Below are 72,089 nucleotides of genomic sequence, written 5' to 3'. Positions count from 1 at the left end.
TACAGGGAGGGGCAGTGATGAATTCCCCCCCCCCCTGAAGCATGAAAGGGTGCCTTCTAAAGGGCACTAATGCTTCACCAAGCCTCCCAAGTTTTTATTGACTCTAAACAATGAAGACATATTTTGTGTAAAAAAAATTATGCTGATAGGTTACTCTCGCAAGTATTTCAAACAGCAAATTCTGTGTTCAGCAGTCGTGGATGCGTGGAGACTGGAGAGGGAGAGACAATGGAAAATTGCGACTCCCCTGAGAGTCAAACATATATAATCAACGAAATAAAATTTTTAATTTTCCCCCTTTACAGCATTTTTTTCTAATTAAAATCTCGAATGAACTGCCCGGTTTCAGATCAGGTAGGAGGACAGGGCCTTTTCCCCGGATTACAAATTCTAAGTGTAGCTCCAAAACGAAGATCCAAAAGGATGCCCTGACGAGACTAAAGAAGGCTTCAAACTGCGTTTTTAGGACTTTAATTTCGGAAAATTTCGCTGGTTGAACCACCGATTTTCAAGATCCAATTAAGTTCACCCTTTCTTCCTTAATGTAATCAAACATAGCCTAAAAATGATGCCTCCAAAATGTGTTTTCTCGAGACAGCCCTCCCTAACGTCATCAAAAATTGCTCAATGGCATTTTTCGAATTTCTTTTTCGAAATGTTTGAGATAGAGGGCCCTGAAATCCATTCCCTAACATTACTACCAAAGATAGTCTGAATTGGCGTCTCTAGAGAGGCCTCCAATCCCACCCCCTCTCACTTTACGTATTCAAAAACAAACTAAAATTGCGTTTTTCAATCATTAGTTTCGAAGAACTTTGGGGAAAATTCCCCGGATCCCCCTTTTTTCCAATGTAATCACTATAGCTCAAAATTTCGTTTTTAGACGGTTCCGTGGAGCCACCAAACTTTTCTGCCTAAACTAGTCTGAAATTGACATCAGTTTCAAAAAACAATTCTTGAGGGTACACTGAACCCCAGTCCGCTCTTTGTCCCATCGTTATCAAACAATGCCTAAAATATGATTTTGGGACTTCCATTTCTAAAAAATTCCGGATGGCTTATGTAAATTTTCACGGCACTAGAGCATCCGGCATCCCCCATCAATCGCCGAGGTGAGGTGGAGAAAAATCTTTAGTTGTATTTTTCAGATATTAATATCGAAAAATATTCAGAAAGATCCGCTGAAGCTTCCCGGTTTCCTTAACGTCACTAAAGATAGCACAAAATTGTGCTTTTTAGAGCCCCAAAATCCTTTCTTCACAAAAATAACCTAAAATTGATTTTAATTCTGAAAAATATTTCAGTTCGGAATATTTTCCCATTTCCCTATCGTGCCCAAATCTAGCCAAAAATGTGTTTTTGAAACAATAGTACCGATAAATTACGGGAGGAAAGATGCCAGACGCAATAACGTCACCAAAGACAGCCTAAATTTGAGTTTTAAACTTCAATTTCGAAAACTTTCGATAGAAGAAGACCAAATCTTCCTCCCTCGAACAATTTCAACAAAGATAACCCGAAATTGCGTGTTTAAAACTGTTTCAGAAAATTTTCGGGAAGAGCGCCGATCCTTCCTAAACTAAGGTCACAAAAAATAGCTGCAATTTGACATCAATTTTGAAAGAATTTCAGGAAAGAGTTCCAACATTACTTTCCCCTCAAATCTGGAAAAATTTCCTAAAATTGCAAGTTTTGACTTCAATATTGAAAATTTCTCCATGGACCTTGAATGTTCCCGAATCTTTTGTCATTGCAACCAAACACAACCAAAGATTAATTCCAGCTATTTTTCATACGCCAATTTCGTATATTTTCTGGGGCGACTCCCCTCCTCCTTCCTCTGATGTCACCAATGACAGAATATAAAATGCTTTTTTACGACTAGTAAATTTTGGTACTTATTACTTTCTTCAAAGATATAAAGTGTACCTAAGGAGTTCCTAACTTTTTACATAAATTCATCCTTCTGTTTTTTTTTTTTTTTTTAATCAGAACTTGATACAGAAATTTGAAGAAAAATTGAAAGATTTATATGGGCGTTAAGTATTAGTCAAAACATGCAAATTGCTCTTCAGGGGCGGCACATTAGGTCTTTGCACACGGGCGGCCGACACCCTAGGATCGGCCCTGGGTATGAGTGTGTGGGTAGTTGTGTGTATGAGTGTTTGTGGTAGGGGGGGAGGAATGTATGTGTGTGTAGGCATATGTGTTTGTGTCTGTGTGCAGGCATGAGTGTGTGGGTAGTTGTGTGTAGGTGTCTGTATGTGTTTGAGTGTGTGTATGTGGTGTAGGTGTGTGTATTTGTGTGTATGCGCGCGTGTGTGTGTACTTGTGTATGTATGCGCGTGTGTGTGTACTTGTGTATGTATGCGCGTGTGTGTGTACTTGTGTATGTATGCCCGTGTGTGTAGCATATGGATGCAACCTGGAGACGGTTTTCGCTAGAGGAACAGCATCGTGAGGAGCCGGTCGACGGTGATGCTGCAGATGGTGCTGGCGGGAAAATAAAATGATAGCACATCAAAACAGTCAAGTGAGAGCAATAAGCAATCGTGATTGCTCAAAAAAAAAAAAATCACCCCGAACTCAAATTTTTGAGAGCGAGGAATTTCTCAATTTGCCGAATGGAACTCCAAACTTTGCCGAATGATGATAATCGGGTTGTTTCCATCGGTCGAAAGTACTACTGCTTTTAGTCACTAAAGTTAAAAGAATGAGCAAAAAGAAAAAAATAATAATTTGAATTTTGACATCTTGAATTCAAATTGTGTTTTTCGCAATCACGAGTGTGTGTATGTAGGCGTGTGTGTTTGTGTGTGGGGGGTATGTGTATGTGTGTAGGCATGTGTGTTTGTGTCTGTGTGCTGGCATAAGTGTGTGGGTAGTTGTGTGTATGAATTTGTGTGTGGGGGGGTATGTGTATGTGTGTGTAGGCATATGTGTTAGTGTCTGTTACAGGCATGAATGTGTGGGTAGTTGTGTGTATGTTTTTGTGTGTGTGTGTATGTGTAGGTGTCTGTATATATGCGTGTGTGTATGTGTGTATGTGTGTGTGTATGTGTGCCTGTGTGTGTGTGTGTAGTTGTGCATGTATGCGCGTGTGTGTAGGCAGGGGGGGATCCAGACAGAATTCTCGGAGGGGGCCATTTGGAAAAATACGATGCTTTGAAAAAATTTTGAATTTTACAAATATCAATATAGCCCATCTTTAACTAGAGCATTTTTTAAGGAGTTTTCACTAGGTGACATAAATTTAAAATAAAAGCTGTAACCTTCCCAACAATAGTCCTCCTCTCTTAACGAACGTGTGCTATATCGTCGCCTCAAAATGGTATTCCTGTAATCAGTGGTGTGTTCTGAAGCGATTGTATAGGACTTCTGATTTAAGGGGAAGGAGAATTTGAACCAACCGTAAGTACAATATTAACTCCGAGGTAAAGGGGGCCCGGGGGTTTCTCCCAGGGAAATTTTTTAACTTGTAGTCTAAAAAACGCATTTTAGAGGATCTTTGGTAATGTTAGGGGAGAAGAGGTTCGATGGCGCTCCCCTGTCTATTGTTCGAAATTATAGCTATAAGAATACAGTTTTAGACTATCTTTGATGATGTTAGAGGAAGGAGAGATTTGAGGGCCTATTTGAGGAAAATTTTCTGATTTGTTATCTTAGAAATGCATTTTAACTGTCTTTCGTAATATTAAGGGCTTCGAGTGCGCCCCCTCCCTTCCTTGCCCGCGCATTTTTCGAAATTGAAACCTTAAAAATATGCGAACATTATCTCCAATAATGTTAAGAAGAGTGAGGTTCAGGGTTTCCCCGGCGGTTTTTTTTTTTTTTTTTTTTTTTTTTTTTTTTTTTTTTTGCGATTGTAGAGACAAAAACACAGTTTGGTTTAATGCGATCTTTTTGTAATGACACGAGGAGGAAAAATTCGAGGCCCCACACCAAGAAATTTTTCTAATTATCTTTGGTAATGGTAGGGGAGAAGAGATTTGGGACTCCCCCCCCCCCTGACTAAAAAGGCTGTTTTAGACTATTTTTGGTAATGTTAAGGGGAGGAGAGATTAAAAGGTCCATCCCAGGAAATTTTACTAATTTATAGACTTAAAAATGCGTTTTAGACTATCTTAGGTAAGGTTAGGGGTTGAAGACATTCTGAAGTTCACTCCCAAATTTTTTTCAAAATTGAACTTTTTAAATTGCAAATGTAGGCAATCCATGATTCATGAGTAACTTTTAGAGGACCAGCAATTTTTCGAAATTGAAGCTCCAGAAACGCAATTCTTAAAAGACTTTCACTGATGTTAGGGAGGGAGGAGTTTTCCCCCGGAAACATTTTGAAACTCAAGCGCTTAAAACAAAATTTAGACCGATCATGAACGATGTTGGCGAAAATGAGAGATGGAGGAAACTTTTACAAGTTATTTTTTAAAACGTATTTTGCAGACGATCTTTGGTATTATTAACAAGAGGAGTGGTTTGGATGGTCCCATATTAAAAAGGGAATGAAGAAGAATTACATAGCACTGCATAAAGTCGGGTTAAAACTTAAATCTAATATTAACTTAATGCGAAATCATTAAATGTATAACTTTTTATCGGACACTTACTAACATGTATCCCTTTTCTTTCTTCCTTGAGGAAAGTAAACACATCTAACAAGACAAGCCGATTATGCTAAATGAACCCAAATATTCGATACACTTCATATTTTTGAAATTCTCGTGGGGTGGCCATGCTCTCCCTCTGGCATTGTTTCCATTCTTGTTAGACTTCACATGAATTACAATGAATTTTTTTTTCCAACTTAAGCAAGGAAAGAGGGTTTATTCTTGTTAGACTTCGAAGAATAAAGGTTTTTTTATATTTAGCTCTAAAAAAGGTTTTTAACTATTTTTAAAACTTTTTCAGAGTGGCCATGGCCCCCGTTCTCATTGTTTTCCTTATTGCTAGACTTTGTATGTATTATAAGAGAAATTTTTTGCATTTTTGCTCAAAAAAGGGGATTTTAACTATACATAGGCGGCCATGGGGGTCCGCCTATGTGTGTAGGACATGGGCGCAACCTGGAGACGGTTTTCGCTATAGGAGCAGCATCGTGAGGAGTCGGTCGACGGTGGTGGTGCGGAGGGTGGCGATGGGAAAATAAAATCAAAGGACATCAAAACAGTCAAGTGAGAACAATAAACAATCGTGATTGCTCAAAAAAAAAAAAAAAAAACATGGAGCGAAAAAAAAATTTAAATTTTCAAAACGCTTAATTTTTAGTTATTTTTTTAATGTTTGATTTTTGAAATAAGGCATGATCTTTATGACGTCACAAGTGATGAACTTTGGCGTGCTATTCCAGTGGCGCCCTGAATGCTTACGCTTGCTGTCTACCGCGTTTCCAGATTACGATGATTCAGAAGGGAATTAAATACTGCACTCTGCCCTAATGACATCAGTGAATGGCATTTCATCACCCGTGATATCATGTGCAGAAGCGTAAAAAAATGAAATTGAATCCGCGCACTGATTAAAATAATTGTTAAAAAATATGAACTTTGCCAAATTATTTTAAAAATCGTCAAATCCCATGTTTTTAATCAAGCCCGTTTAGAAAAAACTACTTTTAAAATTTCGGAAACGATCCCATTTTGCCGCACGGAACTCCGAATTTCGCCAAATGATGATAATTTTGCCAAATCATCAAAGAAAATTTACCGAATATGGAACTTTTTGGGAGGGCACGGTGACCTCCCATCGGGGTTCCCCTGGGCACCGCCTCTTAACCCATCACACCTCTTTTGGCTCCCATGTTTTTGAAGCATCAGCCGTCTATGCTGTACTCATACATCGGTTCTACAACATTGATTTGTTTTTTGAGCAATCACGATTGCTTATTGTTCTCACTTGACTGTTTTGATGTCCTATCATTTTATTTTCCCACCGGCACCCTCCGCACCATCACCGTCGATCGGCTCCTCACGATGCTGCTCCTATAGCGAAAGCTGTCTCCAGGTTGCATCCATGTCCTACACACACGCGCATAAATACACAACTACACACGCACACACACACATACACACAACTACCCACACATTCATGCCTGCAAACAGACACAAACACATATGCCTACACACACATACACATACCCCCCCCACACACACACATTCATATACACAACTACCCACACACTTATGCCAGCACACAAAAACATGCACACACACATACACACAACTACCCACACATTCATGCCTGCACACAGACACAAACACATATGTCTACACACATACACATACCCCCCCCCCCCCCCACACACACACATTCATATACACAACTACCCACACACTTATGCCAGCACACGGACACAAACACACATGCCTACACACACTACACATACCTCTACACACAAACACACTTACCCCCCACACACAAAGACACACGCCTCGTGATTGCGAAAAACATAATTTGAATTCAAGATGTCAAAATTCAAATTAATTTTTTTTTTTTTTTTGTCTTTTTCAGAAACACGCCCTGAAGCCGATACCAAAATGCATGACATCATCCACGAAAGAGCAGCCAAGTTTTTCCATCTTCCGCCAAAAGAGGGGACACCTGATGACCAGCATGACCAACCATACAATTCTAAATGTGTATTCAAGTTTTAACAATGGTCTTGAGGTGAAATAAATCTGTTTTTATTTTTACAAACATATTGGTATTCTCTTTTACTCGTACATCATTTTATTATTTGGGAAAACGTCTTGCAGTTTTGCCGGAGGGGGGGGGACACTGACTTTTTCTGTCATAGGCATATACGGATGCAAACTGAGATATGACCCAGTCTGAAAATATTTTTAGCCCTCTCATTCTGTGGTGAGACGGTTCAAAATAGCGATGAAAGCACTCTCTGTTGAAACTGCAGCATACTTTATGTAGGAGAATGCGGGGCAAAGTGAAATGGTTAAGATAACTTTTTCAAAATTAACAATTGGGAAACTTGTTTTGAAACTTACATTTCAAACTCTCTGTTGAAACTGCAGCATACTTTATGTAGGAGAATGCGGGGCAAAGTGAAATGGTTAAGATAACTTTTTCAAATGAACAATTGGGAAATTTGTTTTGAAAATTACATTTCAAACTCTCTGGTGAAACTGCAGCATACTTTATGTCGGAGAATGCGGGGCAAAGTGAAATGGTTAAGATAACTTTTTCAAAATGAACAATTGGGAAGTTTGTTTTGAAACTTACATTTCAAACTCTCTGTTGAAACTGCAGCATACTTTATGTAGGAGAATGCGGGGCAAAGTGAAATGGTTAAGATAACTTTTTCAAAATGAACAATTGGGAAATTTGTTTTGAAACTTACATTTCAAACTCTCTGTTGAAACTGCAGCATACTTTATGTAGGAGAATGCGGGGCAAAGTGAAATGGTTAAGATAACTTTTTCAAAATTAACAATTGGGAAATTTGTTTTGAAACTTACATTTCAAACTCTCTGGTGAAACTGCAACATACTTTATGTAGGAGAATGCGGGGCAAAGTGAAATGGTCAAGATAACTTTTTCAAAATGAACAATTGGGAAATTTGTTTTGAAAATTACAGTTCACAGAGAAAGAATATTATATTTTACAATAAAACTTGTGTTTATTTATTTATTTTAATTTTTGGTAGTAAATTTACACCTTAAAAAAAAAGGAAATTTTTGACTTTTTTTTTCCTTGGGGCAAAGTAAAATATAACACTTTTTTCTAATTAAATATGTTTTATTCAATTATGGAAAATGTTTTTGATCAAATGGTTGACTAAATAAAAGAATAAATGCATAAATCAAAAGAGTATCATGATCCCTCATACTAATTTAACCATTTAAAAACCTGTTACGTTCAAAAGTTTTTTCATAAATTATTGAATACAAATTGTTTAAAAATCACTTTTTCCATGTTTTTGAGGTATAAGAACATTAATAGTATGAAAAAAAAAGAAGTTTAAATTCACTTTTATTTTATTTTGAAAACAACGTAAATGAAATACATCTATTGTCATTAATTATTCAAAACGTATAAATTGAAAAATTGACCAAGTTTTGGAAAAAATGTTGTAGTTTTGCATATCTGATGGACTTTAGAGACACATATGTGATATGTCCCACCCATTCATACAAAATCTACTGAATCAATTTTTAAGAAACACTTTTACGTCGCCATTTAATAGCTTCGTGTATAAAACTGTACATTCTCTATACCGCAAAGCATGTGATTTAGAGGGTTACAGTAAGCAGAATCTATAGATATTTTAAAGCTTAGGACTTCAGTTTCAAAAAATTACCGAGGGAGAGCTGCACTGCCAGGGGCAGGTAAACGGTAGTATCTGCAGAAATGAGTTTTCTTTGAAGAAACGCGTTTTGGATTCAATTCTAACAATAATGAAATGCTGGAATTTGACTTTTTTTTTCGCGTTTCTTTTTCAGTGGAAACCAAATAAGTAAGCTTATACAACTAGATGACAAAAAACAGCCGAAAGTACATTTTATAGTGGCTTTGATGCATTTTTAGAAGATATCCTGAAAAAAAAAAGCTTTAAACTTTTAATCTTTTACACCTATCCTATGCCGGGCATTCAGCTAGTACGTAAATCTGTTCATGGAAAATTTTCAAGATGTTTTTATGCAAAGATGTCAAAAAATTTCGTTTAATTTTATATTGATTACACTCAAAAGAAATAACAAAATTCAGTAAACTCTCAAGCTTAAGGTATTAGATAAAAGGGTTAAAATATTGTGCTAAAATCTTTATGCTTAATCTTAAAATAATTAGAGCTCTAAAATATTTAATCATTGAAAAATCAGCATCACATAATCTTTGTCAAATCAAAATACAGTCTATGTGATTCAGTACTACTTTTTTAAGGGTACTTAGCGTTGAAAAAGAAGTCGTCTGTCATTCTTCATTTACACTGAAAATTAACGCACATAAATAAAAAGGAGAAGAGTATGTATTGAAACAAAATAATAAAGTATATCTGATGCCCGTGATGGGTAACATCACGGCTTTAACTCCAAAAAAAAAAAAAGAGTTTTGCAACTAAAAATTATCTGTTCACTTACTCTAATGATGTCACATTATCGATAGCCTAAGAAATTAGGGTTTCCGTAAAACCATTGATTAATCGATGGCTAAATCTAAATTTTGGAACGTGAATTTCCTGATTTGACATAAATTTTATTATACGCACTGTCCACATTACATAATCATTTTCTGTCCATGAAATTTTTAAATTTAAAAATTACTAGCTGCGTTGCCCGGCTTTGCCCGGTCTACTTTGAAAACAATAATTTTGTTAAGTGATGTATATTCAACAATCAGGCATAAATAAAAGAAAAAAAAACATCATGCAAAATTTCCCCTCCAAACAATGACGACAGATATTAAAATACTTTTGAGAAATTAAAACAAAATGAGATAAATAGATTTAAAAAGCGTAATCAGGGAAACACAAAATAAAATAAGTTTAAGAATTGAAAATGAGAAAGATGGAAATAAACAATGCATTCAAAAAGCGTTTCCTTGGAAACGCAAAATAAAATGGTTAAAAACTTGAATAGAGAACAGATTTTTGAACTTCATTTAATTCGCTTGTAACTTTTTTTCTAATGGAGATAGAGGGTTAAACTTCCGACCATGGGTCGAGTTAGATCTGGAGTTTAAAAAGCAGCTCTTTTGAATGGTGTCAAAAAGAAAACTGTGGAACAGTTCCTTCGCTTTTTATTGATAGACTTAATGAAGAAAGTAGTGCCTAAATTTCAGCTAAGCCTAAACAAATTCGAGCTAAAAATGCAAATAATTTAAAAATTATTACACTTGATTAAGGGTAGTCAGGGATGTACCAGCTGCTTTTATCGCCGATCCTGCGCCAAGTTAATACCAAAAAAAATTGCTTAATGTACATTTCTGCGCCAAACAAAACGATAGCAATAAATTTATATTGACCATTATTTTCATCCATCTTTCTATTTTATTTACGGGAGGAGAGAAATTGTAAGTTCGTTTTTTTTTTTTTTTTTTTTTTTTTTTTTTTTTTTTTTTTTTTTTTTTTTTTTTTTTTTTTTTTTTTTTGCCACTCTCACTCAAAAATGTCAATCCAGTTGCATTCAAATTGGTTTATGCCAATATTACGTGTAAAATTTAATTGTTTTTAACAGTCTTTATCTTGGGTTTTTTATGATTTTAGAAAATAGATTGATCTGTAAGTTTTATTGAAGACATTTAACATGCTCTAGAAATCAATATGCAGGCATTGCAAGTTTCCCAATTTCAGCCCCCTTTTTTCATATCTTAAGTCTTTCTTAAAATTTTAGATAACGTGTCAATAAATTGAATTATTGAACAGACCCTCATTATCTAATTCAAAAAATAGTTTTTTACGAACCTCTTTATATATATATATATATATATATATATATATATATATTCCTATTTTATTTCATTTTACTTATTTATTTTTCACGTTTGAGGCAGTGAGGGGCAAAGGAATGTAAGTGCTAAAATTCAAAAATTGGAGACAACCACTACAAATAGTAGGAGTATCTCTCCGCTGTTTTGCTTTGGGGCAAGAGATGGTGCTAGTAACCCTGGTAGGGTAGGCCTATACAGCATAATTTAGAGAAAAAAAAAACTAGCTGATGTGTGCATCACATGACTTCCTTTTACTCCAATTTAATGTCATTTTCTCATTATTGGCAGTTTTAATGTGATTCAATAGTTTACTCTCTAAATATCACCAACAGTGGCCAAATCGAAACCAGATTTTAAAAAAAAGATTGCCGAATTTGTCGCCAAGTTGGCGACAAAATTTGGCGACCAAAAGACTGGCGATATATCACCAAGTGCTCGCCAAATTATAACACCACTTGAGCTTACATCGAAATTAACAATGATTTCCTCCTCAAAAAGGGCAAAAGACCCCCTTTTGAGCATCCGAATGAAATCAAAAAGGGAGGTGCCCAACTAGACCCCACTAGACGTCTACGTACCAAATTTCAATTTTCTAGGACATTCCGTTCTTGAGTTATGCGACATACATGAAATAACCGCCAACTCAGTCAATTCCAGGCGACGGAATTGACTGAGCTGGCGGTGTATTTCATGTATTTCTGCCTTAGCCCTGGCTATAGGGCGATAACTTACTGAACATAAAGAGGTTACTGACTGCATGGGGATTCACTTGGTAGAAGTCTCCAGTGCAAATAACTATTGCTCAAAATTTTTAACTAATTAATCACGTAAGGAACAAAGAGTTCTAAATTTTAATTCAAGCATTTTTAATCAATATAACACAAAATTCACCTTTCAAGAACTAAATATTGCTTTACAAAAATCAAAAAACTCATCATCGGGCTCTGGCGAAGTTCACAACAGTATGCTAAAAAAATTTAAGCAGGTCTTCATTAGAAAATATTCTGCAGATTTTTTATAGAAATTATTCTGAACACAGGTTCCCAAAATCCTTAGTAATTCCGATCCTTAAACCGAACAAGTAATCTGATAAACCCGAGAACTATAAACCTATAGCTCTCACAAGCTGCCTATGTAGACTAATGGAGCGGATGGCCAACGCCAGACTCATGTACATTCTGGAGTCACACCATCTGCTATCTTTACATTAAAGTGGATTCAGGCGCGGCAAATGCACAATCGACAACCTGTTGCTTCTTGAAACATTAATAAGGGAAGCATTTCTTAAACGAAAACATCTTGTGAGCGTATTTTTTGACATTCAAAAAGCATATGACCGTACCTGGAGGTATGGGATCCTCAAAACCCTGCACGAGTATGGGTTGCGAGGTAACCTTCCCTTCTTTAATTTTCTGAGAGATCGAATTTTTTGAGTACGTGTCAAGTCTGTTCTGTCAGATACCTTCATTGAAGAAGAAGGAGTTCCTCAGGGAAGTGCACTAAGCGTAACTCTTTTCGTAATTGCAATCAATAGCTTAATTGAACAACTGCCTCCCGCTGTTCAGGCTACTATGTTCGTTGATGACTTTCAAATTTTCTTCTCTTCATCGAACATGAGTATCATTGAAAGACAACTGCAAATAGCTATCAATAAAACATCACAATGGGCGGAGGAAAATGATTTCACTTTTTCTGCTCAAAAAAACCTTCTGCATTCATTTCTGTCGTAAAAGAGGTCTTCACCCTGATCCAAATCTTCTGCTTAATAATCAACCAATAGCTGGAAAAGATCAAGAAAAATTCCTTGGTCTCGCACTTGATGAAAAAACTTAAATTCCTAACGCACATACAAGAACTGAGGAAAAAAGGTTATTGAAATTGAATATCCTTAAAGTCTTAGCAAACACTTCCTGGGGTGCTGATATAGAGTCTCTTTTAAGAATCTATAGGGCTCTTTCACGCTCAAAATTTGATTATGGATGCCAAATTTATGACTCTGCAGCAAAACGCTATCTAAAAGCTCTAGATCCAATTCATAATCAGGCGCTGCGCATCTACACAGGAGCCTTCCGAACCTCACCTATCAATAGTCTTCATATTCTAGCACAATAACAGTCTCTTAACAATAGACGTCTCAAACTCTCCTTGGACTTTTACTTCAAAACAAAACCCTACACCAATCATCCGTTACACCCATAGAGCCATTGACTAATAATAAGAATAGACCGAGCTATGGTAACCCTTTTGCTGCTCATAAACCAAACCATGTGACTGGTGGATATCCTAGCAACAGCGGGCGTTGATCGTAGCAGACGATCAACGCCGGAGAGAAATAAAATAAATAAAATTAATGGAACACGGAAGAATGATCTTTTATGGAGTCCAATTCGTAAATTTGTTATTCTAAGTTGTAAATATTTTGTTAATATAGTGAGTTTTTCGTTTAGATAGTACTGGTCATTTTCTTTAGTCAATTTCAAAGCTCTCTAAGCAATTAAAGATGCAAGCGCCCAAAAAGAATCGGAAAACGGTAAGATTTTTACCTACAATTTCAATTTAAGATATCGATTAGTACATTTTTGCGTTGACGCAAAACGTTTACGCCATTACGTTCACGCCAACGCTGATGTATCAGTTCCAAATGAAATAAAAGTTACTGAAAACTGTGATCAAAAACTAATTACTAATGTCAAAATAATGCATAACTAAAAGAAAAACAGTTCAATCTCTGCACCTGGAAAAAAATTATAATGAAAACACACTACGTCTTAAAATACATGTTGAGTGCCAAACTATAGATAATGTTGCCATCTAGCAACCATGCTGCCAAAGTTTTCGCCAAGCCTCCCACCAGTCACATGATGTATCCATGAACCAATTTTTTCATCAGCAAGTCTGGGAAAGCTCGGTCTACTCTTATTTTTAGTCTATGGTTACACCACCATATTTTTCATCCATCTAATGATTTCTTATTTCGGCATCGCCCATCGGCAACCCCAACATTTGGAATCCAAATGCGACCAGGTGCTCTCACAGCCTTATTCACAATCGCGAATAATCCTTCAATGTTGCCACTGTTGAAGATAATCCGAGGATTCGCACGGAATCGTTATTCACAATCGCAAATGGAAGATAATTCGAGCCTACCAGGTGCGGTTGAATCTGAGCCGCCGATTTGGCGGCTTAATTCCGCGATTATACTCTCCACCGCACGTTTAAATGTAGGTATATATAAAAAATATGGCGCATGATATGATGTCGCAAATTTATCGCTACTTGTCTTCGGGTAATTTGAACAAACTTCGTAGCCTGCAGGAGCTCGAAAGAGTTGAAAGGAGGTTTTTTCTCCCACGTGTCTTCTTTCTGCTTACTCGCCACAGCCTTTGTCTTTTTGCATTCTAAAATGCCCTTGTATTTATTCACTAAGGTCGTTAATAATTCCTGCTCAAGAACAGAAATGTTTGATTTTGTTTCTAACGTAGCTGCCATATTTTTCCGTTTACGCGAAACACGTGAAAATCGAGGGGGGGGGAGGCGACTGGGAATGGCGGGAATGTAAATAACGTCACGTGACCAAACGCAGCCAATTAGAGAAGCTTTCACATCTGTGTCAGAATAATCGCTCGCTTCATCTATTCGAGGTTGGTGAATAAGAACAGCGGCTTGATCCGGAACAGACGATAGATCAATCAGTGGATTATTCCGCAGCCAAGCTGTGATTGTGAATAAGGCTGTCAGACCTGCAGCTATCAGATTTTAATACTCTCAACACAATAAAGCCAATTGAACCATGGTGCGAAGTAATTGTATCTACAATCGAAGACTTCAAAATAAATTCCCCAAAGAATCTACCTCTAATACAGCTTATCAACAAATCTTTCATGATATGAAAAGCAAGAACAGTCGACGCTCGTTATAACGACCCCAGTGGTGCAAACAAAATCGGTCGCTGTAACGAGCGATCGTTATAACGTATTGCATGTCGTTTAGCCATTTTTTCAAAATGCACAAACTATTCCTCATAGTTAAGAGAATTAAGAAACGAGCAAGATAGTTTTAAAATATTTTTTTGATTTCTTTCTCTTTCTGAAAAATTTATGCTGCAATTGTAAAGCTTTCTGCTTTTTTTGACTTTTTCAAAAAAATATAATTCGTAATGCCTACAATTTGTGTGTGGTTTTCATCAAGTCTTTGGCCTCATATCAACAAACAATTCTTTTCAATGGAAATATTTTACCTTTAGAAACATAAAATGTTTAAATATTAGTTTTCGAATAGTTAGTTCTGAGGATATCAAAAAATTGAAACTTAGTTTTGTATGCTATATTGGAATGAACGATTCAGTTTTGACGCTCTAATGAACAGTAAAATAACATTGCATTTATGGAATAGTAGATGGGACTAAGTTTTTTAGCAATAAATTATAGCCTATAAGTTGTTCCCTGATAATGTAGCTATCAATGGTGAAAAAATGGCTAAAATCCATCCAGTAGTTTTGAAGTTTACCCCGGACATCCGGACAGAAGTCGCCCTTTATGTATAAAGATAACTTCAATTCATGTTACTAAATGGTAGCAGTGCATAGGAATCAGAAACAATTGTGGCTTGCGTCGAATCAGAAATTTTTGTAGCAAAAGCTTCTTCTCTGGCTTAAGGGAAGCATGCACATTAATCCATTAAAATCTTATATAAAATTTATTTTACATTTTGGTTGTCAAAAGTTTTGTTTTGTTGAAAGATGTTACTTTGAGTGGGTAGAAGTAAATTTTTGTGTCTTTTTGGTTTTTTGAAGAACTGATGGATGCCATTTAGTGGTGTTTCAGTTTTGCTTGTTCCCAGCAATTGGCATGTGTGCTTATAATCCCCATGGGCGGATTTATGGGGGGTCAGAGGGGGGCAATGCCCCCCCCAGTTTGGGGAGTACTTTATGTAGTAACGACACATCTTCCAAAAATTAAAAAAAAAAAACATTATTTTTTTCGTTTTTGAATAGGAAATTAAAGTTTATTTTTTCTTTTAAACTTAAAATAGCCGTTTCTTACAAAGTTTGAACAATACTGTACAAGTGTATAATCTACTACTCAATTTCAGAGGCTGGAAAGTGCAAATTATTGATAGATTCTAAAATCCCTGAAAAGATTGGCGCAGTATTGCCTACAAGGGCTCTTGAACCAAAAACCCAATCTAACCAAACAAACCTTGAAAATAATTAGACAAGTCTTTGAAACTCCTAAACAAAGTGTGCTTCAATTTTATTTCTTATCAAGTGTATAAATTAAGAATTGTTCAAATGGGTAGAATGTTACTCTCTTGATACCTATTCTCTAAATCTGTGCACCATTTCTTTTAAAGTATTGACTTGCATCACAAAGCACTTTTAAAGCGTAAAACTTTAAAAAAAAAAAAAAATTATTTGCCTATTATTTCCAATTAACCCTTATAAGACTTCAAAATGCAGAATTTTATATCCATTTTAGATAATTTCCTCCGGGGGAGTAACCCCCGGGCCCTCTAAAACTGGAGATATTCTATATCCCACTTAAAAGGGAGCACTACGTTACTCTCTTAATACCAGCCCCCTCTCTTTTAAGGTCAATTTAAAAAGGACAGCTTGATTACACACAGTAATGAAAACGACACATAAAAAAGTAAAGAATGGCCTTACGCATCACAGAAAACAGACAAAAACATGGGAAGGGGGGGGGGAGGGCAATTAAAATTGCTGCTCCAAAAAAAAAAAAAAAAATCCTGCCCCCCCCCCCCCCCCAGGAACTCAGTCCTAAATCCGCCTATGATAATCCCTAATTTGTTGTGCAATGTGTCACTAGTTTGATTTCTGATACTTTTGTAGCAAAATATTATATGGGTTCCACTATTGATTTGAATCCTACAGAATCTACTGTTACACTTAAAAAAGAAACAATAAAAAATCAATATGTTTGGTCATCTCAGTCAGATATTGTGAGTATAGGGAACTGTTCCGTTTTTTATGGTCCCTTTGAATAATCGATTAAATGTACCTTTTTATGTGAAAATAGCTATAATTCCTAAAATCAAAATTGCATGCCGAATGATGAAACAGCAATAATCTCGATATTTTTTTCATGTAACATTCCAAATTTTTATTTCTCTAAAATACGTTTTTAACGTCAAGATGTGTGATTTAACATTAATTTATGTAAAATTACCTGTTTTAAATTAACATTAATTATGTTTCTTATGATGTTGAAATTTGTCTGTAATCTAAAAGTGAAAAATAAAGTGATTTTCCAGTTCTATTAACATGTGCCAATCACTGGATCACAAGGTGTCATACACTGGAGTATCAGATGCCAATGACTGGTGATTTTGGAAACTTTTTATACATATATCTTTATAAAAATATCTATTCAAATATTTTTGCTTCTAGTGAACTGAATATATGCACAGATGCATTCTTTGATACAAAAATATTTACAAGTAAACATTAATTTTCTAAAAAATGAAAACAGAGGTAAGTTTAAAGGACAAACTCTTAAAGTGCCAATTACTGGGGTTGTTATACCCTACTCACAATTTTTCGCAGATTTTCGACAAAAAGATGAAAATTTTAATCGCGTGCATTGGAATTCAAACAGCAAGTTATCACATCCGCTTAAAAGTGACGAGTTGAATTTTTCTCCACTCTGTTACAGAAACCAAGCATTGTTGCAATAAACAAGCAACAGTTGAACCGATTTTTGAATTGTTGGGGTAAGTGTCAGCAATCATGCATTGTTGGTCTTGTTTCATCGATGGATTGTTGATATCTTTTTGTGACTCCCTGGTTTATTTTTGAAACGAAAGATACAGACAGGAACTGATAGGCGGGACCGGACACCGGAAGGATATTAGAATTACTTTCCAAAGGCCCTCCAACTGGCAAGGAGTTCTAAAATTACGTGTAAAACACAGTTACTAATTACAAATGTTTTGTTTTCCCCTAATTTTCATTACGCTTGTCTACAAATCTGTCAATTTCATTTTAATATTGCGTTTTTCTTAGTTTCAATTAAATTAAATTAGAGGGGAAAATTGGCCGAAACCCGGGGCCGAATCTAAGGGTAGAAACTTCTGGGAAGTGGAGAAACACTCCAATTTTGGGTTTTTATCGCTGAAGCTCAATATTGTTACAAATTCTGCAAATAGTAATTATTTTTGTGATTAACTTGTCGTAATCTAGCTAAATTAGGCGTTTACTAAATTATCTTTCATCTAAAATTATTGTAGTGACGTAACCTGTAAATAGTTTCCTGTAATAAATATACAGCCCCTATACATTCGGCTGAAGTATACGGGCCCCTATTTTTCATTGATAAGGTTCGTAAATGAAAAGAAGATACTAGAAGCATTTGGAAAATTGTGGAAACTTTTCGATGCCTAAAAAAAGCCATTACTCATGATAAAGAGTGAGTGTTCGATTGAGAATTTCTACTGAGAGTGTATTAGCTCTGTTTATTGCGAGGCATATTTCGCTGTGTTGTTTTTCGTATTTGGAAGTAAATATGTGTGTAAACGTTGAGTTTACGGTGTTGTGTGATATTTGCTTAATTGCTGATGATAAATTTAGCAGTTGTTGACGATCTTTCCTGTACATAGTGTAAATAAATTTCCTGTATTTTTAATCAAGAACTGTGTCGTCCTTTCAAAAAAGTTGGAAGTCGCACCGGATCCGTTACAATATAAAACTTTAAAAAAAGATGGGTAAGAGAAGCAGGCAGTGGTGCAGCCACGGGAAATCCATTTTACCCCCACAATTGAAACTTTGAATAGCGGCAACCCTATGCTTGGACTACCCTATACCATCGGTTTTGTGATATTTTAACCTACATTTTTTATATAACTTATGTGGAAACTCGATGGTGGTAAATTACTCGTTTTTGAGCACCTTTTAGCCCCTGGCAACCCTAGTTAGGGACTGGAAAAAGGTAGGCAACCCTACTTTAACGTTTTCTTTACAGCTTTTACTCTTCATTTATGACAGCAATTTTTGTTGGGCCTCCTATAAACTACTACCTAAACGTAACTAACAACCCGCCGAATCCTGAGACGCTAATTTAACTAAACGGAAAATTAGTCTTTAAAACTAAACCTACTCAATTTCGTTAGGTAGTAGTTTATAAGAGGTTATTAAAAACTAAGAAATGGTACATATTTAGATAGGTATTAAAATAATCCATCGTATAGTGTTTAAAATCAATGTTTATTTTATAATTGGATGTTTAGTTTAGTTGATTTTTGTACTGGAATTGCAAAATAAATTTGATTTATAGATTTGGGTAAGAAATCGCATGTAACTATGACCAATTATTTTTTACTTTTTAGTTCCTCTTTGTTTTTAGAAGTCGGTTCTTTTTTTATTTTAAAAATAATTTTACTCCAATTTAATGATAAAGTGCCTCGAAGTAAACAAAGAAACACTTTAAATATTTTCACCCCAAGTTTGTTGCGAACCGAAACAAGGGAAACGTTTTATACAGGTTAAATTTTCCCAATATTAGCAGTTTTAATGTGATTCAATAGGAAACTCTCTAAATAAGGTGAAATTAAAACAAGATTATAGAAAATAAATAAATAAATAAAACCGCCAAATTTGTCGCCAAGTTGGCGACAAAACTTGGCGACCAAAAGCTTGGCGATATATTGCCAAGTGTTTGCCAAATTATAGCACCACTTGAGTTTGCATAGAGATTAACAATGATTTAACAATAACAAATGATTGTAAAAGACCCCCTTTGGAGCATCCGCATGCAACCAAATGGAAGGTGCACAACTAGACCCCACTAGGAGTCTACGTACCAAATTTCAACTTTCTAGGACATATTGTTTTTGAGTTATGCGAGATACATACGCACATACGTACGTACATACGGACGTCACGAGAAAATTCGTTGTAATTAACTCGGGGTTCGTCAAAATGGATACTTCGGGTGTCTATACCTTCTTAGGCATATATCCACGCGTGGTCGAGTTGAAAAAAAAAATATTCTTTTGGGGGCGAGAAAAATGGAAATTAAGACCGATTTTTGAGCGAAAATTTTTTCGCGAATACAATACTTCCTTTTTTGTAAAAGGAAGTAAAAACGCAATTGTAGACCACCTTTGATGACGTAACAGAAGACATGGGGTTCAGAACTTTTCCCCAGAGACTTTTTGATGTAGGAGTTCCAGAAACGTTGTTTTAGTTTAGAGGATCATTGATGATGTTGGAAGATGAGGAAAAAAAAAGGACATGGGGGCTCCTCTCCGGAAAATTTTCGAAATTGTAGTCCTGAAAACGCAGCTGTCAGCTATCTTTTATGGCGTAAGAGGAAGGAACGGGGTTTGAAACTTTTCATCGGACATTGTTCGATATTGGAGCCTTGAAATGCGATGGTTGGTCATCTTTGGTAGCGTTAAGGGAAGGGATGGGTTCAGGAGCTATCCCTCAACTTTTCAATATTAAAACTTCAAAAACGTAATGATAGTAGGTCTTTATTGATGTTAGGGGAAGGAGTCGAGATTGGGGGCTCTCCCCTTCGGAGTTGAAGTTCTAAAAATGTAACTGAAATTCCTCATTAACGACATTTTCGAAAAAGCTTTCGATTCCGGCAGTTTTTTCCAAATCGAAGCTCCAAAAATTCAAAACTTTTGACGAACTTCGATGACACTGGAAGGAGCGGAATGAGAGACTCTCCCCTGGAAAAGTTTTGGAATTAAAGATGTAAAAATTAGTTGTAGGAAATGTTTTGACATGTGTTGGGAGAGACGGGGGAGAGAGAGAGCTCGGTGACCTTTTCCCGGAAATTTTTCGAATTTACAAACCTTTTGGGGGGGGGGGGCGATTGCCCTAATCGCCACCTCCTGTGGATACGCCACTGGGCCCTGGAAACATCAGACATTGCAGTATGGAAATTACTCAACCTGAGGCTGCACGCTAAAAGGTGGAGTGAAATGGAGAAACTGTGAAAATTACAGTGATTGTTGGAGTATTTAAGATAGTTTTTGAGCATCCAAGCCCTGTTGATTCAACTACTTCTGCCTCGAGCATAATTTAGCATAAATTATGACGTTAATCGATCCAGAGAAATGCTTTGTTCATGTTACATGCTCTTTTCTTAGCCAGGCCCGGATCTATACGTGCACCCGCAGACCCCGCGGAGCGGGGAGGGGAGGGGGGGGGGGACACGCAAGGAAAAGGGCCGCGGCCCTTGTGGCATAGAAATCCAGTAGGCAGTTAGGAGCCCTTTTAATTTTTTGCGGAGGGGGGAGGGTATTTATCGTTCCGAGCCTGTTCATACCTTAGTAGTTACTGAAGTTCTATCAAAATATAGGTATTTGATCAAGTCATTATAGTTTACAGTTTGGCTTTAATAAATTGACTTCCGATCCGCCGAGACTTAAACGATTCCATTTGTTGCAATTAGGGTTAGAAAGGCCGGCTTGAATTTGTGATGGGTCGGGGTGTTTGGAAGTCCGGGGGCATTATGATACTTTTTGCACCGAGTCAAGGTTTGGTTTTCGCGGAAGGAAGTTTGACCCCCTTCTCTCTACTTGCGTTGGAAAGAAGTGCAAACATCGGTAATTCAGAACCAATGTAAGCATTTTCAAACTAAGTTCGATTTACGAGAAAAAATAATTTTCAGGCTCCTCATAGATCCAAATTCCTGTGTTTTATCCGCGAGGGTTTTTTTTTTTTGTGTACATATTGCACATATTTTACTGTGTTCCACAATGAGACACGACACAGAGAAAGCACAAATTAGAAATTTGCTGTACAAAAAGAAGGAAATGACATCCAGGGTACCGGTGAAATCGAATCCCACGACCTCCGCAACTCCGTGCAGGCAGCTGTCAGAGCTAGCATTTTCCGCCGCTCGGCTACGGAGGCCAAATCGGAGCGTTGTTGGCTAAGAATTCTTTTAAACCCACTTGATTAACATATCTAATTTTATATTGTAGAGTTCTTTCAATGAAAATTGTAAAGGGGTACTTATTTAACTATACAGAAACTAAACAGCTTCACATGCAGATAGGACTGCGTACAAAGTCTTGCCTTGTCTCGGGACACAAACGTAAGAATGATTTATAACACAAAGAGAATGATATGGGGCTCCGTGGCTCTGTGGTAGAAGCATCGTCTTCTAAGCCGGAGGTTGTGGGTTCGATTCCCGCGGGCGCCCTGGCCCTTGGGTGTTATTCCTTCTCTTGTGTTAGAAGACGAAGCTTCTACCACAGAGTCACGGAGGCCCCAAAGGGGCACTTATAAAACATTGCTATATGCAAATTAAAACTTGCTTGAGAAAATTAAATATAAATAAATCAAATTATGTGTTATATTTTGTTTCAAAAGTAACAGCTGCAAATACTCCCATTCTTCCCCCTACCGTATCTTCGGCGTTTGTAATGCACGTATTTTTGTGACTTATAAACTCTTCTATTTAGACAGAAACAGGTCGAAAAATATTCGAAAATGTAGTGACAAAATTGGTCCTTAATTCGCTATTTCAAAATGTAGGGACTAATTGTTGAAAAGGGGGACATTGGTCGCCTGATGTAATGGTTACATAAGACAAATCCGTAGATGACAGTGGTAATAATATTTTCTGAATATTTGTCAGCTTCAGATAAACTGTTTTGATTTTAAAAATATTACAAGTTTTGCTTTTAAATTTTAATTTATCAGACAAGCTCAAGCCACTAGCGGCTGTTTCTGACATCATTTCAAACTCTTTCTAAAAGGTGAGAAGTCAACTCTATGTATATGATCTTTTTTTCACAGTCAAAATAGAAAAGTTGCCGTCATATCCTAATCTCTCTCCCTCGGGCACGTAATTATGGAAGCATTGTACAAAACAGCCGAAAAGTTCAAGCTTCCTAACGCCGGAAAATCCATGGTATGAAATGATTAGTAATAATCCGAAGTAATTATAATATTGTAATTTGGTGTTGTAGCATGTTTCTCCCTCGTACGCGATCCTGCGCATGCGCCGTAAGCTTTCCGATTCATTTATAGAGATTCGAGTTTTGTTCTTTTAAAACTGGTCGAATAAATTTTTTATTGTAACTAATATTCAATGGCAGATGCTCTTAATCAACAGGTAAGTTAATTTTAGAAAATACTTGGGACGGTGATCTACTCAATTCTCGAACATTAGACGTTTATTTCGTATGTAATGCCTTTGAAGTGCAATGTAGGCTTATGTAAAGTTTGTTTACTTATAGATGTGTAATTTGCTGTGGTTACCATGCTAAAAGCTAAAGTTTCAATTTCATCAGGATCGAAAATATTCGAATGGCAGGAAAAACAGTAAATTGCGCCCATTTTTACTCGAGTTTTAAGCTTTTAAACAGACAGGACTGTGCGCAACGTGTTTCGTTTCTTTTTCTTCTTAAAAATTACTGTATTTTATTTTTTAAGCGAAAAATAAATAAAACAATGGATAGACTGAGTAGAAAGTGCTTGGATGAATTTTTTTTCGCTTATGTTAAATTTATGAATGACTTTATTTAGAAAAAGATTAGTTTTGTAGGTTTTTTTTTAGTTTTATAGGTAAAATAAAAAAGTTAAAAACTCAATAACATCCCAAAATAATATTAAATGAATTTTTTTCATGCATATAAATAAAAAGCTTGCAGTGTGTTTTATTTGTTAAAAAGTGGACTAGTTAAAAAATGGTAGTGCTAAATTAATAAAATTTCAATGTTGAACATTTAATTATTTCTCTAAATGATTAAAGATCCTTTAAAAGGGGGAGAAAATAGGTACCTTCTTAGGCTAGTTTTACTGCATTTTTGTTTTATGCAATTCATACTTATCTCGTTCCTAAATTTGATCAAAATATGAGCAAGCATATTTACAATGCATGAAAGTTCAATATATTGTGTGCTCAGAGCAACAGTAAGATATCTGATCCCAGAAATAACATTAAGATATCTTACTGTTGCTCTGAGGCTCCAGGGCCTGATTTAGAAATTTCCAGACTGTGAGCACAACAAACCTGTGGAGGGCCCTTGACCTGAAAAAACCAAAGAACATGCCCAATCACACATCTTTTTGTCTTTTGTTACATGTCCCCAAAAATGTTTTCAAATGTCCCCAAATTATCCATGGAAAGGAAGTTCTGAAGCTATTTAATTTCTGAGTCAATGTATTACAGTCGACGCTCATTATAACGACCACACATTATAAAGACCGTCCCATTATAACGACCAGTGGTAGAAGTCCCAACTTTGTTCCTATAAACTCTATGTTAATTTGCTTTCGTTATAATGACTGTTCTGTATCGTCTAATCCAATACAGCGACCGAATCAGCGGACCCTATTTCTTGTGTTCTTTCCAATAAAACAAATTTGTAGCTTAAAATGACATTGATTATTGTTTACGGACATCTGCCTAAAGTTTTCAATGTCAAATCCAACTTTAAGAGGGGGTGGGGGGGGGGGGGGCATTATCATTCACCACAGCTAGCACAGAAAAAATAATGGGAGGAAAAATCGAGAAAATTCCAGATTCCTAAGAAAAGGGAGTTGACAGATGTATTGGTAGTTAGGTGTTTGAATCTAGTTTTTTTTAAGATTTGGGGTTCTCGGGGGACTTTTAAATGTTTCTTTGGAAAGCAAGAGAAACACAATTTATCACCTATATCTGAAACAGAAAATAATGTTTTGCAAAAATCACGTCTGCTAAAAAGGCAGACCTCTGTTTCTGGTTTTATCTTCAGAAATTGTTGTGGTAATAGTAGTAACAGCAGATCTGAAAGTGTAACATTTTCCTCCCTATATTTTCTACTTTAAAACTTGTTTAATATTCTGTCATAATATTTTGCACACTACTTTTCTAAAAATTCCTATGATAAAAAACATTTGGGCATTTACTTGGGCATGCATGATGATGGTGTACATTTTTTAAATTTATACCTCTTATAACGACCACTCGTTATAACGACCTTTTTCTCTGGGACGGAGATGGTCGTTATATCGAGCGTCAACTGTAGTAATTTGAAATTTACATAAACAATTATAAAAGATATGAAATACACTGCTAGCTCAGTCAATTCCAGCCGAGAACTGCAGTTTTGTGCTTATTAGCACTCATTAGCCTGGCATAGGACTGACTGAGCTGGAGGTGGAAAACCTCTTGGCTGGAATTGACTGAGCTGGCAGTGTATTTCATGTATTTCTGCCTTAGCCCTGGCTATAGGGCCGTAACTTACTGAATAATTATAAAAGATTGAACATCTTGAAATATTGTAAATCAACAGAAACAAAATAAATGCCTTAAGCAGTAATAGTAAACTCCAAATTCTAACATGAAATGAAATCCGAGTTTGGTCTAATTCTATGCTAGATATCATTCCAGATAGTTTTCTCACCAAAATTTGCGGACATATATCCGATATTTATTTTGAAAATATCATATTTTCGATATTTATTTTTTCAACTATGGTATTTTCAATATAGAACAATATATTAATCAAAGTAATATTGTTCATTTATTATTAAAAATAACCAAAAAGTTATATAATATATTTTTATGATGTATCAATACATCAATAATATAACAAAGTAATACAATATTAATTTTTTGACTGCACCGACTAATGCATATTATTTATTTCTGATGAATCATATAACTGTAAAGGTAGCTAACAGAAGAAAAATGAGTAAAACAGCTAATGCTAAATTAACTCCATTAAAAGTGATAGATGTGTAAAATGAAATATTACATATAAATAATGAAAGAAACCTTAATTTGAAGTCTACAAATTGTAATCATAATATAAGAAAATAAAGAGTGAGAAATAATAAAGTTTAAAATCAAAATAATACATAATTACAATAAATATGAAACATCAATCCCATAATCAGTCACTATTCATTATTTAAGTAAATAGTTCATTTTACAAGCCTTGCAAGTATTAAAATGACAGCATGTTCCTAAAGGTTAGTCACCTCATAGCAGGGTTGGCAAAAACCCGGGTTTTTTAAAAAAAAGCCCATGGACCCAGGGTTTTTGGGTTTTTTTTAAATAAAACCCAAAAAAACCCAACTAAAGTTGGGTTTTTTAAAATAAATGTGGGTTTTTTGTCTTTTTTAGGGAAAATGTGGGGTACTTATAGCATATTGTAGCGTGAATATAGGGACAAAGTGCAAAAATTGTCTTCGGGTAAAAAAAGCTGGAAAACTAGTTAAAATTCAGCGTTTTCTGGAGAAAAGTATAAAAGACGAAAAAACCCAAAAATGGTGAAGTTTCAGATTTTTCAATTTTCATTATTACCAACAGTTTACGCAAAGTCACTTCTCGAGTGATAAAATCTATTGTTCGTTTTTAATTACTACTTTTTTTTTTTGCATTTTACTTTATTGCATTTCATTTTGTTATGCAAAACTACTGTAGAACTTCAAGTAGTTTAAATCCCTTTTTACTGAATTCCAGCTTAATCAAGACATTTCTTTGAATTTTATGTTGCTCGTTGTTCTATTTCTGTGTACAGAGTAACAAATATTAAACTTTTTCGTAAGATAATGAAAATACTGTACCTGTTCTGTTTTCTGTCGACCATTTGAAAAATCTGTTTATTTCTAAAAAAATATACCTTGTGTTTATTCGAGATTTGTGACGCGTTGGTTAGCAGAAAATAATTCACATGAAAGCCTTTTAAGTAGATTAATTTCCTCTGTACAATCTACAAATATTGAGAAAATCAGACGTGACAGGATTTGGTCAAGATAATTTGAGTTATTTATTGACCAGTTAAAGAAAAAAGTTAAATACATTTATTTAAATTCTTTGAAGTATTTTTTTAATGCTGTTAAGATTTAAGAAATACTATTGAAGTTCAAAATTCATTTTTTTGTGTTCATTGTCTGTGGTGAAGAACAAATAAAAAAGAAGTTTTAATTGTGAAAGTATTTAAATTAATTAATTTTTTTAAAAACTTCTCAGAAAATTTAAAAAAACCCAAAAGTGGGCTAAATAATGGGTTTTTTTAAATGGGTTTTTTCAAAAAATCCCATTGGGTCCAATTCGGCCAACCCTGCCTCATAGGAGAATTATGTGATAATTTTTTAAAAATATGTTTCAAACAGTGTAAATAGCACAATAAATACCTACTTCTTTCATAGTTTACTGCACACAAAATGAATTTCAAAATTTAATCAAAGTATATTACTAATCTTTTAACATATTCGAAATATGTTTCAAGTTTTGTGAAGAATAGCTATTAGTTCATGTTGTAGGCTGTTTAGTAGTTGCTTTTAATCAATAAATCAGTTTAAAAAATGACTTAAATTATGATAAATACACATTCTATTTCTTTTTTAATCATCCATTAAAATGTGCAATATTATGCATACAAAATTGTATGTGTACACATATAAGTGTGTTTTTATACAATACAGTTTTGCTCAGTTCTACGGTGGTTAAATCTAGTTGTGGCCAGTTTCTACCAGTGTCATGGCAAAAATGGGTTTTGTCCGGCCAAAACTACAACCCTGCCGCTAGGGTCCCCTAAAGCCCATGATTCATGGGCTTACTCTTAAATCGGGCCTCTTTATATATTCACAATTATTTCAAGAGTGCAGGGAAACCCAAAACATATGTGTGCAATGAATTTTGTAATTTTGTGTCTCACAACGCTTCTTTCTCATCTGCATTTTCATGTTTTGTTTTGCAATTTTTCTCACACAAGTAAATTTTTAACTTTTAATTAGTGATGTGATTGACTTTGCTATCAAAAATCATTTGTTTAGTAGATCAGTTTTTTTTTCTACATTATTTTTAATTACTTAGGAAATAGACTAATCTTCAATCAAAACACTGTTGCAATTTTCTTTTCTTTCCTTTTTGGAATGCTAATCTTCTTTTCATGTTTCAGGTTAATGATTACAAAGAGAAAGTAAAACTTCAAGTAAGTTGTCCAATTTTAAATTTCTACTATTCCCTACAAATGCAATTGATATTAAAATTAGTTTTTATGATATTTCATTTTTAACTTTAATAAATGCCAGCAAATGGTAGCACAGCTTAATTTTTATTGTAAAGTTATCGAATTGTTCTCTTAGTGAAGTAACAGTCTTTAAAGGTATATTTAAAAACTACTGTATTGAGATTGGCAATATATGTTAAAATCCCAGGTTCTAGGGGGGTTGATCTCCTCTCCCTTTCTGTATTACTGTATGTATGTCAGTATATAAGTGTGCCAGAAAAAAACATCCCTGCCCCTTAAAAATTGTCTGGTTCATAATAGCCTTAGTTTAAGAAATCGTAAATCAGGGCTAAGGACCTACACTAAGGATTTTAAATTGCCAAATTCCAAAAGTCTTAGTCAAACACCTAATTTATTTTCTGTAGAAAACTAAACTCATAAAACCAAAGTGAAATTTTTTACAAATATACAATGCAAGTGCTTGTTTTCTAAATATGCAGCTTACATTTAAGTTTAATAAACACTGCATAAGACATTGAGATTCTCCTTAATATTTGGGGAAATTTCTGAGCATTTTCTTTTCACCATAACTTCTTTTGCTGAATTTATGAATATCGCAGTTGGCGCGGTGTCAAACGTTTAGAGTGGGCCTTTCTTACTAAAATGTTAAGGACCTCTTATACACCCAAACATTTATTTGTTGTTAAATTCTGTTGATGTTACATTTCCCGAAATTTGTCCAGAAGTTTCCCTAATTTTCATCATTTAATGTTGGTGCTTCAAAATCTGCCGTGGACAGTGTAATGTAGGAAAATTCGATAATTCACATATGAGGCGGTGAGAAGTAAAGGGATTTAAGTGCCAAAATTAAAAGTTAGAAATTGCCAAATGGTAGGTGAACCTCTTCTCAGTCTTGGGGCAAGTGATAGTACTAGTAGACCCTTTTTTCTGCTGGCTATACAGCATGATACAGAACAGGGGTGCCCACTCCCCTAAGATCAAGGGCACACTCCCCTAAATGTCGTAAAGAGCCCCGCCCCAAAGCAAGTGCCCCCCTAAAAATGAGAAAAACACCACTAAAAAAACCCCTAAAAATTTCAATGGTGCAGTCTGCGTCATAACCCCCCCCCCCCTCCCCCAGGTGGGCACCCGTAATTCAGAAAAACTTTTCAATGAAACCCTACCTGGGACCGAAACTTTAAAAGTGGTTTACTCTAAACATCCGCTTAAATCCCTTTGCTTCTCCCTGCCTCATATTTAAAAGCTAAAGCTTGACCACGAAAAGAAGCCGACCTTGAAGCGAAACATCATTTGTATCATTTAAAATAGGTAGAATCTGCCATGAAGCACTGAATACTAGTAAGAGGCATCTTCTCACTAATCCTATCTATTCCAAAATAATAACAAAAAACTTATTACAAAAGATGTTTTTGCTTCAAGGTCATCCGCCTTTTCGTGGTCAAGCTATATCTGTAGCTTTCGTATATCTGTAGTTATCCTCAAATGTTTATTTTTTTAATTTTATCTAATTCTGTAAATTTATTTTTTTACATATTTAGTAGTTTTGTAGTGGACTATTGTTTCATAGAAAATGAGTTTAGTTTTCGTTTTTACAAATTTTGTTTGTAAAATAACTCTTTGTTTGCGAGTAAGCTAAGCTGTCGACTCTATCTACTAACTAAAGCGTTTTCAGGTCTATCCAGAAAGTGTGTCCCAACACCACTCTCATTCAAAATTTGTTTAATAAATTTGCTCTCCTTTTCTCCCCAAACCAATTACAACCGTTCTCGTTAGACTGTCATATCCCAGCTATCTCAAGAAAAATGAACAGTTTATCTTTTCCGTGATTAATCTTTTGTTATATAAATAGAGCTAATTTAAACTGATTATTTTTATGTTTTAATGAATTTTTTAATGCTAGTTTCTGTAATTACTTTCCTTGTTTTCCAAAAAGCAAGTGGCTGCCTAAAGAAACAATAAATTTGCTCCTACATGTCACAATTTAGTCTTTGGCTACCAGAAACCTGTGACTGGTGGTGATGACATTTAAAGTTTTCAAAATGATTTTAAACATTAGTTTGTTGCATGAAATACACCACCAGCTCGGTCATTTCCAACCGAGGACTGCAGTTTCGTGCTTATTAGCACTCATCAGCCCGGCATAGGAAAGTGACTGCGCTAATTCTTTATTAGCTACCAGTTTGTTTGGTGCTCTTGGCTTCCTTAAGATGTTTTCCGTCTCCAGCTCAGTCACTTTCCTATGCCGGGCTGATGAGTGCTAATAAGCACAAAATTGCAGTCCTCGATTGGAAATGACTGAGCTGGCGGTTTATTTCATGTATTTCTGCTTTAGCCCTGACTATTGGGCAGTAATTTACTGAATTAGTTTGTTGATTCTGTTTTCAATTTTTTTTTGATGTTTTATTGTTGTATGTATTTTATAATTGACAAATGTTGATTGATCATCTGTATAAAATGTATTTGTAGGCCGAAGATTTAGTGCTTAACATATTCCCTCAAAAAATCTTAGAGCTTGAAGCACTTTTAAAGGTAATTATTTTATTATATTTCATTTACTGGGGGCTGAAATGCAGGGCAGACATGCTGTATTTTTAATGAAATTTCTCTGATTCTCTCCTTAAAAATTGTTCAAAGGGAATGCATGAAGCTTAGAACTTTTGGAATGTCTTCCACTAAATAAAATTTTGTTATCAAGAAAAAACCATTTAATTCAATTTGTTTTGAAAATATGTGTTAGCAATCATTTTTGCATCTTTTTTTCTTAGACTATAATAAACTAAAAATTTTAACAACAAATGGTAATAAACAAAAACTGAGGATTGCCACTAAAGAACTTATACCTGAAATATAAATAAAAATTTAATTTTAAACAATCAATGCTACAGACCAGCAGTCCACGACCCTATGCTCGCAGGTGGGGCCCAATTCAGATATCGAAGGGGCCCTAGGCCAAATACCTTTTCAGGGCAGCTTTATAAAATAAGCCATTGGCTGAAACAATTTTAGCCATAATCTAAAGTAATTTCAGCCGTTTGGGGATCCTAAATGTTGGAAGCCTAGGCCGCAGCCTAATTGACCTATTCAGTAATCGGGCACTGTTGTACTCGCCAATTGTTTTAAATGTGCCAGCTTTTGCATGGACAATAATAAAAATATTTAGTGCATTAAAAGTATTTCATGTCGAGCAAGTAGGTTTATTATTGGCTACGAAAGTTATAAATGACATTCGACTCCGACAAAAGAACACAACAAAATGGTTCCAAACTCTTTTGAAAAGATTTTTCAACTGTTTAATATCATAGAGTCAATCGACGCTTTTTTCGTCAATTTTCGTATGTACTACGTAAATCTAACCAAGCTATCGGTGGTTATTTCAGAGCTTGTGTGAGTAAGGACAGAGCTGGAAGTAAAAATTTTGGATTTTGAAAACGACGTTGTACTAAATTAATTGTATCAGTTGGGAAGTTATGGAATATAATTTACAGAAATGAATTTCTGTTTTTGAAAAGTATTGCACATAAAATAAAATGGTGTTGCAGTTCCAAATATTTGTGTGAGTTATTGTTTTTGATGACCACAAATATTAACGTTTGCTTAAGAGCAGAAATATCATTACCTTCGAAATATAAAGCAATGGCTAATGAGAACTAATGACAAAACTCGTGCTATGATATTTATATTTTTATTTAAAAAAATTATACTGTATAGATTTTGAGTGCCTTGTTTAGTAGTTATTTATTTTACACAGAAAGATTTAAAAAAATTTTATATGTAAAAATATGTTCAAGTAGGAATTCACCTTGAAAAAAAAGAAAAGTTGCCCACCTTCTAAACAGTGCTCTAGAGTAATTTTAAGTGCAAAATGTTGGGGACACCTTCAGCTGACTATAAATCTTAGTTGGTTTCCACCAAGTCTTTAAAGTATAAAATAATAATGTTTATTATGATATTTAAAGCATTTGAAAATGTAAGCTGAAATTAGTATAGCATTATAATTTTTTCAAACTTAAAATGAACACCTGGCTGTAATTCTTGAATGCGAAAACTTTTTTCTGTAAAAGCACTTATTTTCGCTAAAATAAAGATGTTTGTGTTTTCGCAAGCTGAAAATTTTGCGAATTTGATATGAACGGAACCAAAAGTTGATTTTATATATGAAGTTCAAATATTTTGAGAGGCTTGAATTTTTGTGATTAGGATGGGCTCGTGGAAATAAATTCTTTTTCAGTGGTTTGTTGAAAACAAATTTTAAGTTTTTTTAATTAAAATTTTTTTTTTTCAGACTGAGAAGTTTGTTATTTCTGACCTTGCATCAATCCATTGTGAACTCAACATTCCAGTTCCGGATCCTCCCATACTTAATCATGAAACAGATGATGTAAGTTTGTTTTGTCAGAATTTTTGCCCAGTAGTTTAGAAGTTTAAACTATTTTGTTACATTTTATGATTGGTTTATTTAATGGCATGAATTTTTCAAACTATTAAATGTAATACAAAATAACAAATATTTATTTACCATGTAAGATTTGGTTTTTATTTTACACATTCTCCAACTGAAATATGCTTTATCTGTTGAGTGTATCATTGATTCAAATACAGTGAAACTTCGACAAGTCAAAGTTTCAGGGAAAGGTGAAAAAATTCGAGTTATCGCAAATTCAGCTTATTAAAAACAAAAATAAAACTGTGTAGTGAAATAAAAAACAACCACCAAAACTCGTCTAATTTGTAATTTGAGCAAAAAAGTAATTGAATAATGTATTCAAGATGTAATACTATTAAATATACTTTACATAATTAACATATATATATATATATATATAACATAATTGTGTAAATTCAAGATTTTTTACAGGTGTTAAAACAAATAACATTTTTATGTTGAATATAACTTTTATTTGTCATCAAAAAAAGGTTTATATTTTTCTAAATCTGCAGTCAAACATTATTTCTGAGCAGAAATTTGTTCTTCTGTAACACAGTCCTCAGAGAGTCGGGAACATTCGAACAGGATTTTATGAAAACATGCACTACACCTACTGCTCTTCCATTTTGAAAAGAAGGCAATTTTATTGCTGGCTCAATTTCTTCCTTTGCTTTATCACCAGAACTGTTTTCTCTGTTTTCCCTTATGTTTGTTTTCCTTTACGTTCATAAAATATTTTCATCAGTAAGATCACTTGACTAAAATTCCTCCACTAGCTGCTACAAAAAAAAAGAGAAAAAGAATGTGTTTCAAGAAATGTTGAGTTTCTTCTGTAAAAAACACCGTTTTGAAAATTTATGTCGGATATTAATTGGACCCTTTTTATCTAAACACCTTTTGATTCAATGGAGCTGTTTTTTTTTTTCTCTCCTGTACTGTTTGGGGGTTATGTTAGCAAGGAAAATTTGACGCCGGTTTGGCTCATAAAATAAAATTTTGCTTATCGAAAACAAATAAACATGAATTTGCTGTTCAGTTAGACAGAAATAAATATTCACTTCGGCTTGTCGAAATTTAACTTCCCGAAGTTTCACTGTAATTTGATAAGTAAAAAAAAAATATATATAACCTTATTTGAGTTTGGAAAGATGTATTTTTATATCTATCTAGTTATAAGCAACATCATGATTTTTCAAAGTTTCTACATATAAGTCATAAGAAGAAATTGCGAGTATTAAAACTTATGTTTCCATTCGTAGTGGTGTATTCATTCAACGTTTTATCTCAACTGAACCATATTTATTTAATGTATCAAAAAGTCCACATTACTTCCACAAAAAAAAAAAAAAATAATTTCACTTCTGCATTTTATTTTCCCTCCAAGTCTTTCAACACTGCTTATCATATGTTTAAAAGTATTCTGCCATTTATCAAATCTCCTGTTTAATTTTCAAAGTTGTAAAAAATGAATTGATTAAAGAAATTGAAGTGCTTGAAAAATGTGTAATGAAATCTTGGAGATGCAAACCCATATTCACCTATTTTTTACAAGTTTACCAATTAGTCTCGATTTTTTTTACATTTTGATTGACATCTCCAAAGCAGAATACTACTAAATTTGCGACGTACGTCGCAGAACAGATTCCTGAGCTGCTGAACAATTCAACTCTTCATGACAAATTTTCCGAAAAAATTCAACAGATTTCTGTGAAATTTCTGCAGATTTTATCCAAATATCTTCAAACTCATGATAGAAATTCTGCACAAATTCTACAGATATCTTAAAATTAGAAGAAAATGTTAAATTTGATAAGTCATCTGCAGGAACTTAAGATTTACTTTGAACTTAAAGAAAACTGCAGAATTTGTGCAAAATTATTTCTTGAGTTGGAAGATATTTGTAGAAAAATGGCAGTATCTGCAGATTTTTAGCAGAAACTTCGTATTCTTAACTCTGAAATGACTGGTTTTTCTAGTGTTTTTGGTTTTTCCCTTTTCCTTATTTTTCTTAATCGATGTTTACCACTGCAATTTCCTCCATAAATGTGTGTTTTGGAAACATGCCAACATTGAAGAAAGCCCATTGCGGTTTTAACAAAAACATCCATGTTTCCAAAACATCGATGTCACACCCTACTTTCTGGCTTTTAAATTGAAAAAATAAAAATAAAATACTTTTATGAATATTTTGATATGGATTTTTATTTTCAAAAACAAATATATATTTCTTGAAAGATTACCATTGTCTTAAGTTATTAAGGTCTGAAGGACTGTTGGCAGATTTCAGTTTGAATGAAAGTTTAATGTTTTACTGACTTCATTATATATAACTACTTGTACTACAAAGTTTTCTTTTGGATAAAGCAAGTTCTAAAATACAGTTTAAAAACTATTATTACGTGTTGTTCGCCAAAAACTGATTTTATGCCAATTCTTGATCTCTATTATTTTCTAACTTTGAAAAATATTTAAAATACAATAAACACCTTTTTATTTAGAGCTAAATATATTTTTTTTCTGAATAATATTTGTTGTTTTAGAAATTAAATTGTCAATAGAGCTGATGAATTTGTTTTTGAATGATTAATATAATTGAATAAAAAATTTCATCTGCCAAGGTAATTTTCTGGTAAATCAATTAAAAAATCATTTAAATTTTCACTTCTTTCAAATTTTAAACCTGAATGTAAGAATATTTAGCATTTTAAAGTTCTCACATTTTAGGAAACCATCAATTTAAACTCTTTCTGCTTTAACTGTTATTTTACAAAGTTTCATGAAAACAAAATTTAATCATATGTTAAAGCATACTTCTTGACCATTATTATTAATATAATTTTTTTTTTGACCTAGAAATTCGCAATTTCAACTGAGGGGAAACTTTTATGTGTTTTTACGTCAAAAGAAAAAGTTGATCAATGCGTTAGATTTTTTTGTCATTTTTGAATTTTGAAAAGTACTTCCGCTTATTTGGACTAACCTAAATTTATAGCAAAACTAAAAAAGTTTCATTTCAAGTTTGAAGTGTATGGTTTTAGCTGAACAAACATTGTGTAAAAATTACATGGCATGCATTTGCGATGTGGTTCAAATGTTATAGAGCACTTGAATTGCGTATCTTGTATGAATTACTTTGCAAAGACAGAAAAAAAAGAAAGAAAAAAAAACTAAAATGAATTCACACTTATTGAAATATCATGTCAGTATGTGTCTTCTATTTGAATAATCAAAATACTAAGTTTTTGAACTTCTTTCATGATGCCTTTTTAATTTTTTCCAATATCAGTCACTACGAAATGATTGCAAAGCTGCAAGACAAAATGCTACCAGATTGTTTTGGGCCAGGCTGCAGACTCCAAAATATATTTTCTAACCGACGCACAAGGAGTTTCCTTCAAAAGTACTGATAGCGTACGAATCAACGTATTTTTCATACTTATTCCTCTAGCTGTTGCATAATGTACCATCTCTTAAGTACTAGATTGTGTTTAGTAGCCAATGATTCAAATATGCTGTCTGAAAACATACATACTTTCAAAAGATTTGCCCATTTATATGCTCTTTTTTTTTTCTCCCTTGCAATCCCATTAATTTATGTGTATCCTTTTAGTAAAATGTGCATTTTTACGTTGCTTGAAATATTTGGATTCCAAATGAAAATTTTTAAATGCCTCATGGGTGTTCTTGTTCCTAGAAGAAATATAAAATGTTTGTCCCTTTTTAGTGGTAACATACGAAAAAGCTAATGGGTATAAAATATTTGGCATGGATATGAACTTCTTTTGAAGAAAGTCTAATTATTTCTTGCATGAATAAGTTAAATGCTGCTGTGACTTTTAACTTAATTTTTCTTAAAAGAATAAGTTGTGTAAGCTGAAAAGGGGGGGGGGGGGAATTGTCAAGTTATCACAGGTCACCTTCTGGACTAAGCTTTCCAAAAGAATTTGATGTACATAGCCTGTGTCTGTGAGTTCTGTTGAAGAAGCACAAAAATATTTTGCAATTTTGTGTTAGATTTTGTTTATTGTTCCACCATTTGTCCACAAATCTTGAAGGTTGCGTTCAATAGGAGAAAACCAAGAAATTTAATCAGGCATACAATTGAGTGTGGAACAGTTACATTAATCAGCTCTTTTTTCTTTGAAATCAGGGCTTGGAAATGGTCGGGGAGAAGACTGGAATTTTGGTGGGAAAACCAGTTTTTTTCTTTTTTCGAAGTGGTTTATTTCCACTTGGGACGATCAGAATCCCCTATGAAAACACACTTCAATAATGCAGGAAGCTGTCAGATTAATTTCTCCATGTTTTGATGCTGTCGTCTGTAAAAAAGTGGTTGAACCAATATAATTATAGCAGAAACAAAGTTTTAAAGCCTCTCTATGATTTTAGAGGGCTCTTTCAGATATTTAAAAAAAATGAAAGAAAATTTTTTCAGGCAAATATTACCAAATTTTTAAAACCTAACTAAATTTGCAAGTATATCATTTTGTCATATAGTGTGTAAAATGAAAGTTAATGCATTTTAAACCTATGTAAGGTTTTATATTGTTTTTTTCCTCACCTGCCTGATATAAACTGTTAAGGGTTCTGCTGTATTATTAAAACTTAAATTTTTTTATCCTTGTGATACTTTTTTTTCATTCACTTCCATGTTACTTGGTTTTCTGGTTAATTTTTTGTTGCAAACAATACCTAATGTTGCTTTGTTTGAAATTATCTGTTTGATATCTTTAGTTGGAACTGTTGGCTCTAATTTAGTTAAGGTAGAATTAATGCATGTTGTTAAAATGAATAGTGCAGGCTGTCACAGCAGTATACAATTTTTTTTAAATTTCATGCAATAAGTTGGTGAAGTTTTTTAACTTTAACTCATAACTCTCATAAATTTTAAATTTCTAAAATATCAACAAAATTTGGAAGAAAGTTACACTAAATATTTATTTTTAAAGTTCACAATTTTGAAAATTTTATGCCTGCATTGAATATATTTTGCCTGTTTTATTTGCGTGGCAGTCCCTTCTGTTTCTACCCCCCCCCCCCAAAAAAAAATGTTTTTGTGATTTAAGAAAGTATTTCACAACAAGTTATGTCTATTGTTCCATTTAGGGGATTTTCAGTTCTGAATATTAATATGGAACATGAAAGAATACATAAAAAGAGATATATCCTAAAATTCAACTGACCCATGTTACCTATTTATAGGTAGCTCAAACCAGTGATGTTTCAATGTTAATGTTATTATTTTTTAGAATAGTTCTCTTCCATACCAGATGTTTCATCAGCATTTAAGCAATGTTGCTGAATGTTCTTTATAAATAAAAAATTGTGGAACATTGTGTAAAGATACAGTAGCTAAAAGTTTCCTATTGTTAGTTTTAATGTAGGAAACTTCATTTACAACAGGTACCAATACAGCAATATATCTGTTTAACAAAATAAATGTTCAGTCCTATTTTAATTCTCATTACAATTCTTGAGTTCCATTACAACAAAATTACGTTAGGACGAAAAAAATTGAGGTCCTTTTGAAGTTTGTTGTACGTTATTTCATTGTAATATTACCTTCAAAAATTAAAAGAAAATTACTGAAAATATTTTAATGGTTGATTTCAAATATTTGCATGTAAAAGTTTTTGCTAATTTGCTTGCTATGCTGTACCTCATATATATTTTGATCGAGTGAACTTAAGATTGGAGATTTGGTAAAAATGAAGTGTTTTTTTGAAGTAGTTTTAAATTAAATAGAACAAAATTGCACCCTCCCCCTTCTCCCGTACGTTTTATAGGTCATATTTTATAAACAACAACAACATAGAATAATAATAGTTTCATGTTTACTGTTTGATATGGTTAGATAATCTTGTAAGTTATTTTGTTCCATTGGAATTGACAACTGTGTGTTGATTTGTCCAGCAGTTTACTTATTTCTTGCATCTTCTTTTTGACGTAACATTTTGTCATGCAACAAAATGTTTGATCAAGTTATTTTTGTATATACTTTGTGTGATTTAAAAAATTGCCTCTAACAATTGCAACATTTTTATGAGAATAATTATTAGAAGTACAGTAGAACCTTTATCAAATTTGTAGCTTTTTAATAAACATTGAGTTTACACAGATAATTTTAAATTACGATAGCGAGAACGTGGCTAAAACTGTGAACCAAACATTCACTTTTTACTATGACTAAATTAACGGCTCCTGCATAGATTATATAATGATTTACTATAAAGCACCGCTATAATCATTAAGCATATAAAATACTTTATTCAAGCAATGCACATGTTTCAGCCAGAAGGCTGTGAACCATTTCATTGTTGAGAACTTGTGTGAAATATTGTTTGAAAAGAATCAGTTCAAGGTTTTTTTTTTTATGGAAATAATTCTTTTAATTTTGATATAAAAATTATTTTTTCCTTTTAATGAACAGAAAGTCTGCTTATTTAAGGATTTGCCCATGCTATAAGCCCTTTGGTCCCGTTTGGTCCAGATAAACGAGGTTGTAACATAAAATTATTTCATTTAATTTATATCAAGACAACTAATCTTGATTTTAAAAACATGATGCATAAAATTTGTAGATTTGCTTGAATGGGATTGCAAGTCTATTGCTGTGCTGTATCATGTTTTCTGAATGCATTTCTCTTTTTCAGGCCCCTTCAAAAAAGAGGAAGTTTAATGTTTTATCCAATGATATCCATGAATTCCAAGGTAATTATAATTTTCATATGATGAAATAATAATAGTGTGTAATTAAGTTCAATATAATACAGCTTCCAGGATTTGAAAATTTTGATCTAATCTAAATATTGCATCAATCGGCACTAACTAAAGTTATTAAATAGTAACTACATCCACAAATCAAATGTTCATTTAATTTGAAATCAATGTTTTCTTTCATTATTTATACATAAACGAAGCTTATGGCAGGTGCAATAAACTATATAAACTGAGTTGCTTATAAATTGTATTGTATTGCATTGTTATAAATTTTAATTTGGTTACTTTAGCATTAGCTGCTTTACTCATTTTTCTCTTGGTAGTTTTACAAAATTATATGATTCAGAAATAAAGATATGCTCAAGTCAGTGCACAACCTTAAGGCATTTTTCCTTTTTTCTGATCTACTTTTTTAGCCAGGCTCTTTTTATTTATATTAAAATGTTTACATCACTAATAATTTTAAGAATATAAAATAAAAATGGGATGTTATATTACATTATACTAGTGATGATATTAATATATCGTATAAAAATAATGTATGGCTAAATTGAATAATAAGTTAAATAATATTAATGTGTTAAAAACATATTTTTATTTTGTGAGTATCCTAGTTCAAAAAATATTGGATATACAGTAAAACCCCTCTAATGGGGGCACTAGCAGGACAAATTTTTTTGTCCGCAATAGAGGGGTGTCCGCAGGACAGGAGGTTAATAATGTTATTTGCCTTGGAATTGGGGAATGAAAAATTGTCTGCGTAAGAAAGGAGTCCACAGAGGTGAGGGGTGTACATCAGGAGGTGTTTTACTGTATATCGGTGAACCCTAATAGCTTCACTACACAGTCAGACTATCAAATTAAAAAATTTAATACTCAGTAGAACCTTGTTTTTGCATATCAAATTTTTAGCCTTTAAAAATATTTATGTTCACATAGATAATTTTAAATTATGATTGCAAGAATGACTTTTAGCGCTCCGAACATTATCTTTTAATTTTGATTGATTGCCAGAGTGCGGAACTCCCGCAACTTTGCTGTCCAAACTCCCGCAACTTTGCTGGCCATCCCTGTTGATCACCATTAATGGACATACATTAAAAAGATCATGAAATTTCTTGTCTCAGATTTTGCTATTTTTCATATTTCTTTTAAGAAAGCCAATATAAATGGAATGGCTTACGATGATTTTCAACTGCTATCGTATTATCAATGAACAGAATAATCTAGAAGCTTAGTCACAAACAAACAGGAACTTAAGAATAATTTTATTCTTTGGGTTTACTCAAACATCTTTTGGAATTTTGAGTTTATCTTCTTCTCCTAGTTGCACCAAGTAAAACTTATTTTTTAACCCCTTTTGCTTCGTAGCTGCACCAAAATGTTTTTGTCAGCAAAATTTGCTATTTTCAGACTTTATTTTTTCCTTTAGAGGCGTTAATACATATAACTATCAAGAGTACTTTTTTTTGAACACCGTTTAGTAAATCATTGATTTAAAAAAAGAATCTTGCCTATGTACCTGAAATTAAAAGATTTTACTTAAAAAAAGTTGGGCAATATCTCAAGAATAGTAAGATGCACATTAAGTGGGGCATTCTCTTTAGATGGTTCAAATAAATGTTTATCTAAAATGTTCAAGCAATGAGAGAAAAATATAAAAGTAAACTACTCACACTTCAATTTTAAAAATCCCTCTTGAAATTTTAATCTGAGTGTGTGGGGGGGGGGGGGGTCCCATCTTATTTTTTCCTGGTGTAAATCTTGGATTGTACAATAAAGTTTGAACCAAAATAGAGTGAACCCATTCGTTGTTGAGAAATAGGTGAAAAATTGTTAGATATTTTTTAATATCTTCGAAAATATCCAATATTTTGATATATATCCGATATTTTCACCTAGTACAAACTAAAGTCTTCAAAATAGTAAATGCATCCTCAAACCACTCTTTAATTTCTTATATTATAATTAAAATATGTAGACTTAAAATTAATGTTCCTTTTATTATTTATATCTAATATTTCAGCTTACGATTCTATCAATTTTAATGGAGGTAGTTTAGCATTAACTGTTTTTACTCATTTTTCTTCTGTTAGCTACTTTTACAGTTATATAATTAAAAAATAAATAATATTATTGATGTATTATACATTATAAAATATAGTGAATAACTTTTTGGTTATTTTTAATAATAAATTTTAAAAATTACTATGATTAACATACGTTTTATATTGGAAACACTATAGTTGAAAAAATAAATATTGGATATATATCATGATATATATTGACTGATATATATCAGTGAACCCTGATGTCTTGTAAACAATTCTATGCGATTGTGTTACAAAGCATGGTTTTTATTCGTAATGAATGGTAAGTCTACTTATTTAAGGATTTGCTTTGCTTAGTACTCAAATTATAGAATTTACGATCGTCCAGATTGATTGCCTTTGGCCACAAGGTAGTCTGAGGGATAAACAAAGTTGTACTGCAGTAAAAAGACAGGGTGATAGAATTTTGTCTTATAACAACCATTTTTTATTTAGTCTGCTTTATATTGTCTTCTACTTAAGAAGTAATAAGTAAAATTTGAAACCAAAAGGATATGCTAAGAAAGAAAATCGGAAAATGCTGTTTATTTAGAGACTAGAAAGTCACCCGTCAAGGTATGACGGGTGAAAATTGCTTCTGCATTTGAACAAAGCCATTGCCTGTTTGGTGATAGTTTGATAGTTGAAATTTTAACCCTAACTCCAGTGGGTTAACCCTAAACTCCTGTAGATAGCGTTCATAGTTGACCGCTTTTTCGTTTCTTCATTCCCTTAAAATGTCAGTCTTGCCAGTAAAACAGTTAAGTGAGTGGATCGAGTTCAGCCTTGTCACCCTAAAGCCTTTCCCTGCATGCTAAACATCACCAAAACATATTGTCAAATGATCATGCTGTGGCTCAAGTTTCATTGTTGAAACATGGGGGTTACTCAATCATTGGCTATTATATATAGGAGGATATGCTTCAAAATTACTGGTGTGTGTTCTTTTCTTTGAAACTTTTTTTTGCATCCTTTTTGCAGATTTTTTTTTTTTTTGCTTTTCATTTAGTTATTCATTAAGTTTCATTATTAGATAAATACAATTTTCTTATTAACAGACTTCAAAAAGGAGGCGGTTATCAGTTCATTCTTCATGTATGTTTTTTTTTTTTTTTTTCCAAGCATAGCTTCACATTTGGTGAACAGATTTTGTGTTTTAGAACAAAAAAATTTAGCTCATGATCTGATTAACCCAATGTATTTCCAAGCAATACATTGTGAATTTAGTAATTTTTGATCCAATGAAAATGTTTTGAATTGTCAGAGACTGAAATTACAAAGTTAGGAGACTCAGTCGAGGCTTGCTATTAGTGAGTTTGACTGTATTTGCTAAAATTTTTATATGCTTTTGAAAAAAGATAATTATATTGTTTATACCCCTGCCAGTATAAATGTCTGTTAACATTTTTTCAAATAACTTTTTCAGGTACGAAAGTTTTACTCTTGCCCAATGGTACAGTGCCATCTAACAATCACATAGTTAGCGTTGTCGAGTTGGTGAAGCCTCGAATTCAGCAGCTTGTAGAAGATGCTAATGTTGTAAGGAACTTTTTTCCCGCTCTTGTGTGAAATAAAATAATATTTTGTTGATTATACATACTAGATAATTATAACAGTATTAAGAAATTTGCTGTATTTAACAGGTTGAGAGCTGTCATTTGTTAATTTTGTGTTGAAATTTTGATTTTTAATGGATTAGTAAATTACATTTTTTAAATTTAATTTCATCACGCATTAAATTCAATTTGAGTCATGCACTGGTATTAAAACTCTGGTCTACTTATACCTATTATTAAAAAAAAAAACTACTGCCATAAAATGATAAGAGCTAAAAAGTTTCATTTTCATCTATTGTATGAAATATATTATGTTTAGAAATGTAAAATAATGTCTACAAAATTTTGAAAACTTTTTTAAAAAAAATCAAAAATCTAATTTTTTTTTCAAATCCAATTTTTTTATTTAAAAAAAATTCAAAAAAAAAAAAAAAATCGCAAACTAGAAACTGAAATATCTTTCTCTAAATTGGAACTGTGAATATTTCACCATGAGTTTTAACCCTTTTTTTAGTTTCTTAATATGCCAAATAAATTTAGTTTATCAGTTGAAGATGTAAATATTCTTATTTTTATTTAAATGCTTTTTGCTATACTCACTTTAATTTTTGCAGTTAAAAATGTGGATTCAATTTTTAATTCCAAGGATTGAAGATGGCAATAATTTTGGTGTTTCTATTCAGGTAATTCATTTATTTATACTTTCTCTGTAACTTTTTAACTTTCTCTGTAACTTTTTAAAGTTGTTGATTTGTACTGATTTTAAATAAAAATGAAAAGCGGTAAAAGTTAAAGAATCTTAAGAAAAATGATGCATTGTTAGAAGTTGTGGGCTTTGTTTTCAGGTATCTTCTGCTTTTTTGCAGATTCTATTTACTATTGAGAGAAAAAAATAAATTAGAAAGTGAGAATTAAATGGAGAAAAGATTCTTTCTGCTGCTTTGAATTTTGTTACGTTTAATACTCATTTATTAGAGCCTTTCAATATTTTAATTGTTCAAAATTGGTTTCATGTTAATATTTTAAAGCTTTCATAAAGCTCTTACAGATATTGAAAAAAGTACTAGGATCAAGTTCTTGTAATGGTAATTAAGGGGTTGTAAAGATATTAGAAATCTTGAGTGATTTAACAGTATTTCACATATAAAAACTATTAAAGCTGGAAATTTCAACGATCCCAGAAACAAATCTGAATTTTTAAATCTCATTGCATCCACTTCTGTAGCAGCCGCTCATCTTTTTTTGCGATGTGCTTTTGCGGCTTGGACATCACTCATTTTGAATTTATCATTATTTTGAACACTTCTGGTATTTTATATTCTGTAGTTGCGAACTTGTACGTTCTTGATTTTGCCACGCCCGCTCAAAAATGCAATTCAATTGAATCCGAGTTTGTTTCCATCACTCGTAAAAACTGTATTGTTAAATTTATCAGAGTATATCTGAATTTGTTGAATTTTTAGAAACTAAAGATCTCTAGTCAGGCACAGAAATAGGGGATTCTAATGCTCTAAAGTATTAGTCCCCAACATACGGCCCGCAAATCTAATCCATGCGACCCACTGCTATGTTCAATATCAAGAATCAAACACTATGTTTTAGAATTTCTGAACCTATTTATTTATATGCATTTGAAAAAAAAATAAGTAAACAAGTACAATTGAATAAAAAGAGATCACAACTAAATTTTTTTTTAAATAAATATCCGGTTTAGAAATATGAATTTACTAAAGAATGTGGCATTAGTTTAAGGCTCTTCTAAACCTCTCCGTAAAATCTTACTAAGCGAAATCGCAGAATCTGTGGCAACAAAAGAGGTGTTCTGGGAGGAATCATTTTATCTTTTATACTTTAGAAAAAATATGTTAGGGTTTTTTGACCCATAATTCCCTCGCCTGACCCTACTGCTGAAAACGTAAGTCTGTAAATAAAATATATTTTTAGCGTGCAAATTATAATTGTTATGAAGTATTTTGTCTGGGATGGATGAATACTGGTGCATAGCAGAATTGACAGACCATATGACTTGTTTCAAAAATTTTTAAATTTAAAACAAAAAACATAAATGAATAAATAAATAAAATAAAGAGTAAAAAAAAAGAAAAGTGAAATAAAGTTAAGTAAAAAAAAAAGGAAAGTAGAACAATGTAAAAAGAAAATCATTCAGGACTGAAATCACCAATATAAATAAATTCATTTAAATCATTGACGCCTTTATATTTTAACAATATTATTCTTCTGGTATAAAGTCAGGGGCCAATCCAGGATTTTTTTCTCGCTACCTATTTTTGTGAAAGTATTGCATCATTCTATTTTTGTGAAAGTTTTTTTTTTTTTATCAGCATTGTTTTTGTGAAATTTTAGAGGCATCCTAATTTTTGTAAAAGAAGTAGAATAAGCGAAATTTTAGTTCGAAAAGTGTAAATGTCATCTAGTATTATTTTTAACAGGTTTTGTTTTTTGGGGATGGGGGAGGGGAGCTAAAAACCTAAGAAGTACGAAAAATACCATCATAATTTCCGCTTAGTGGGCTATGTACTGTTTACAATATAGGAAATTATGAGAAAAACGGTTTCCCAAAACAGATGTTGAGAGATAGCGATAAATACACTTTGGCGAGAAACAGCTAAATATTAGTTAAAATGCTACAAAAAGATTTCTATTTAAGCTATTGTTCATATAAACCTGCTTAGAATTTTATTTTATGAGTAAATTTTGTTTTAAACAGAAATTAATTTTATATTTTAAAATGCGACTTTTTGTGAAATTTTTGATGTTTTTGTGAAGCTACTGATTTTATTACTTGATTTTTGTGAAAGTACCTATTTCAAAACAAGATTTTTGTGAAGGTACCGAAAAACGGTAGCGAAATCAGCCTGTATTGGGCCCTGAAAGTAGCACTACTTTTATTGAAATAATTTATTTCACATGGCTCAAAGTTACTCTTTCCGTCAGGATAACTTTGAATCAAGTGAAAAATGCCTTTAAAATCACACAATTGAGCATGTAATCTGAAACCTATGCCAATCTTAAAAACACGGATTAAATGTTATGTGTTAGCATTTTCGATACTAATTTCAAGAAAGAATTAAAAAATAGGTAAATTAATAAAAGTTTATGAAATAACTTTGGAAAGTTGTCAAATAGAATTCGAAAAAGAAAAAAATAAATAAAAAATGTGCGTTTGATTCGATGTAGTAAACGAAGTCGGATAAAATTCAAAATTTTGCCGAGACTATGTTGCGAGCCTCAAATGATCAGATCTGCTTTTTTTTTCTTTCATCCAAAATATATAATGTATCAATTTTTTTTTCATCTAAAATATATAATTTTTTTCCCATTAATTTTTCATTACATAAAGGATTTCAAGCTAATAGAAACTTCAAAAAAAAAAAAAGTTTGAATAAAACAACATTACTTTCCGATTCCCCAAATCAAAGCTTTTATCTCATCTCGATTCGCATTTCTTTGAGTGTTTACATTTTTGTCAGCATTTTCGACCTCCAAAAAAGAACTTGTTTGGTAAAGACTTGTTTGGTGAAACCGCAGAACGACAAAGGGTGAAGGGTCATTTGAGAGATCCAGTAATTTATTGCCTGTCCTGTCACTTTAGGTGGAGGGGAGAAGAGAGTCCCTCAAAGTAGAACGAAATGGGTGTGGTCCGGTAGAAGGCGTTATTTCGACAGTTTTTCGAAAACAGGGCTTTACTAAGTGGAGAATATCAAACGAACAAATAGTCTCAGAAACAAACTTAAAATATGTTTTTAAAGGGAAATGTTCAATCTCCTGCGCCCCTTTTTCAGTTTTTCCACATCATTTTTAAAACGTGGGAAAATAGTCATTTAAAGTTTTAAAATGTTATAAAAAATGTTTCAAAATCACCACAGAAAAGACCAAGAAGCGCATTGCTAGTTCTGTGTCATAGCCATCGTTTAAAATAAACCGTATGAAAATATTCCAATAATTTTTCGTGTTATACTTGGAATTGGTAGCAGATTTTCCCGTAGAGAAAGTATTAGCGTCGAAAAACAAGATGGACGGTATCGAAGAGCCTTAAAGAAGCAAAGTATTGTCAAGTTATGAGAATGATTAAATCTACTGTTGAGAACACTAAAAGGCAACCTTTGAAGCAAATTGATTGAAACTTAGTAAGGACTTATTCAATCTTTTCCCCATTCATTATCATTTTGCCTGTCAAAAAAAAAAAAAAAAAAAGCATTTAAGCATCATGATATTCCATTCACTGTTTTTTTACTTTACTTAAATTTATATGATGTAGAGAAATAGGAATAGTTTAATTTTTTAGGTGTACACTGATATTTTTTCAATCACAAGTAACTGTTTCGATGAGGCATTGACATTGAAGTAATGCTCATTTCCAAAAATTGGCAAATTTAAAAATAAAAGTACTATTACAACAATTCTTTTCATGCAACAAAGTCACAAACATAAAGTCTTGGAAAAGTCATGGTTTTTTTTTATTATCCGAACAGAGTATGAACCCTGAATCTTGCAAACATATTTTTAAGTTTGCATTAAATTTTACAAAAAATTATACTTTAATACATGTTTATTTATTGACAAATGCGCATAAATTGGTTATAAGGTCACTTTTTTAAAGTCCCCGAGGGTGACCTCACATCAAAGTCAGACTGATTTTTAAATGCTTTTAGGAAGATACTCTCGGTGAAATCAGGACCGTCGAAAGCGAAGCAGCGGCATACTTCGACCAAATATCACGCTATTTCCTGACGAGGGGGAAAATCGTTTCCAAAGTGGCAAAATATCCACATGTTGTAAGTATTTAGTGTTCAAATGATGTTCATTTCCTGCTGTTCAACTTTTTTTGTTATTTATTTACTATTGTTCATGTTCTGCCAGGATGATTTTCGAAGAACTGTGCAGGAATTAGACGAGAAAGAATTCCTCAGCATGCGCCTTATCATTTGTGAACTGAGAAATCATTATGTAAGTGTTCAGTATTTTTATTTTTAATTTGAATTGACAATCATGAAATTAGTTGTTAATCTGTCTGTAAGTACAAAACTTTTCTTAACATATCGCTCGTTTAGAAAAAGAGTGCCACACTACGAAATTAATTTTTTTTCTTTTTTTGCTTAAAGCATACTTGCCAACTCTACTGTTTTTAACGGGAGACTCCCGTTTTTTGCTTCCATCTCCCGATTTTCCGGTTTTTACGATTTTCTCCAGTTTTTGCACTTTTTTCAATCAATCATTAAAAAGTTTCACTTTCTTCTCAATAGATGGCGCCCTTTTCTTCTCTACAAATGTCAGGGAATAAGAATTTTTCCAATTAATAACTCATTTTGTTAAAATTAATTTTTTGGAAGCTTACCAACGAAACACGTGCTTTGCCGAAAATTGCAGCAGATTTCAATCCTTTTGCATCTTGGAAATATTTCAATTATTTTGGAAGTTTGAAGCTATTTTAACATGAGCTACCCTATACTTACTTAATTTATATTTTATTTTAATTATATTTTGATTTTTTTTTCGGATTTTAGTAATTAAATTTTTGTAGCTACTTTTTTTGTAGAGACTGGGGAATGTATGAAACTTTAAGCAAATTCACTCCTTGTTTTTTGGTTTTTCCTTTGCAGTACATTTTTCTTGCTGCTACCAATTAGCTTACAGCTGTGAAAAATCCCCATTGCACTTTAAATTTAGTATTCAAGTTATTTAAAAGCATAATTTAATAATTCTGTTGCGAATATATGTCGCTGGTTAATCACCTATATACAGTTGGCTCTCTGTTTAACGACGCTCTATTTAACGACTTTCTCTATTTAACGACGGCTTTTCACGGTCCCAGATGGCCCACTGTAGTGTTAAAAGCATTCTACTTAAGGACGATTTTCTGTGGTCCCTTGAAAGTCGTTAAACAGAGAGCCAACTGTACCTCTAGTGGAATCTCCTGTTTTTTTTTCTTTGAAGGTAGGCAAGTATGTTAAGGCCTTCAAATGACATTATTTTCTTTGGAAAATAATGACAGATTTTTTTTTTCTGATATTAACCGCTGGAGAGCATAGAGAACTTACTTTCGTAATATAAATTGCCTGAAGAGTTCAACTTCGAGTGCTTCTCCTGTAAAATTTCATTTCTTTGTATTGTTGCACTCTTCTTTCAAATAGACGATATGTATTTTAATTTGAGAAAAGAAATTTAATGTTACATTTTCAGTTCTTTTTTTTTTCTGTCTTTCCATACTTTGTTTTTTGAAGCCATATTATTTTACAAATGAAACTCAAAGACATATATAAGAAATCACCCATTTTGAAGCAAACATTTGCATAGCTGCCATTTCTCCCCATTCTTTCGTGACATTCCCGAATTTTGGTCCCTAATGAAGCAAATATCTCCCGAATTTCCTTCAAAACAGTGAAATTCCCTCAAAAAAGGATTTTTCAGTGACTAGAATTTATCCCTATAGTGAAACAATTACAATGGGGTTGTTTCCTTCAGTCAAAAGTCATACTTTTAGTGGGTGAAATTGATAAAATAAGCGAAAAAAATAACATGGACCCAGAAAATACTTTTATTCAACAGTTATTTTTTAATTAATTTTTTTAAATGTCCGATTTTTCAAACAAGGCGTGGTCTTGATGACGTCACAAATAATGACCTTTGGCCCATCTTTCCACCGCGTTTCCATGTTATGATAATCAAGAAGCAAATTAAAATTGCGCTCAACACTTGCTATCGACCCTATTGTTGCCAATACACGTGAGTCAAGATGCAAATTAAATATTTTGCTCTGTGAATGGCAACACGAAATGGCATTTAATCATTTGTGATGTCATCCGAAGAAGCTTAAACAATGAAAGCGCACCGATTTAAGTAATTTTTTTTTAATGTGAAACTTAAATCCTATGTTTTTAAGCATGCTCTTTCAGAAAAAAATACTTTTAAAATTTTGGAAACGACCCCATTGCAAAAACTAAGGGTCATTTTTAATTCATGAAATGAAAAGATGCGTTTTCAGTCTTTTTAAAATTATGTTTCCTAAAAAATGGAGTGAAATGCTCCTGATTTTCTCTGAATTTTCTTAATGTTTATTTACTGCATGCCATGTTTATTATCACTTGTAAAAGAAAAGAAACTTATGCCTCTTTTAAAATAGTTTGCAACCATAATTTTTTTTCTTCCAAAAAGTAATACAGGGTCTGGGCTAAGCATTCGCCACCACACCAAATGTGATAAAATCATAAATTCGGCGGAAAAGATTGGGCAAAAATAGTGCAAGCAAAAAATTCTCGGCAATTTAAAAAAAAAAAAAAAATCCGCTAAATCCTCATAATTATTAGAAATTTTGCAAGAAAAAAAAATGCTAACACTAAATTGGAATCAATTATTAAGTGTTTATAAGTGTATGCTGCATGTTTAAGACACAAGCACTTGCATTGTGTGATTTATAAAATTATTACTTTGTTTTTTGATTGAAGTGTTGTTAAAAAAATACATATATATTAATGACAAAGCGCATTTCAAATCCGTTAAAATTAAGTTTTTGGCAAAGTCTTTTAAAATTTAGTGGTTGGCTAGCGATTTGAAATCCCTAGCAGAGGCCCTGATAATGGTAATTTCTATTTCTGGATTTGAAATCCTGCCAGTTTTCCGAATCCTAAATTTCCGGAACCATATGGGCCTAATTAAAAAAGTCCCTTTTAATTTTCTCAATTAATTTATTCATGCCAAATCTGACGAATTTCACACATAAGTTAGTATATGTGCAGAAGTGTTATTGATGTTATTTTTATGATTTGAACAATACAGTATAGGGTAATGTGGGGCACCACCTGTCCCCATAAAAATTTTAAACATGCAGTAGCTCATGTAGTCTATTCCAGCCAGGAAAAAGTTACTCCTGAAAAATCAAAGCAATTTTGGAAAAATGATACTCATATTGAAATATTTGTCAAAAATTATTTTTGTTATTTTAAAACGATAAAAGTTCTTGTTATTTACATTTTAACTCTTGAGACCTACTAATATTTGTGTATTTATTTAGTTATTTTTTCGCTTATTTATATTTTAAAAGTTTTGCACTATCAGTCAAGTGCATGAGGGGGGGGGGTGGACAAAGGGAAATAGCAAGGACGGATACAAGGGAGGGGCGATCGCCCCTCCCTTGAGGGATCTTGCACCGCACTTTTTCCGAATTGCAGTCCTAAAACTCAAATGTACCGTATTTTCCTGCGTATAATCCGCGGATTATCTGCTAAAAAAGGCAAAGTTTATGAGGTGCGGATTATGCGCAGCCGCGGATTATCTGTGATTTTTTTTTTCGCTTAACACCAACGCATTGAACCTCAATATTTTTACAGTAGGATTCACCGATCGAGATCGTACGCCGACCGAATGTTGTTTATTTTACGAAGCAAGCATGTTCTTCATCGCTGCCTCCCTGTTTGTTGGTTATTTTACGTTGCTTGAATGTTCCTCTTGGCGATTCAGGTCACGTAAAATACGCAACATTACAGTGAAATAGGTAGCCATTATCAAAAGATTAGACCGTTTGCTCCTTTGTATTGACTCTTTGTCTTCAAGTAACTAGCGTACTATGATCAAGATTTCAAGAAGAAATCAAATTTTAGATTATATTCCAGATTAATTTTGACTATGCCTTCAAAGTAATTACTTTTTCACGTTTTTAGTTTAGTTGCTCAATTGGTATGTTAAATTCAAACTTTATCTTTTTACATTGTATTATCCGCGGATTATACGCCGCCGCGGATTATACGAAGCTTTTTTTTCTTCAGACCAATTTTAGGACCTACGGATTATAGGCCGCCCGCGGATAATACGCAGGAAAATACGGTAAGTCATCTTTGATGACGCGGAGGAAAGTGATGGGGTTCGAAAAATTTCGGTAACTGAAGTTTCAAAGAGGCAAATTTAGACGATATTTGCCAATGTTAGTAAGAGCAGTTTGGAGGCCTTCCTCCTGGTATTTTGCGAAACTTAAATCTTGAAGAAGCGACTGTTCTCGCCACAATTAGTGTTGGGGGAAGAATGGATTCAAGAACTCTCCTTCGAAACTGTTTTCGAAGGAGAGTTCTCGAATTTTTTCGAAATTGAAGTTCCTTAAAGAAAAATTTTCGACGACCTTCGATAATGTTAGGGTGAGGGAGAGATTTTCAAAACATTCCCCCATAATTATTACGAAATTGAAGTTCTAGCACGCAATTTTTGAATACATCTTTCAACAGAAAAGGGCAGGGCTAGGTTTTAGGGAATTCTTTGCCTAAATGGCTGTATCTCTACATTTCAATTGTTTTAGATAAAAATGCATTGACAGCTGCTCCACCTGCCTCTCAAGCATAGATAAAACTTATACTTAAAAAGAAGTAAAATAAAAAATCAATCGCCCTCTCCTTGAAAATTTTCTGGATCCGTCCTTGGGAAATAGTTCCTTTCCTTTATTCAATTATTTATTGAATCACTTATGTATTTATTTATTAATGCATTCATTTGTATTGCATCATTTAATAATTCACTTATTTATTCCTTCATTCACTTATTTTTTTATTCATTCACTATTATTTCTTGTTTGTTAATTCATTTATTTTTTCATTATCTTTTTATTTATCCCCTCATCCTTTTATTTCATCATTCATTTGATCAAAAATATTTTTTATAATGAAATAGAAAATAGATTGTAAAAAAGCAGTCAAAAACTTTGTACTGTGGAATGAGTAGAAAATGACAACAACGTGCATAAAGTACAAATAGAGTAAAAAATAGAATTAAAAACTCAGCAAACAGCTGTTTCGGGGTTGTCATATGCAAGCCCCTTCATCAGTGCAAAAAAGAAGAACGAAAAATCCACACAATATAGACCGAACGACAAATGGACAAAAAACGGAAGGAAGCAAAGTTTTATCATAAAATATATTGTTCTTTCTTAATGTACTGTCATTTTCCAAACTAATTTCCAATTTGTTCATTTTGAAAAAAAAAAAGCTAAGATATCTTAACTATTTCATTTTGCTGCACATTCCTTTGTTTGTACGAGTAATAAACAAAGATAGGGTGCTCTTAACTGCTTCATTTTACATTTCAGATTGCAGCAGAAATCCTGCGAATGTTTTTATTAGTGGCAGTCAATAAATAACGAGAGGAAGATTTTAAACAACAGAATTTATTCGACAGTCTTCACAAATACTGACCCAAATTATTTTAACACTTATCCCATTGGGAAATTAGTCACATAATTCCGTGACAAAAAATTCATGTGGGAAATCTTGAAAAAAACTCCATTATGGGCCAGATCTATCCCTCCCCATGTGGTCCCACATCTTTGGGGAACTCAAGAAGGCACTTAGGGGGCAACGATTTCATTTGGACGATGAAGTAAAGCAGTGCATGCGTCATTGGTGCTAGTAGAAGCCAAAGCACTTTTATGAGCACGGAATTATGCGTCCCATTTCCCAGTGGGATAAGTGTTTAAACAATTTCAGTCAGTATTTTTGAAGAATGTCGAACAAAATCTGTTTTAGAGCTTCTGTCTCGTCAAGCCAATAAGATGCTTGGGTTTATCAATAGATCTATTTCAAATAAATCTAAAGAAGTTCATCTGCCCTTATATAGAAGTTTGGTAAGACCTCATTTGGAGTATGCTGTTCAGTTTTGGTCTCCTTATCTTAAGAAAGACATTAATGCATTGGAAAGGGTTTAAAGGCGGGCTACAAGGCTAATAAATGGACTTTCCCACTTAGATTATGATTCCAGGCTTAGAAGGCTAAAAATGTACAGTCTTGAGCAAAGAAGAGACCGAGGGGACATGATTCAGTTGTTGAAATTTATTAAGATGAAAGATGTTACGGGGCTGAAGTTTAGCACTGAAAACAGGACAAGGGGTCATTGTTTTAAGCTATTTAAATCTCAGTCTAACATGGATGTTAGGAAAAATGATTATTTTAGCAGGGTAGTGGAACCTCGGAACAGCTTACCGGAAGAGGTGGTAATGAGCAAGGGAGTAGACAGTTTTAAGAGGGCCATTGATCTTCACTGGGGATTGTAAATTGACTAGGACCAGTCTAGCTGGGCCCAGAGCCTGTTGCTGGTCGTCACTTTTGTATTTATTGACTGACCCTAATATTTCAAATGGATTAAAACTCGGTTCATTTGATTTGCAGGCCACCCTGCACGACATGATAACGAAGAACTTGGAGAAAATCAAGAAGCCGAGGACATCGAACGCAGACACCATGTACTGATGGGATGGGAGGCCTCAAACAGAAGATCGCATGACGCCAGAGACTCGATCCCCTTGGGTGCGAAAGTTCACGTCTCAGATTGAACCCACGGGCTGCTCCTCGCTCTTGATGATATTTTATTTATTAGCAACGAATTAGGTGTACATAAGTTTTTAAAGTGTTGAAATTTCATTCTCTTAGGGGGGTTTCTTCAGTGCTTACCTCATGCCTTTTGTTTGAGACTGTATTTTTTTTTTTTTTTTTCCGTTTCAATAAAAAGAATTTTTAAAGAAAGTGGTCTTTTTTTGGTTGTTGTGTGTCAGCTAATCTGGCAGTTTGGGTGCGCTGCTTCACTTTTCCAACAGTACTGTTACAAGTTCTGTAAATAGTAATTGTTGTAGTAACGTAACCTGTAAATAGTTTCCCGTAGTGAATATACAGCCCCTATACATTGGGCTGAAGTATACGAACCCCTATTTTTCATTGATAAAATTTGCGAAGGAAGAGAAATAAAATAACGGTCTACGATTTTCGAGAAGCATTTGGAATCTTGTGGAATATTTGAGAGCTCTCTTTTCGGTGTGTATAAAAGCCGTTAAGCAGGATAAAAAGTTAGTTTCGATTGAGAATTTGTACTGAGAGTGTATTAGCTCTGTTTATTGCGAGGCGTTTCGCTGTGTTTTTCGTATTTGGAAGTAAATACGTGTGTAACCGTTGAGTTTACGGTGTTGAGAGATATTTGCTTAATTGCTGATGATTAATTTAGCAGTTGTTGACGATCTTTCCTGTACATAGTGTAAATAAAGTTCCTGTATTTTTCTCACAAACTGTGTCGTCCTTTCAAGAAAGTGGAAGTCGCACCGGATCCGTTACAGTACCATAATTTGATGTGAAGTCCGACTTCTCTACAGTACACACATGCCATAAGGACCCGTTTATACGGTATGCACAACAATACACATTCACACAAAGAAAAGACAAGGACAGGAAAGAGAAAGTACGTCCATGCCCGAGCCGGGATTTGGACCCGGACCTTCCTGTCGCAGTCGGACTGCTCTGACTACAGGGTTCGTACTCCCTTGAAAAACCCTGAAAAGTGCTTGAATAAAAAGTTCATTTTCAAGTGCTTGAAAGCCTTGAAAAAGTTTCTAGTGCTTAAATTATTTCAAAAATCATCGGTTTGTGCTTAAAACTTTTAAGAACGTATTTCACTAATACAATTTTCTGAACATGTGATCGATTTGCAACGTCGCTAAAAATTGCTTCCGTGTTTTTAATTTCAATCCTTTTGCATCTTGTAAATAGCATCTTGTAAAAGTTTTTTACTATCAGAAACTATTCTGATATATTATCACAGATTAGTTTAATTTTTGTTTAATTTCGATATTTAAAAAAGAAATTTTTCTGTAAACCATGACAACATTGAACTTACCGATATTTTGTGGAAAATTGCTCTTGTGTTTGAAATTTCAATCTTTTTGCATCCTGCAAATATTTAGATGTTTTGGCCAATCGAATATTAATTTCACTTATGCTACCTCAGATTAGCATATTTTATGTTTAATTTTAGTAAAAAATAATTAAATTTATTCTACGGAAACCACGTCAACGTTGAACTTACTCGGACTTCAAGAAAAATTGCTTCTCGTTTTTGAAATTTCAATCTTATTGCATCCTGCAGATATTTAAATATTTTGGCTAATCAGATGTTATTTTCACCTATTCTACCTTAGATTAGCATATTTTATGTTTAATTTTTGTAAAAAATAAATTTATGGGAAACATGCCTACATTGAACTTAATTCGCAAAAATTTGCTTCCATTGTTTGAAATTTTAACCCTTTTACATCTTGTAAATATTTTATATTTTTGGCAATTAGAAATTATTTTGACACATGCTATATCAGAATAGCTTGTTTAATATTTTTTTTTTAACAGCCAAAAAGTTAATTACTTTTGCTTTGTTTAATTACATACAGCAAACTCCCAATTATCTGCGGGTCTTTTCACTTTTTTTTAAAACTTATGATTGAGTTATTGTTAGATTTTATGCATTCCTTTTTCATATTCAATATTAATAAATGCAATGTAGCAATGTTTTTACTTAGAATTTAAATGTGTGCGAGAGGGATCTTAATATTTTTTGGCTATTGAATACACAAAGTGTTGTGTTTTACTTATTAATTCGGATTATCCTCGGTTTTCGCTTATCTGCGGTTACCGTGCTACCCTATTCCGCGGATAATTGGAAGTTTACTGTATATGCTTATTTAATTTTGCAATTTTGATTTTTATTATCATTAGCTAATTTTTGGTTATTACAGATTTTTGAAAAAAAAAATTTAATTTAAGCACTTGAGCACCTAACATTTTAGCTTAAATTTTGTATTTTAAAAAATTGAATTATAATTTTATAAATTTGAATTTATAAGTATGTTATTTTCTTTGTCTGCTAAAATAATTAAGTTATGTAACAAGGATGATTGTGTTTTTGTTATTCACTGGAAATCCGGTAGTATTCATTTTGCTTTCACCTCCCAACTTTCAATTTTTCCCTTTTACCTCAAATGTTCAAAATTACTATTGTTGGGTTGTGGTCACTTGGAACAGCTTACAAGAAAAGGCTGTTATCAGCAAAGGGGTAGATAGCTTAAGGAGGGTCATTGATCTTCATTGGGATCTCATACATTGACAAGGACCAGCCTAGAGCCCCTATAGTAGGGCCTTAGATAGGCCCTGTGTCTGTTGCTGGTTATCAACAGGCACTAGGCCTGGTATTTATATGCACAATATTTTGATTTAAATTATTTTATCATAAAAAATGAATTGTATGTATATCACAAAAGTAATTGTTATACATATGTATATTTAAGTAATATGGGTCTTGGTTTTAAAAATTACTCCTCCTCCCTCCTCTCTTTGAAACTTATAGGTGATTTTTTATGAAATCACAATCGCACCTGAATATTATCGCTTCTCGAAATTTAAATTCTAGTTTCAACAATAACCCATTTGTTCCCAAAATAAAACTATTTTTGTCATAATGTATGTCAACTTGTGAAACTTTTGGAGATATGGCTCTATTAGTGATGTGGATCGGGTAAATACCCAGTGGGAAGGTAAATATTTTTTGGGTATTTACCCAAGGCCTGGGTAAATACCCAAAAACTGGATATTTTACAAAAAATGCAAAAAAGTAAATGGGATTTTAAAAAAAAAATCTAAATATGAAATAATTGGTAAAACTGATATATACATATGTGTTACACAGTTTATAATATTTTTTATTGGAGGACTTGATGAAATTATGAAAGAAACATATCGTGAACTAAAGAATCTTTCTTTTCAATGTCATAATTGGAGAAGTATAAGCAATTCATTATGAACTTCAGGATTTCAAAATCACAGTCTAGGTTAGTCAAATCCAAAATGAAAAAAAAGGAAGCATGAGGGATGTTTGGAAGAATAAACTGAGAAGTTATTAAGACACACTATGGTGTTATTTATTTTATTGATATTTAAGTGATAACATGGAAAATATAGAAACAGTTTTCACATTAATAAATTAATAAGCAAAAAAAAAAAACCAAAATATTCTTTTCTGTTGCCTTGCTCATTTGCATTTGCTCCCCTGTAAGGTAGGAAGGTAAATATTTTTTTGGGTATTTATCCGTAGGCACGGTAAATCCCCTAGTAATTGCACATTTTGCAAAAAAATTTTAGGTAGTATTAAAAGGTGACTATTTTCTTTAAACATAAACCCTAAAATAAAAGATTAAAATTTTTTTTAATATTTATGTATATTATGTGTGTGTGTGATACAGAATACATCTGAACAATTGAACAAAGTTTGGAGGAAATTTCTGCATAAGATATAGGTAAATAAATATTAATAATAAATTGAGAGACATTTCGTTACATTTTGATGTCATGCAGGGACATATTACTGGGTTATAAAAGACTAGGACCTTAAAAAATGGATGTTTGCTTTTTTTTTGTAACCAGTTAAGCTTTTTACTTTTTGTAGAATGGCTTTTCATATCTGAAATTTGGCTATCAACATTGATTAGGCATATCCAACACATTTAATGTGAATATCATATTAGATTGCTAAGCTGTTTCACACAATAATTCTTTAAATATGTGATCAAAATACAATTTTTGGACAAAAATTTATTGTTTTGTGTATGGTTAGTTGTATATATACATAGTGGAATACATACAGAAAAGTATTTTAGTTGAATATAAATTTTTGAAATAAATACCCGGGTATTTACCCATTTTGGGTATTTACCCCTAAAAATAAATACCCGGGTATTTTACATCACTAGGCTCTATGAATCTGAGCTTGCACATTTATTAACTACTAGCATTCCCGTACCCGGCATTGCTCGGGTAATGGAATTAGCAGGGGTTAACAGTGCTTGGTGAACCTAGTTTCGAAAATTCCCTATAATAATTACTTATTACCTATAATTTTTTTCTCATTTTGGGAGGATCCCGGGGCCCCTGGACTCCTTATATATATGCCCTTGTCCTTAACCGATCTTTAACTGTTATTAACGATCCTTTTAAAGTATTAGTAAAGTATGGATTATCTTTGCAATCACAGGCCATCCACATTTTATTGTTATACCTATGTTTAAGCAAAAATTTCTTCGTATACAGCATTTTTCGTTTTTTTTTCTGGTGCTAAAATTATTAAGCTGCTTGATGGAGCGAGCTACATAAAATTGGCCGTGCAAAAAAAAGTCTTATCTTAAATCAATCCCTGCTACTTTTAATGTCTGTCCTTGTGACTTATTAATGGTTATTTCAAAGCAAACTTTTACAGGAAACTGCACTCTTCTAAATTCAAAAGGATAGTCCACCTGTGATAATGTTCTTGAAAACTTCGTTTCTAGTGTTGAAAAAATGAAAGCAAAAGACAGAATTATTTGACTTGAGAAAAGCCTCAAATAATCACGTGAGAAACAAAAACAATATCAAAATTAAAATTCGCTATCGACCAAAAGTTGAGATGAAGTACTGAATAATGATTTGAATGGAGGAAAGCCTCCGAAAATAAGGGATTTAAATTTCAATGACAGGTGTTAATTTCACAGAAATTAAGGGGTTTTAATTAATTTCTCCTAAACTAATTGATGTTTCGAAAAATCCTTTCTTAGTGGATACTTTCGTAATCATGTGGACATGCCTGCCAAATTTCAAGTCTGAGGCTTCAGCGGTATTGGCTGTGCGTTGATATATATATATATATATATATATATATATATATATATATATATATATATATATATATATATATATGTTATCTCAGGACATTAATTTTTATATATTAAAATTACAAGTTATTATTCAGTAAAAGCAGGCTCAAGTTTACGTTCAGAGTATGTATCACTTCTTAAGCAGCTTTTGCAAATTTTGAGGTGTGGAGACTGAACTGGGGACTTTCATAAAATGTTTTCTTTCTTACTAATTACTTGAGGACAGGTGAAATGCCTTATTGTCTGTACAAGCAATGCATACATACGAGTAATTGCTTTATACTTTGAATCGGTGGCGCACAGGAATTTTACATGGGGTGGGTCCAAGGCCAAGAGCCTCATTCTCATATCATACCCCAATATATGCCGTCAAACATATTGGCTTAATTTTATCGATTATCGGGAACGAAAAACAGTAAAAATAAATTATTGAAATTAAATTAGCATTTTTAAATGAAAATACTTAAATAACCAGAGAGCAAACTAATGTATGCTTTTATTTTTCTCATATTTGAAAAATGGATTCAAGTTCATAGAATCTCATTTTAATCTGTAATTACAAAACTGAAAACATGGTTATTGCAGTGTATTCATTTATAATCACCGTTCCGCTTCTTACAAGCAATTCGTTATAGGAAAAGTGCACAACATTTAAAAAAATATTTTAACATGAGGATTTTATTTTTTCACATATTACAACTGAAAGTATTGTTACCTTTGTTTGAAATTATGCTATGTACGAAATAAATAGAATCATAATCAATCGGGGGGGGGGGGAATCAAGACCTATGGGAGGGGTCCGGACCCCCCCCCCCCCCCCCCCCCTTGTGTGCGCCACTGCTTTGAATACTTATAAATAATTTGAAAACCTCTTATATTTTTGAACTTATTAGTTCAACCGGAAGTTACCTTCTGGGTGGTGTTTTTGGTTCTAACTGGTCCTTAAATGTTAAATAAAAGTAACATCAATGTTTAAGTAAGGTTTTCTATTCTCGCGCCTTTAACTGTAACCACAGATGACAATCTTGGAAAGGCTTATGCTGTGGCACGCACTACAGAGAATGGAATTTCATTCCATATCTTTAGTAGTAAATTTTTAAATTTAATTGTAGACATTGGTCATAGGTTTTTCAATTTATTCTCCATACATCCCCATATGCAATAGTCCAGTGGATTGAGATCAGGACTGGATGCAAGCATGGAAATAAAGGATGGAAAATTCTGTTTTCACCAATGTTGAACAATCTTTGTTTCGTGGGTGGGTGCCGAATCTTGCTGAAATGTGAATGAATCCTTTTAGATAATTTTTGGACATCTTTAATCATGTGAGATTTCAATAATTTTTCTAAATAATAATTTCTGTCAACTTTTACACCTTAATCAATAAAAGAAGGGGCAGTTTTCCTCTCTTGCTTATAGCACCCCAAACCATTACTGAAAATGGTTTCTGGAACGTCTTTTAGTTGAACTGATATTCTACATTGATGTTGCATGAATCCGGTTATTTTTCCAATTATGAGATGCTTGTTGAAAAAATAATTTCTCATTCGAAAAAGTTATCTCATTAGCAGCGTGTGTTTTCAGCAGCTCTTTGCACTTTCTTCTTCTTTCAACTTGATTTTTTTCTGTTAATCCATGGACTGTCATTTTCTTGTTAGCTTTTAATTAACACGCTTTTATTAGCTTCACCTGTATGTATGTATCTTGTATACTTCCTACGATCCGACTCTTTTGAAATTTGGCACGCGATCTCAGACCCGATGACAATGCAATATTCTATAATCAAATTAATTAACTCTTTTAATTTTCAGTTTCCTCCAATTTTAATCAATATTTTGGCATAAATCCAACAATGTGAAAAAGGAAAAATTTTTAAAAATGCATTAAAAAATGCTCGCAAAAATTACTTAAAAATATCTACAAAAACCTTTAATTTTTCTGCATCAGACAAAATTTGTTCCAATGTTCCAAGGTAGTTGGAACATGAAATATAATTGTTTTTAACTCATTTCATGCCAAACTTTAGGTGAGCCTTCAATTGGAAATTCATTGCTGATCAGACCATTGTTGAACAAACTTTTATTCAAATGCATCTCAAATTTTCAAAGTAATATAAATATGATTTCCGCAAACATACATCGATGACTCACAGTAGCTTCCCATCGGGGTGCCCTTGTCCTAACTTTAAGATATTACCTCGCACTCGTTTTATAAATAATTTCGTCGCCTGATCATTCTCCAACATAAGACTAAAAAACAGAAAAATAAAATAATAGTTTAAAAAACTAAAAAAACACGCTTTCGTAGCAAAATGAACTAAAAAGTGAAATAATCTTTGGATGATAGTAGTTACCAATCACTTAATTTTAATGCAATACAAAAAAGCGTGGGGGGCTTCTTATCAGTTGTCTTGAATTTCTTCCATTTGTTGTCCAAGCAAAAAATGTAAATAGACCACACCCGACGCTTTTTTGTATTCCATTAAAATTAAGTGATTGGTCAACTACTATCATCCAAAGATTATTTTTCACTTTTTAGTTCATTTTGCTACGAAAGCGTGTTTTTTTAGTTTTTTAAACTATTATTTTATTTTAAATCCTGTTTTATGATGATTCCAGCCATATTTTTTGACAACTTTAGGTCTCTTGAAATTTTTCTGGCAGATTGTGCAGGATTTCTTCGAATTCGTTCGCGGACCTTTTTATTAAGTTTTTCGTTCATACACAATGTTTTCTTCCACCACTATGCCTTAATTCTGCACTACCTGTTTCTTTAAACCGTTTTAAAGTTCTTTCAATTAATCTCTTTGACACATTTAAATACTTCAATTTTTTAAAAATTTCACCATGCCGCTTACCTTTTAAATGCAATTCGAGAATCGAAAGTCATTTAGCATCCATCTTTATAATGCAAAGAATAAAACGGATTTTAGTTAAAAAAATCATCTGCGCTATTGCTCATAGAATTAAACTAAAACTATTAAGTGTTGCCAACACTAAAGAACATCTTGAATGCAAATTATGCAAATGAATTTTGCCGTCAGTTATTTGTGGGCACCCGTAAAATTCGCAACTCCAGCGCTCGAATACGCTACCTTGCGGTGATTTACAAAATTGCGAAAAAACTAAAACATTGCTACGTTGCGTTCCATGTATGTCTGTTGACGTAAAGGCAGTTTGTTAGGAGTATTTATTAACGCATTCGATGTGTCTTAGATTGCTTTCAGTAACATAAATTGCTTCGTCCCTTAATGGTATTCTAGATCTTCTCAAAATAATGTTAGTTTTCATTATTTCCCTCTGAAAAGTGTGATGATTGTCGTAAATGGCAAAAGACAAGAAAACTCTGGGTTAACAAACTTCGCATTTGCTCTGTGCGATGCTTTTTTTTTTTTTTTTTTTTGAAAGAGGATAACGGTACAGCAGGTAAGTTTTTTTTAAAATTGTTTTATGTGAATTTGTAAGAATATGGTTTTTTTTTTAATCTTAAGTTCAGAAGAAGGATTTGATAACATTAGCAGAATTAGAGCTTTCATCTTCGACTAGTTTAAAAATAATTAATTTAACCAACCTAATTTTACTGCAGCATTTAGTTGGAATGGGCAGTATGCAAAATATTTCCTTGAATATATTATCGTAGAACGAAATGAAAAATGTTTAAGGCTGAGAATTTTCCTCGCCAAAATAGTGGGATTATAGTTTAGGGTTATAGTTTTAGTATTGTGCGAGAAGAACATTTGGCGAGATTTCTCATGTCAGTTAAACCATATTTATTTTTTATCATGAGTGGAATAAAATGGTAGAAAGATTACAGATTTCGATAAGTTTAAAGAAATAATGTTAAATCAATTGAAAAGAAAACTCCGTGAGAGATATCCGTGAGAATGTTGTTGATGATTTGCATGGCATGACATAATTAAATCATAACGCAGAAAGTAGAAAATTAGGCAATTTGAGAAAAATAACTCTGCTACAAATACAAAACAATTAATGCTAGCCAAGCAAGGCAAAGAAGTATCATCTTCTTTTGATAATTCGTAATGTCATACAGTAAAACCTGTGAAGTTGATCACCTGTCTAAGTTGACCGTTTTTTTCAGGCACGAAATTAGCCCTCATCATATAAATCAACCTCTGTAAGTTGACCACCTGTTTAAGTTGACCACTAAAATAGTGCACCGCAGGTGGTCAACTTACACAGGTTTCACTGTATTAAATTTTCTAGCATTAACTGTTATTCTTGTCAGGCAACAATTATTTAGTTTTATCAAGAACTGATAAATATCGAATTCAATATCGTGTAAATGGCTGCTTAGAACTACGTAATTTGCATAAATTTTTGACGTTTAGTAATGCTTCTTAAATTCTCATTTCTTTCTACGTGGGCCAGAATATCAACAAGACTTTGAAAATTAATTTAAAAAGAATAAAGCGAAAAAATCATGCACACGAACAAAATTTACTAAGATTATTAGCATTTTCTTCGTTACCACGTGCGTTTGTTTTAACTTTTTCGTCTGCCATTAGAAAGTGGCTACAGTGCCCCCTATAGTTTGTTGGAGTTACGAATTCGAACTACAATAACACTTTTTTGAAGCTGATTTTAAATACGTCAAAGCCTTTGTTCAAGCGATTGGTAACCGAATTCATTGTTGGCCGACAAGAAAATTAATTCTATTCTATTCTATTCAGAGTCACAACTGACTACAACTGTATTTATGTAGAGGACTGCATACTAAGTGCCTTGCCTCCTTTATTTTATATACCGATAGATGGCAGCACCATCACCGGATCGAACAGTTTTAAGAGAATTTAGAACTAGTTCAGTAGCTAATAGCTACCTGGTGCTAGCCCCCCCAGAGGTATCGTTTCACTTGGAGGACATTGAGACCACGAGCATATTTAACGTCGCCCAGTCCCCTTTACAAGAAAATTAAAAGCAATGATTTAAAATTTTTATCTGTTGCCAGTTTTTATTTCTTCTTTATCATTATATTTACTAATAATAAAGTTGAAAGTCTCTCTATCTGGATGTCTGGAGGATGTCTAAATCTCTGTGACATACATAGCGCCTAGACCGTTTGGCCGATTTTCATGAAATTTGGCACAAAGTTTGTTTGTAGCATGGAGGTGTGCACCTCGAAGCGATTTTTCGAAAATTCGGTGTGGTTCTTTTTCTATTCCAATTTTAAGAACAAAATTATCATAAGATGGATGCGTAAATTACGAAATTATCATAATGTGGAACCGTAACATGGGCACAAGCCAATTGGCGAGATACGAAATTATCATAACGTGGGATTGTAATTTGTAACATGGGTACAAGCCAATTGGCGAGAAAATTCACTATACATTATTTACGAAATTATCATAACGTGGAACCGTAACATGGGCACAAGCCAATTGGCGAGATGCGAAATTATCATAATGTGGAACCGTAACATGGGTACAAGACAACTGGCGAGAAAATTCACCATAAATTATTTGTAAATATACAGGCGAACCAAAAGACCTTTTAATTTTTCTGTTACGGGCAAAGCCGTGTAGGTGCCATTAGTAACAAATAAAGTACTTGTAATTGATTTTTAATAGTGTAAGGCTTTTAAAAGGATTTTCAATTTTTCCACTTGATTCTACATTTGCGACTCAGTCGGGGGGGGGGGGGGATAACTTAAGACGATCACTTGTACACTACGTAGAAATACAATGGTTTTCAGGTAGGGCAAAGAGCAGGACCGGCTCCAGTAGTTCTGCCGCCCTATGCGATATTGACAAGTGCCGCTCCCCTCCCATTGATAAATTAATAATATATTCAAAAATTAAAATAATAGTAAAGTGCTTAAAATTAAAGTGAGTTTCTAGTTCAATTCCAAACTGGGTTTTGCATATCCAAGCACTGGTACACACTTTAAATTTTACTTTTTTACATTAAAGTAGTGCCTCTTATGCCACTGAAACAAATATTAATATTTTCAAAAAACTTTTAAATCACGCGATTTGCCGCCTTTAAAATTAAACTGATTTAATTGTTAAATTCCGAACTACGTTTTGCATATCCAAGCACTGGTACACACTCTAAAATTAATGCTGTTATTTTTATTTTTTCAGTATTGGAGTAGTGAATCTGTTGGCATTGAAAAAAAAAAAAAAATCAATTTCTAAATTTGCTGCCTCTAAAATCTGCCCCCCCCCCCCCTAGAGGACCGCCTAGGTCGCCTACCCCAGAAACTGAGCCTTGCAAAGGGAGGAAACCTGTGAGTGGTAACGTAAATCAGGGGAAAATGGGGGGGGGGGGTTACAGCTCCTGTCGCCACCTTGACTGTGATCTTATGATAAATAGCAATTGTCAGGTCCTTAAGTAAGAAAGACAGGGTTCGTATGGGTCATGGAAATCCTGGAAAGTCATGGAAAAAAAAAATAAGCAAATTTCAGACCTGGAAAAGTCATGGAAAACTGAAATTTTCAATCTAAGTCATGGAAATTTATTTTCAGTCATGGAAAAATGTTCTGGGGGAAAAAGTAACAGTAGCTAAAAAAAAGCATTAGAACTCTTGAGTGATTTAGTATTGCACCATGAAAGCTATTTAAACTGGAAAATTGAACAATCTCAAAAAACATTGCATCCAAGTTCGTTACCATCGCTGGTAAATCTTTATTTCAAAATTTATCACAGTTTCAATGCTCAAAAACAGTAGTGCCCAATATATGGTACGCAAAACTAATCCATGCGACCCACTGGTACGTTCAGTGTCATTATTCAAACATGTTCAGGAATTTCTGAACCTATTAATTTATATATACATTTGAAAATGTACAAATAAGTAAACAAGTACATTTAAATCAAAAGATTTATTTACTATGAAATGTTTTTATTTTTTTTAAATAAATATCTGGTTTAGAAACATGAATTTACTAAAGAATGTGGCTTTATTTTAACGAACCAAAAAATTGTCAAGTTGACATTAAAAGACAACTTTTGAAGCAAATTTATTGAAACTTAGTAATGATTCATTCAACCTTTTCCCCAATCATTATCATTCTGCCTGTTTAAAAAAAATAGTCGACATTTAAGCATCATTCACTGTAGTTTTACTTAACTTAAACTAATTTGATGAAAACAGGTAAGAATTATTCATTTTTTTAGGTGTACAGTGATATGTTTTCAATCAGGCAGTGGCATTCACATAGAAGTTTTGCTAATGCTCATTTCTAAAAAAAAAAAAAATCGCAAGTTTGATATTAAATAGTACTATTCTCTTCGTATAACAGGGTCATGAAAATTTTCATGAAGTCATGAAAAAGTCATGGACTTTTTTCATCCAAATAGAGTATGAACCCTGGAAAGAAGCCCTTTAAAAACTGAAATGCAACGAAAATTCACTGTTGAGAAGCATTAACATTATAAATCACACCTTAGAACAAGAAGTTCTGTCTAGAACTAGATGAGCCTACTTTCCCGTATACCCATACTACTTTCTAGTACCTGATCAATATTCTCAAAAATAGCTAAAATCGCAAATTTTTTCAAACATATTTTAAAAATACTTGAAGCTGATTTCTAGGAATAAAATAACCCCACTCATCTAAAAAAATTTTTTGCGTAAAAAAAAAAAAAAAAAAAAAAAAAAAAGCAGCAACTTTTAAACAAAGCAGCTAATACACTTTTTTCCATTAAAAAAATCTTTAACAGCTTTCAAAACGAGAAAATAATAATTAAAATTAATCAGCTCATTAAAATAAATACATCATATCAAAAAAAAAAATCTTTTCTTTTCCCCTGTTGCTAAAAAACATTTTTTTAAATGAATTAATGCACTTACCAAAACAACAACAACAACAAAAAAAAAACAATAAAATGTCAACTTAAAGAAATAGTTTTCTTTGTCAAAAAAAAAATCGTCTGCGCATATCTTTATGTAGAAACATAAATGACTTCGAGTTTATTCGCCAAAAACTGAGTACCTAAATTGAAACTTTAGCGTAAAAATAAAAACAAGTCATATCAACAATAATTATTTCACAGTTAAAACCATAGCTGCGGAATCGGAGTCAATCTCATTTTGAGATAAAGGAGTCGGAGTCGAATATTTAAGAATCGGAGTCAGTCATTTGTCCACCGTGTATAAATTTTTGCCAAAACTACGAAGTCAGAGTCAAAGTCGGGAAGTCGGAGTCCGATTAATTGTCGGGAACAGGAGTCGGAGTCGGAGTCAAGTGCCCCTAAATTCTCGGAGTCGAAGTCTGGAGTTTGACGTCAAGAGTTATTTCCAACAAAATTTGTTTGAAGTAAATCCGCCTTCAAGTAGGGAATCTTCATTGACTTTCAGTTTCCCCGTAGGCACTATTGTTAAGGGATTTGAACTGTTCAAAATTAAACGGAAAATTGTTCAAATCAAAAAGATATTTTATATACAAGTTTTTCATCAAAAACTTTTTCCGACAAAGCTTGTTTGAAGCAAATTCGCCTCACAGTTCGGAATTGCTTTGAATTTCCCCGTAGGCGCTAATGTTAAGTTTTTTTGAACTGTTCAAAATTGAACAAAAAATAGTTCAAATCAAAAAGTGAAATATGGGAATGAGGTGTCCTCGCCGAGATCTTTCGAACAAAAAAAAGTTTGTTCGAATCGGACTATTCATTCAAAAGTTATTAGGGGGGGACAGACAGACAGACCGACAGACAGACAGACAGACAGACAGACCGACAGACATTTTTCCCCATCTCAATACCCTACTTTCCAATTTTTAATTTTTCAATATTTATTTAATTATTTTATTGATTTTTGACTTTTTTTTTGTTTTTCACGATATTTTTAAGATGCATTAAGCCTTCTTTCATGCTTTTTTCTTCTTTTTCTGACTTTTACTGGGAAAGTAGGCTAAAAAACTTACATGGGAAAAAAATGTGGTGAGGGTGTTCTTGAATGATGTTATTTTGAGAATCCACTGATTGTGTTTCTGGAATATCTATAACAAACTTGATATTGACAGTCAGGGTCGGATGCAGGATTTCATTTGGGGGGGGGGGGTGGTCATGCTCAAGAATGTAGTCTTACCTACAACAATTTTCTTGAACTTTGGTTTCTTTTGTTGTCAACAAAAGCACGAAATCGGCCATTAATTGGTTGCAAACTTTATTAATTTTAACCATTATAAATTAAAAACTTAAATTATTACTAATTAAAATTAATTAATAATAATTCAATGCATTAAACTTGTCTAGTTAAGTTGTAGTATTATAATATGTTCAGATCAGTATTCACACCAGCCAACACAATACAATAAACAGTGGCGTACCTAGCAAGGGTGACACCCGGGCGGTAATTTTTGGTGTCACCCTCCCCCTTGCAAACGCGAAAGAAAAATAATTAAAATTTTATTTGAAAACATGAAATTCGTGCAATTTTCAGGAAAGAACCACATGTGTGTTAGAACGACGTTTTAAGTGGGCTAATGTATAAGAAAAGAAACTGGTCACACACAGACGTGACACACACATACACACAGACAGACAGACATTTTCCAAAAATAGTCGAAATGGACTCAGCACACCTCAAAACGTTCGAGTCCGTCAAAATTCGAAATTCGAAAATTTGCACGAATCAAATACTTTCTTCCATATATTAGATATAGAAGAAAGTAAAAATGGGGGTCTGGGCGGTTGCCCTCCGTAAAATTTTCTAATTTGTAGTCTTAAAAATGTATTTTAACTTCATGTTTTCCAAAAATTCCTCTTTGAGTGTCACTCCCCAGACGGGTGACACCCGGGGCAGACCCCCCCCCCCCTGTAGTGATGCCACTGCAATAAATAAATACTACGAAAATGTAATAAAAATTTAATATTTTATGAACATGATAAATTTAGATATTGATTGAATATTAGCATAATACTCTACACAGGACACACATCCATCGTTGATTATAAATTTACATGATACTCGGCATATCCATCTTGTATGCAGAAAAATACAATAAATCTTTGCTTAATATAATAGTAATAAATGCGGCGAAAATCATCTTTAAATTTTATGAATATAAATCGGACCATTCACTGATTCTTTTCAATAGGGAAGTTTTCGATTTTTCAATTTTATTTTTATATGATAGAGTAACATGTATGAACATCATAGGGGGAAAAATTTTTGCGATACGATAAGTAGTTTTTTTTAATTAATTTTTGAAGTTCACGCGCTTGTGACGTCAAATGGCATAGGAAGTGACGTCATGCGCTCTTCCGATAGGGGAGAAACCGAAGGACGTGCATTCGACTTCGAAGACGAAACGTAAAAGGCTTATCTCCTCGCATTTAACTCCTCGCGTTTCTGGGACATTAAACTTCTCATACTTCTCGGAAGTATTCGAATATCATCAGTTACTTGAGGAAGATTATTTAGATTGTGCTTTAACGGATCCGGCCTCCATATGTGTTCAAAAGGATTATTGAATTTCTAAAAAATAAAAATATCAGTGCGCTCAAAATGTCCGTAGCGAAAACAAGGGATCTTCGGCGGAAGGCTGACCATTAGTGCCCTGTGACGTTTCAGAAGAGCGCCACTTTTGCGCGTTGATTTTTAAAAATTCATTAAAAATCAATCACGGTGTTTTAAAATTCGGCGATGGTGATTTTTTTAGTTTTGAGGGTTAATTAACAATATCCAATAGCCAAAATATGAACATTAAAAAGGTTGCAATTTCCTATTGTCAAAAAATCAGAGGCGAATGAAGTCATCGCAGTCTCCGAATCTGATACATGTTCTCCGGATAAATTCCATCGGTTTCGGGTTCATTAGAATTTTTCAACTTTTCGAAAACGACAACGGTGTTTTGTCATCCGAACGCTTCATTGTTTTTGTTACAGGTACTCCTTTTTCTAACAAACGCGGCTTTTTTCAGCACAGTTTCCGTCTAATACGATGGGCAAATTTACGGGATCCTTCGTATGACGAGGTTTTGGGCCAAAGCGATACATCGCAACTATCGGCGATTAAATTTGTTCCATAAAAAAACTAACGGGCGGCAGCCACAGGGGTAGAAGTAGTCCTATATATCCTATATTTCCTATATTTTCAAAAAAAGCATCAAAAGTGTTCTGTATTTCCTATATTTTTGCCTATATTTCCTATATTCCCATAGTTTGTTATAAAGATTTATAGAAAATGACCATTGAAAACACTTTAGGTTACTTGATTTGCACTTTATCTCACAAGTTGACAAAAGATAATTCAAAACTGCTTAAAAACGAGATACATAAGTTTTTTTTTTTTTTTTTTGAAATGTCTGCCGGCACCCATATGTTTCAATTTTGTTGTAAGTGTAGAGTATTTTTGACAAAATTTAAAAATTGTTTTAAGAGGAAGTTTCAATGATCCATATTTTATGACAAGCACTCCAAATTTTTGATAAAGCACTTTGTTAATGAATCTTCACTGACAACAAAATGTAGTGAAGATTCAGCCATTATTAATACAAAAAAAAGGATCTATTTAAAATATTTAAATGTAGGTAATTATGCAAAAAAAAAAAAAGGATTAACATAAAAAATTTTGAGAAATGGGGATTTGATGTACTTGGCAAAAGATGAAATGCAGAAAAATGTTAGGCAAAAGCTTTTCCAAAAAATAAATAATCAATGATTGTAAATAGTTGTATTAAATGTAAATAGATTTCATATTGTTTAAATTTGTTTTAAAATATTTTTTGTATTTAAGTAAACTTATTTTCTAATTACATTATTCTTTCAGGAACAGGAAACTCATTCTAAGTGTCATTTTTATTTGGGTTTTTAAACTGCATACATTATGATTCATTGAAATCATTTATAATAATTGGTGCAAAAATAATTGGAAAACATAAACTATGTATTGTTTATTTTTTCACATCAAAATCATTCATAAAACATATCCTATATTTGTCCTATATTTTTCGTGGAAAATGTCCTATATATTACAAGTCGACCACTTCTACCCCTGCAGCCACTTCTTTTTTTCATTATACTGACGCCCGAAGACAGACTGTCTCAAGCATAGTTATTTTACTGCCTGCTAATAAATAGAAAAGTGACATGTAATGCCCCAAAAAAAGGGAATTCCAAAACTAGTTATTACTATTTCTTGTGGTTTCTATCAGTTTTTCTTTTCTTTCTTTTTCAAGCAAACATTTTCACTACTCAATTGCAATGCACCTTATAACAGATCAAAAAGTGTTGCCGCAAATTGGGGGAGGGGGGGGGGGGTCACGACTCCCATGCCCCCCCCTCTTTGTGTCCGTCACTTCATTTAATGCTCTAGAAAAATGAATTCAAAAAGACATTTACTTTTTCTCATGGTTTCGACATTTTTTAAATTTTTTCAAGCAAACATTCAAATATTACCGCGGGTTTGGGGGGAAGGGGGGTCCTGACCCCGCCCCTTGTATCCGCCACCAGTGGCGTAGCGAGAAAAAATCCTTGGGGGGGGGGTAATTTTTTCTGAAGTTTAAGATAAAGCTATGCCCTCGAGTTTATACACACACACACAGATATATATATATATATATATATATATATATATATATATATATATATATATATATATATATATATATATATATATATAAACAAGAGATACAATTTAAGACAAATTTAAAATAGAAATTCAAAGAAATTGAAAAATCAACGACATTAAAAAAACAAAAGTGTACCGTAATGCCAACGCAAAGCTGCTAGAAACAAAAACAGTACAAACATAACACAAGAACTTTCTTATGCTCTTTTATCTTAAGGTATGTTCTCTGATTCCTTTCTCCTCTAAGGCTCTCGGGGAGGTTAGCAAGCTATTGGGACCTTCCCTCTTGCTAGACAGAAAGGGCCTTGTGAACTTTAGGACCAATCCCCCCCTTGATAAAGTGTTGGTCCTGGGTTCACCTTTTTCATTTTCCATTTTGATGTTCTCGCTTTTTTCATTTGCTTTTTCATTTGTATTTTGACTGTTTGTGTGAATATATATATATAATTTCGGGGGGCTCATGGGGAGGGTTCTAACACCTCTATTCCCCCCTCCCCCCATGGCTACGCCACTGTCCGCCACTGTTAACAGTACAAGACAAACCTGTAGCCTGTCCATAAATAGTCATTTAACCTGCATGGAAACTTCAATCAGTGTTTGCAAATGAAATTATTCAAGAAAGAACCTTACTATTGAATGAAATTTTCGTAAAATAAGAGCTTCGAAAATAGATGTGGAGAAATGGGAGCAGTGCTACATGCAGTTTCTTTTAAGGTCTGCCAATGCTGTGTTTTGTCCACACTAGATGGCAGCACTACAGATTGTACAGACAGCTCTGAACTCTGTAAGCGTTACCTCAGGCTTTGTTTACAACATTCGGACCACAACTCGGAAAATTAGATCCTCAGTGAGCAAATTTAAATTCCTATTATTGCTTTATCGAAGT

The 72,089-nt window shown here is 33.2% G+C and overlaps 1 protein-coding gene across 2 annotated transcripts; it reads left to right on the top strand.

Moving 5' to 3' along the window:
- Window positions 1-22,204: 22,204 nt before the first annotated feature.
- LOC129232669 (proteasome activator complex subunit 3-like) lies at window positions 22,205-53,683 on the top strand. Of its 2 annotated transcripts, none has more exons than XM_054866802.1 (10): window positions 22,205-22,332; window positions 27,317-27,349; window positions 29,855-29,917; window positions 31,671-31,766; window positions 38,468-38,525; window positions 42,051-42,163; window positions 42,795-42,863; window positions 46,854-46,976; window positions 47,062-47,148; window positions 53,340-53,683. In XM_054866802.1, exons 1-10 carry the CDS (start codon window positions 22,273-22,275, stop codon window positions 53,418-53,420), a joined length of 783 nt encoding a protein of 260 aa, XP_054722777.1. In that variant the 5' UTR covers window positions 22,205-22,272; the 3' UTR covers window positions 53,421-53,683. The 2 variants fall into 2 exon arrangements, with proteins under 2 accessions (XP_054722777.1, XP_054722778.1); XM_054866803.1 differs by lacking the exon at window positions 22,205-22,332 and adding an exon at window positions 22,423-22,536.
- The last annotated feature ends 18,406 nt before the right edge of the window (window positions 53,684-72,089 follow it).

The sequence above is a fragment of the Uloborus diversus genome, unplaced genomic scaffold, assembly GCF_026930045.1.
Source record: "Uloborus diversus isolate 005 unplaced genomic scaffold, Udiv.v.3.1 scaffold_13, whole genome shotgun sequence".
In the NCBI taxonomy this organism is placed as follows: Eukaryota; Metazoa; Arthropoda; class Arachnida; order Araneae; family Uloboridae; genus Uloborus; species Uloborus diversus.
The sequence above is the reverse complement of the archived record's forward strand: the minus strand, read 5'-3'. Positions and strand labels throughout refer to the sequence as shown.

Bases quoted from the DNA above. Each gene is read 5' to 3' on its own strand.
- LOC129232669 (XM_054866802.1), top strand. From the start codon at position 22,273: ATGGAAGCATTGTACAAAACAGCCGAAAAGTTCAAGCTTCCTAACGCC. The intron at 22,333-27,316 runs GTATGAAATGAT...TTCATGTTTCAG, and splicing joins CTAACGCCGGAAAATCCATG to GTTAATGATTACAAAGAGAA. The intron at 47,149-53,339 runs GTAAGTGTTCAG...TTTGATTTGCAG, and splicing joins GTGAACTGAGAAATCATTAT to GCCACCCTGCACGACATGAT.